Genomic DNA, 72,089 nt, shown 5'->3' on the forward strand with positions numbered 1-72,089 from the left:
AGCGAAATCTTCCCTGCATAGCAAACACAGATGGATAAGTAGTATCAGTAAAAAAAAAAAAAACTAAGGCATTTGATCTCTTCAATTTAGATTTTATTCTCTTCTACTGTCAAATCAATAGCTTCCGGATTATGAGCTAAGTTATATTCATTAATACACTTATACCAGTTGATTCTGGTAAGTTCAGGTGTGATGGATTCATTTTCTACTTCAGAAATTCAGTAACTTCTTTAATATCTGAGTTCAGAAATGACAGTAGATGAACTGAAATTAAGTTGCATCAATATTTAGAGTTTTTTATATGTGGTAGAGTTTTCGTAATCGTAGTTTAGGCTACTTCTAAAACATGAGTGTGACATAAATTTACTGATAAAACAAGCAGCAGTTCAAAAAAAAAAAAAATCGAAAGACTGTAAAAGAACAGGAATTTACACTATCTGTTTGCTCAACAAGCCATTGTACTTCTTCTCTAGTGCCTCTGGGAGGTCATAGTGATAGAGATTTGCATAGGGAGTAATGCCTAGAAGAGAAATGTTCATAACAATTAGTGCAGGGCTCCTACTTTATGATCGAAAACTTTGGTTTCTGTTTGAAACATAACTTCATGGTATCCTACCTTGCTGGATCAAGTAGTCTATCAGTCTGCTGTAGTAAGCCACTCCCTTCCAGTTCACTCTTCCTGCTCCCTCTACATGTGTGAGAAAGAAAATTAAATATGACGATAACAACAAGAACAAACTGTGCAACAAGATGGACTGTTAATTATAAGCAACCGATAGCATAAAAGATGACTGTTAAATTGATGTTTACTGATTACCTGGGAAAATCCGGGACCAAGAGATCGAGAACCGATATGCATCGAAATTCATCTTTTTCATGATATCCACATCTTCCTGTGCAGCAGATATTTCATGACAAAACTTGAATTAAATAGAAAACATTCCTTTCTTTCTCAAAATCTGTCAACAAGGTTTCTTAAACCAGGGTGATTGAGCATCTTCTTACAAACAACTAAATGCACTAGCAAAAACTATAACACAACATCATGCTCTGAATCAAGAATTCGCCAACCAAATTTGTTGCTCTAGAACTTTGAAAATACTTCTATTCACATAAGGAATGATGAATCAGATTTACCTTGTAGCGATGGTACTCGTCCACAGTGACATCGCCGGTGGCATTATTAGCAATCTGCCCTGCTCAAGTAAACAAAACAGACGGATTGAAGCATGAACTGTGAGACCACGGGAGCTGGTTCCAAGGCATATGCCCAGAACTTACCTGGGATCTTGACGAAGGCGTCCCAGATGCTGGGGCCACGGCCGTCCTTGTGCGCCATCCCCTCCACTTGGTAAGCCGACGCCGCTGTCCCAAACGTGAACCCAGCCGGGAACGCCGCGCGGCTCAGCCCACCAGTGTCCATCCACGGCTTCCAGCCAGCCGCGGCCTTCTTCTCCCCGCCGGCGTCGGCTCCGGTGAGGAGCACTAGGAAGAGAAAGAAGGAACCGCAGAAGAGGCTTGTCATGGTGAGGGGCGGCATCCAGGCGAGCGAAGAGTGGAGTGGAAACAGGGAACGTAGTTAATGGATTTATAATAGGAACACAGGAACGTGAACTCTGAGTAAGCAAGCGAGGAGCGTAGGCGGAGGACAAAAAGCCTTGGCCTTCTCGCTCGCTGCTGCTGCTGCTGCTGCAGTCTGCTACTACAGCAACTGCTGAATCTACCGATCGGGATAATTAACTCTTCCCGGAAGAACTTTTCGGTGGAGAATTACTGCAGCACAGATGTTTGTGAAAAAGAAAAATAATAGAACAAATGAAAAGGGCGTTTGTCTCTGTTTTTCCTAAGATATCTAAAATGAAAAATGTCTTCGCATCTCTAATCAAAGGTGACACGGTGCATGTTCGTAGGATCGGAATATACAATCATGCATAGTAGTAAATAGTAAATAGGTCTGGACATAGACCTAGCGTATGGATCGAGACGTACAAGCCATGGATAGCAGTGAACAGTTAACAGGTCTGGACATAGATCTGTCGTACAGGTCGGGACGTACAAGCCATGGATAACAGTAGACAGAAGCAGGTTGTGACCCAGACCTAGCATACAGGTCGGGACGTACATGCCATGGATAACAGCAAACAGAAGCAGGTCGGGAAATAGACCTGGCGTACAGGTCGGAACGTGCAAACCATGGATAACAGTAGACGAAAGCAGGTCGGGAAGCAGACCGGTCGGGCAGGTCGAGACGTGCAAGCCATGGATAACAGTAAATAGTAAACAAGTCTGGACATAGACCTAGCGTACAGGTCGAGACGTACAAGGCATGGATAGCAGTAAATAGTAAACAGGTCTGGACACAGACCTGACGTACAGGTCGGGACATACAAGCCATGGATAATAGTAGGCAGAAGCAGGTCGTGACCCAGACCTAGCATACAGGTTGTGACGTACAGACCATGAATAACAGCAAACAGAAGCAGGTCAGGAAATAGACCTGGCGTACAGGTCGGGATGTGCAAACCATGAATAACAGTAGACGAAAGCAGGTCGGGAAACAGATCGGTCGGGCAGGTCGGAACGTGCAAGCCATGGATTACGGCAGACAAATGCAGGTCAGGAAATAGACTGGTCGGGCAGGTCGGAACGAACAAGCCATGGATTACGGCAGACAAATGCAGGTCAGGAAACAGACCGGTCGGGCAGGTCGGAACGTACAAGTCATGGATAGTAGTGGATCGAAGCAGGTCAGGAGGTAGACTCAGCGTTTAGGCACTACAGGACAAACAAGCCAAGTAATCATAACCATTTATTAGAGAATGTCAGAGAACAATCAATGTGTCAGGAAATATGCTAACAGTCGGGGCTCGCTACGCCTTCGGTTTTGCCGCCAACCTATTAGGAAGAGCCACGTGTCAATCACCACGAGACAAAGTCTGACAGCCGACATTCCCTGACACTCGTCAGGTCCCAGAAACATCCGTTGCAGTATAAAAAGGGATGTTTTGTCCCTTATGCAGGTACGCTCACTCGTCATTTCTCATCAGTCTTTATTTTTCGTCTTTTCTCTGTGCTTTCTGGGGAAAAAGTACCTGACTTGAGCGTCGGAGGGCCTGACCCGGGGACTTTTTCCCTGATTTCTGGTCTCTAACGATTCGTGGGCTCGTCTGAGTGTGCGCAGAGCAGCAGCATCATCGTCCTGGTCATCTTCCTTCGTCAGCCGCGCCGTATAAACCTTTCCAGGGGGTACCAGGTAGATCTGACGCCTCGACAACTTTCCGTCAACTTTCAGTCTATCAAGACCCGCTTCCATCCGACTCAACTTCCGGACGGAATCAAAAGATTTAAGAGATTTGTATAATAAAAAAACTAAATAAAAATTTTGAATCATTGCAAGGTTTAAGAGATTTGTATAATACTATTCTTGAATTACAAACATCAAATCTTAAACCTCACATTTATAATGATTCCAACATTTTTATTGATATTGTTTCAATTTTATAAATCTCTCGCAAATCTAGATGCCATAAGAACTAAATTGGCCCACTGCCATCACAAAAGCAGCCTGCACAATCCACAACTAGATCTTGTCGATTCGTCGGGGTTACGTTTCCAAAATTGTATTTTTAATCACTTACCCATGCGGCGGTTACAAATATGAGGTTAGATCGAACAAGCATTTGGACGATGTTAATAAATTCTGAGGCCAAAAGGCCGGTATTCAATGAGATTATCCTTTTTTTCCTTTTTCGCTTTCTCCACGTTATCCCAAATCGTAATTTTATATATTATTTTATTTGTGGATTACGAAAAGACAGGAAACTTTGTTTGGGAAGAAAACAAGAAACGTGGAGGGCTTGAAGGTCTCATATCGACAAGAAATTGCTATTACTGCCGAGATTGTAAAGAGAAAACATTGAAGAAATTTGCGAGGTGATGATATTAAAAATATAACAGAATGGATGGATCATTGTAGATGTAATCGCCTCTGTGTGGTTTGGATCTTTGTAGCATTTCACCGACACATTTTGCTGGAGGGAGGAAGATTCTGGATCGGTCCCTGCGGTGCGGACCAAGTTAATCTTTTGTATTTGTCTTTTTTTGCTCACGCTCTAATGATTCATGTAGTTTTTCAGAAGAAATTATTGATGTATCGTACGACAAATAATTGATAGGTATTGAAAGGAGGATATAGGTTTTTAATTGTCGATAAATTTTTATTTATTTAATAATTATTAGATAAAATTAAGGTATATTTTAGGATAAAATTTTATGGTCAAAATCTTACATGCTCAGATAGAGTTTTTATTATTATTGTTTAATTCTTTTATATTTGATATAAATATTTGGTGGATCTATTATCTAATAATTTTTTATTATTTAATAAAATAAAATTTCTTATAAATTTTTGCTAGTCTAACAATCTAAGGCAAGAGAGGCAACTTCCATCATGATAGAAAAAATCTCATCAATTTTATTAGTGTTGTTTTTTTTTTAAAGAAAAAGGTCATCTTGATGAGTTTATACGATGAAATTATTTTGGAAGTAATTTCTATTGATGCACTAACTATGATTAAATTTAGTTTTTGATAAATAATAAATGGTTAAAATTAAATTTTATGTGATATAATATTTTTACAAAATATGTAAGAATTGACTAGTTTAGAAGACATGACATCAAGCTGAGATTTAGCTAAGTATGTTGGACCTGATAACTGATAGGAAGTTCGAATAGGTTAAGAAATGATTTGATATTTGGCAGGAAGCCCGGCTAGAAGTTCAATTAGGTTCATGAACCTGACAACTAACGGGAAGACTTGGTGTGTCAAAAGGTAAGTCAAGTGATTGCAAATAGTAAGTAAAGTAAATCACTGGAGAAGAATGATCCAGTGAGGACAAGTCCCAATGAGATTGTATGCGTGAGTCCAGTTTAGGTCCATTTTAGAAGTCTAAACTGAGATCATGACTAGATTCTGGTCTTGGTAAGACAATATTTAATTAATAATGTTATTTTATATTGTACTAACTCAATTTTGTAGGTTCCACTTTATTTTTGGACTAATATATTTTTGTAGAGTGAAATGACAAAAATCAACCTCGGGTGAACAGTGTCTGAGACGCCTCGGAGCAACGCTTGACCCCCTGGACTTGTAGGAGGCATCCTCAATGAGATAAAATTGGTGGAAAATGTTTCGTGTCCCGGAGGTGCCCTGAAGGTGTTGGAGGCTCCTCGGAGGATCCTATAGAAACTAGTTTCATATTATTTTGAGCTCTCTAGGTACCTCAACTGACTTCGAGAAGTTTAAATTTATATATAAAAATATTTGTCAAATCTACGACAAACTTCAAAATTCATTGTAGATTTGCGATGAATTTCAAAATTCGTCGCAAAATCTACAATGAATTTTAAAATTCTTCACAGAATGTTATTTTTTTTTAAAAAATAAAACTTTCCAAAGCCGGTTGAGGTGCCTAAAGAGCTCAGAATGAGATGAAACCAGCTCCTAAGGGTTCCTATAAATCTTCTAATCATATATATGCCCTCAAATATTAATTCTACCTAATATATTGAGATCAATGATTTTTTTAAACGTGATTAATATTTTTGGACACCTTTACGGTAAAAAAAACATTAGCTGGGTAAAATTAATGTTTGAGGAGATTTATAATATCAGAAGATCTATAGGAACACATAGAACTAGTTTCATGTCATTTTTAGGTACCTCAACTAGCTTTGAAAAGTTTAAATTTATATATAAAAATATTTACTAAATCTGCGACGAATTTAGAAATTGTCGCAGAATTTGTAACGATTTTCAAAATTTATCACAGAATCTACAACAAATTTCAAAATTCATCGTAAATTTGCAGCAAATTTTGAAATTCGTCGTAGAATGTTAATTTTTTTTAAAATAAACTTTCTAAAGTCGGTTGAGGTACTTAGAGAGCTTGGAATGACATGAAATAAGTTCACATGAATTCATATAAATCCCTTGATCATAAAAATGCCCTTAAACATAATTTGACCAACTATATTTTTTCTTCAATTACTAAATGAATTACATGCCGACTTAGCCAAATTTCTACAAGAAGTTATAATTTAACAAGTTACACTTATTTTGAAAAAATTAAAGTCGGTTGAGGTACCTAGAAATCTCAGAATGAGATGAAACTAGTTCCTATGAATTTCTATAAATTCCCTAATCTATGGATGTTCTTAAATATTAATTTTACCTAATATATTGAGATTAGTGATTTTTTGAATGCGATCAACATTTTTTAGACACCTTCACGATAAAAAATCACCGGTTGGGTAAAATCAGTGTTTGAGGAGATTTATAAAATTAGGGGATTTATAAGAATCCATAAAAACTGATTTCATATTATTCTGAGCTCTCTAAATACATCAACTGACTTCAGAAAGTTTATTTTTTTAAAATAAAATAAAATTTTGTGATGAATATTTAGATGTGTTGTAGATCTGCGATGAATTCCGCAACGAATTTATTTTTGTCACAAAGAAAACCTAAGTTTCTAACCCACCCGATCCCTTTGCCCCTTTGCCCTAATTTTGCTTGGCGATGGCGGCGCATAAGCCTACGGCTGGCGCTAGCGAGCCATAGGAGCTCACGGCTAGCACTGGTCAATCCCGGGAGCTTGCGGCTAGTGCTAGACCCGACCCCGGGCCGGGTCTGGCCCGGACCCGGCCCGGGCCCGTAACCGGGTCAACGGGCCGGTTGCCCGTTGACCCGGTTCGCCGGGTCGAACCGGAACCGGCCCGGCAAGTTGCCTGCCGGTTAACCGCGGTTCATAGCCATTGGGAGAGGGTGGGGGGGGTTTTAGGTATTTTTTCAACGGTTAGGATCATTTGACCTTTTTGATCAATGGCTATGATTTAGTGTCCGTTACTATCAAAACTCTATAAATAGAGAGCTTATTTCATCATTTTCACACACATCTTCTCTACTCTTAATCTCATTTTCGTATTCTCTAATCTCTACATGCTTCGTTTCAATTACAATGGAAGGAGGCCGTGAGGTGCATCATCTCGAGCTCGGAGGGAAAGCAAATAATGAATCCGCGGGAGGAGGACCCCAACATTCAATCCACCGATGATGAGATCGAGCATCTTCCGAATCCGACACCTGAAACACAAGGAAGTACCGATGCAATTACTTCTAAGGTTCGGGAACTTCCTCTTCTAAAGTCTTCTATTTTTACTAAACATTTTGAGAAGGTCACTCTTCCGTCGGGAGAAATGCGTGCAAAATGTAAGCACTGCAATGCTTCCTACAAATCCCAAGCCGCCGGCGGCTATGGGTCGTTGAAACGACATGTAGAAATGAAGTAACTAACGGAATATGGACTCGACTGTTCTCAAATACAATTATATAGATTTTCTTCAACTAGCAGTAGTACTAATTCCATTTATTTTTATATTCTAATAATAAATTAAAAGAATTATGAGCTAGATTTGTTTCCATAGAATATTTTTTTTAGCTTTGGATCTAAATGCACATTTAAAGATTTTTGTAAAGAATATTTTAATCCATGTGCTAAACATATTCTTTATTCGTATAACTAAAAAATTAGTAAAACAAGAAAAAAAGAATGTAATTGATGAATTTAGTAAATTAAATAATAAAGTTTATTTACATTCTGATATTTGAAAGGATCATTGAAAAACACATTCGTATATGAGTGTGACTTGCCATTGGATCGATAACTCTTAGAATCTCCAAAAAAAGATTGTTAACTTATAGAGTTTTTAATGAATAGCATATTGCATATAACATCTCACAATTATTATGTTTAATTTTAAACGAATATGGACTAACTTATAATTTTTTTTCAATATCATTAGATAATGTTAGTTCCAATACCGCCTGTATAGAAGAACTAAAATTTATTTGTCAACCTGTTATTGGTGGTTTATTTTTTTTTCATAATTCATTATGTATGTCATGCTTTAAAATTTTGTGTTCAAGATAGATTAAAAATTTTAGAAAATTATAATCAATTAAAATTGTAATTTCTTATTTATGGTCTCATTCATCTATAATGAAACAATAAGGTAGGTTTTGTAAAACTAATGGAATGAGACCTACAAAATTTCCACGTGATGTAACAACACATTGGAATTCAACATACCAATTATTACAAGATTCATTTGAATATAAAGAATTATTATGTTCATTTTTTGCACAAAATACTAATACTAATATATATTTATTTTCACAACAATGGAATATTTGTATTAGTATTTGTGAAAATTTTAAAGTATTTAATGATGCAACCGAACAACTTTCCAGTGTTTATTATCGCACTACTCAATTAGTTTTAGAAAATTTTCTAATATAGTATTAGTTTTAAATGAACATATTAATAATGAATCTTTCTCTCGTTGTATCTTAGCTAGGAAAACTAAATGGGAAAAATATTTTTATTTTATTCCTGAAATTTATTTAATTACATTTGCTTTAGATCCTAGATTTAAATTAGAAGTTTTATCAGAAATGTTAACTTTATATTATGACGCTTTAATTCCAATTAAAGATTCTTCTTCTCCTGATCCAGTTAATATTATATATAATGTTAGAATTTATTTATATGATATTTATAATCAATATTATGTAAAATATAGAACACAAATTAATGTTTCTGAAATACAACAAACTACTAGTAGTAATTTAAAACTTATAAAAGCACAACTTTTATTAAAAGAACGGACAAAATATCCACAAGGATCCTCAAGTTCCACACAGGAACTTGAGAATTATTTTACGACTTCTTTTTATTTTAATGAAGCAGATAGCGAAAATTTCGATATCTTAAAGTGGTGGTCACAGAAGGCTCAAAGCTTTCCCGTCCTCTCCGTGATCGCCAAAGAAATTTTAACTTGTCCAGTTGACACTGTTGCTATGGAGCAGACGTTCAGTGCCGACGGTAACATATTAGATGAACGACGATCAACTTTGTCTCCCAACTCATTGGAAGCCCAAACATTAATGGACGATTGGACCAGAGCGGAGAAAAGAATCCAAGGAATGCAACTTTCAAATGACGAAGTTGAAGATTTTGATACTGAAGGAACGAATACGACAGGAACGGGAACTGGAAGTGAATGAAAATGTAAAAGGATAAAAATGTAAAAGAACTACGTGGGCTTTGATTCCCCTAAAGGGATACGTAGGCAACTTAAATAAGTGCAAGCCCTTTTTTTAATAAATTTTAATTTCTAATTTTTAATGTTTAATGTTTAATTTTTAATTTTTAATTTTTATTAACATATTAATCTTGAACCGTGACGAACCGTGACGAACCGTGAACCGAACCGTGAACCGGCGGTTCTGAACCGTGAACCGTAACCGTCTTGGGCGGTTAAGGTTAAGGGTCGACCTGCCTGGAACCGTCGAACCGGCGGTTCCGAACCGTCGGTTCCGAACCGTGGTCAGGTCTAGCTAGTGCTAGCCAGTCACATTTGCTAGTGGTGGACCTTGGCTGCCCCTGGCTAGCCCTGGTAGGCCTCGGCTGCCCTGGCTGGCCGCGGCTGCCCTTGGTCGGCCGCGACTGCCCCTTGTCGGCCGCGGGTGCCCCTGGCCGGCCGCCCCTGGCTGACCACGGCCGTCCTTGCCCGACCCTCGCCATCATTGGCATGGCCAAGCCGGCCAAGACTTATTGGCTGAACCCAACCTTATAATCTTGTTTGTAGCAAGATTATTTATGTTTTGTCGACCTGTATAATTGACTGTGTAATATTGTTTCTACAGGTTTATATTAGACGTGCTTGAGAGACACTCGACGTCTTTGTCGACCTCTGTTTGGTATACCTACACCCTTGATTTTTAATTAATAAAGATAGCATTAGTATACTATTTCATGTTATTTATTTTCATTTATATTTGCACTTGGTATATATTAATATTAATCATTAGTGTGTTGTCTAGGTTTCAGTTATTTTGGTGTTGATGATGACGACAATAGTGGTGATGGATATTCTTGAATGAATATTATTTATCTCATAATTAGTATTTTTAAACATTAATTATTTGATTGTAAACATTTTTTTTAATACTGTTAATTTATTTAAAAAGGATTGGTGAGACGTAATGAAAATCAATGTCGGAATAAGTAAAAATTATTTTTTGTGTTTGTGTATAGTAACTTCTTTCTTCTAATCATTGATATTATTTGTATTTTTATTTTGATGCAGGACAAAAAGGATATTAGAAGAAGATGGAGAAGATTTAGTGTTGTTTGAATATTTGTTAATGTATTGATGGTTTAAAACTTCTTATAATGTTTGGATTGTATGGATATTAGATCTTTTTTGTTGTTTGCATTTTGATGTACGAAAATGTTTGGATTGTATGGATATTAGATGATGTTTGCATTTTGATGTATGAAATATTTGGATTTTATGGATATTTTGTAGTGTTTGGATTTGATGTATGAATTGTGATTTGGTTTAATATATAGTTTTATTTTGTTAAATATGGTGTGTTAGATACATGTGTATGAATTTGATGTATAATTTGATAGATATTTTTGTATTAATCATGTTAAATATAAGAATTAATTAATTCTGGATAGTTTTTATTTCATTTTGCGATAAAAAAATTTTCATCTCAAATCTATCGTAATGTATCGAAAAAATAGTGCTAGATTCTGCGACGAATTTTCATATTCGTCACAAATTTCTACGACGAATTTGAAAATTTATCATAGATTCTGCGACGAATTTAGAAATTCATTGTAGATTTTACGACGAATCTGAAAATTTATCGCAGAATTCGACATAGATTCTGTAATGAATCTAAAAATTCGTGGCAAATTTGCGATAAATTTTGCGACGAAAAAAATTTCATTACAAAACTATCATAATGTATCGAAAAAACACTGCTAGATTCTGCGATGAGTTTACAGATTCATGGCGGATTTTGCATCAAATCTAGAAATTCGTCGTAGATATCTGCGATGAATTTCTAAATTAGTCGTAGAATCTGCGACTAATTTCTAGATTCATTGCAGATCTGAGTTTTTAAATTTTGTGATGTTCTACTAATTTTGCGACGAAAATATAATTCGTCGTAAATTTTGCGATGAAGTCTTATTTTCATCGCAAAAATCAGCAACAAATTTGAAAATCCGTTGCAAAAATCTGCGATAAAAAAATTCGTCACAGATTTGCTTCTAAATTTTACAATGTTTCCAACTAATTTTGCGACGAAAATAAAATTCGTCGTAATTTTTTTGACAAATTTCATATTTTTGTCGTAAATATTTCGGGAGTTTTCTGCGATGAAAATTATTCGTCATAAATTTTGTCACAAATTATTTTTTTTAATTCGTCGTAAAAAGTTTTTTTTCTTGACAGTGATTGTTGGAGCAATCTAGGTGCCCTAGGTTTTGATGTTTGGGCAAAAGTTTAAGTTAAGTTTATTGTTGTATTTGATATTCATTGTGAGTGCACAGGATACAGGTACAACAAGGAAAGTCCAAGTGTGATCTTGGCAAAGGAGGAAAGTCCAAGAATGAGTCTTGGCGGTGTAAGTCCAAGCATGTAGTCTTGTCAACGTAAGTCCAAGTGTGACTTGACAATGGATGAAGTCTCGGAGGTGAGGAGCCTCTTGGCAAAGGAAGACCCGACAATATGGACAAGGCCGAAGGAAGCTCCAGAAGGCAAGACGTGAAGGATGGGGAGACATCCGAGGGACGCGAGGCTGATGGAGGAGACTAGAAGGCTAGGTCTAGGTTGGTCAGGCGAGGACGAGTGCTGAGTGATTGTACTCAGGGCAAAATTCTATGTGTTTTAGGATTCACTGTAGCAGTACTGCAGCGGCACTGCAACAGTACTGTAGTGACACTGTAGCAGGACTGTTATGACACTGTAGCAGTACCGTAGCAGTCGACTGGTACACTGTAGCAGTCGACTGGTAGCCGAACGTTGGGTAACGGTTGACTTCACTTAAAGGACCAGTCGACTGGTGCATACACCAGTCGACTGGTAGCGGGAAAACAGTTTAGTGTTTTCCTCTCGAACTCTATTTAATAGAGCTCGAGGTACTTGGGCATGGTTGACGAAATAGACTTGGTCAAAGCCGATTAGAGTCTCTCAAGCCTTCGTGTGATCGGTGTGCTTGTATTCAAGTGTTTGTGGCGAAGTTTCTCCACCGACAAGGAGCTTGAGCTAGCCGGAGGTTTTCCGGGGAGTCATCCACCTACGGATCGGGATCGTCCACCTTACGGACAGCCGTGGAGTAGGAGCTTTATCTCCGAACCACGTTAAATCAATGTGTTAGGTTTGCTTTCTCTTGTTAGTATTTGTTTTTGTATTTTGCTTGTGAACTAACATTATAGGAAGCGATCGATTTGGGTGAGACGCTATTCACCCCCCCTCTAACAGACGTGAAAGTCTCAACAGTGATTTTCCTTTGAAAACAAACATGAACATAGAAAAAAAAAACTAATATTTCTCAACATAGTAAAAGATAATTTCAATCTGCCCTTGTACAATCCGATCTAGGCACGATTCATTCGTTAACATGTTGTTGAATGGATTTATTATTTCCACTGTAGCTTAGAATGCGCATAGCAACAAATAAAGTGTTTAATGTATCCCACGAGGTACAAAAAATTTATGAGGAAGCAGATTTACATGTACGCATCAAGAAACACTTCATGGACTGTGTAATCCCCCTGGGAAATTTATTTCACTTTCTAAAGTTTTTTTTAAAATGTTTTGCCCGTAAAAGTTTTAGAATTGGCAAATTATGAAATTGATTTATGACTAATTTGAAAAAAAAAGGAGTAAAACCATAATAACATTTTTGAAAAGTAGGTAAGTTATTTGAGGTGAAATATAATGTTGTAAACATTCACTCTAATTATTTAAGTAAAAAGAGGCGTACATATGTGCAATAGTGTATTTCAAACATAATTTGATTTACAGTATGTAAATCATATATGTTTTCATTAATCATTGATGTGGCGGATATTATCGTGATATTAGTAGAGTCAAGAGTTGGGTTGAGATGTAAATCAAAGTCAAACAAATAAACTTGTTTCCGCAAGTCATGCCGGTCACTAGTGAGCCCGAGTTAAATCAAGATCACTCAACGTCAATGTTGGAAAATTAATTTTGAACCAATAAAGATGTGAATGAGAAACTAAAATCTATCACCTAACTTAATTTGGATCGTTAGATTAAGATGGACAAATTGGATTTATCCAAATGAAAGAGCATAAGTGTCTCTTTGGATGACTTATTCTCAGCCATTGAAATCAAAATAGAAGAGATCCAAATGAATAGACATTGCGTCATTTGGAAAGGGATGTGATCAACTAATTTAACTTAACGGATGAAATTTGATACAATTCAAATCAAAGTAATTATTGCATTTCATACTTACATTTGGAGAGATAGAGATGTCTTTTCGATTTGAAGTCTTACGATTTGCAGTGTTGTTATCGCAAGATAAAGTCATTGTATCTTGAGAGACGATTGTTGTATTCCGTGAGTACCATGTACAAGGTAAATTTGTCTTAAAGAGATAAAGTCCAACTCTAACCTCAACTTCGTCTAAGCGATATTATACTGGCATTTTGCCCGCACTCAAATTGTATCACCACCACCAGATCCAACAACTAGTTGAGACCAAGAAACTTAGACCCGGGCGAGTCCAATTAACCCCAACCTAGGCTAGACTCGCTTTCGAACTAATTCCAATGCTATAACCTCACTCGAAGAGCATAGCTCGAGTTGGCAACCAATGCGCGTAGCAGTGCTTATTGTTGGGATTTGGAGGTGGTTAAATATAAGCGCTAGCAGAATGACGGTATAATACCGCTTTGGCGAAGTCGAGCCTAGAGTTGAGCTATATTTCTTTAAGACGAATTTTCCCTACACATGATGCTCATGGAACACGACAATCATCTTCCAAGATACAATGACTTTATTTTGCGATAGCAGAACTACAAATCTCAAGACCTCCGAACCGAAGAAGCTTCTAGAACTCTTCAAATACAAGTATGGAATATAATACTTGCTTGAATTTGAATGAATTGAGTGAAATGAGAAGGAGAGGGGTCTTATTTATACTAAATGAAAGGGTATAAGAACCTCTCGGTTTAATTAGATCTCGACCATCCAACTTGAATTGGATGGTTTAGATTGCCCCCCTTCCCAAGAGATATAATATCTCTTCATATGGATGACAATCAATGGTTGAGATTGAGTCATCCAAAGGGCACTTATGTATTCTCAGATCAACGATCTAAATTTGTCAATCTTGATCCAATTATGTAGATTTAATTTCTCATTGATATTATGTTTCCAACAATTATAGCCTAACAATTTCATCATTTTCATCCTGAAAATAAGGAGTCAATATTAGGCTGCATTGGGCTTCATCATTTTCATCATGAAAATAAGGAGTTCACTCGTGAACAGATACTAAATCATAGTCCAATGCTCGGTTGCATTGGCCTCCCTGTTCCTTTTTCACCGGCTAAGAAGCATGGTGTTCACCTATCCTGCGCTCTTTTTGGCACCAACTGTTTGTAATTGTGCTCAGGACAGTTGAAGATTGTTGAACAAAGAGGGGAGCAACACCTTTCAACCTCTAACACGGAAGAAGAGGAAGAGAGAAAGAAATCCCATGGAGTAACGAGACAAAGATGTTTAAGAAAGAGCAAACACAAAGAAGAAGAAGAAGAATAGTTACCGTGGTTCGACGGCGTGCCTACTCTACAAAACGGATGAAGCTTTATTAGAATTCTCTCTACTCAAGAGAATCACATTCAATGATTCTCATAATACAATAAGTTTACAATGATCCCTATAAATAGTGTCTAAACCCCAAACTCGGTAAAATCGTAATAGAATTTTATTAGAAAATCCTGTAATAAAATTCTATTATGAAAAATTATAATAGAATTATATTATAAAAAATCTTAACAGAATTCTGTTATAAAAAATCTTAACAAATTTTTCTTCCAAGATATCCCTCGCATTCGTCTTCATCCATATATGAGCCACCCATCAACAATCTCCATCTTGGTGAATATTTACCCATTCAAAAAACATGAGTATCAAAACTTCGCATGGATCTCTAGGTCTAGGCTTCCTTTCTTAGCATCTAGAGATGTAGGTCAAGCTCAAGTAATGCTTAAACTTCTCTGTGGGCACCGTCTTTGTCAACATGTCTATAACATTGTCTGCAGTGTGAATTTTCTCAAGTTGAATTTCTATGGAAGCAATCGGTTCTCTGATCTTGTGAAACCTTACATCAATGTGCTTGGTTCTCGCATGATACACATGATTTTTCGCCAAATAGATAGCACTCAGTCTATCGCATAATAACTTGACTCCACCTTGTTGCACACCAAGTTCTTTGACCAACCCTATAAGCCATAAAGCTTCTTTCGTTGCTTCAGCTATTGTCATGTACTCCGATTCCGTGGTAGATAATGCAATAATAGATTGCATCATAGGCTTTCGACATATATGTCCTCCCGCCATAGTGAACACGTATCCTGTAGTAGACCTCCTGCCATTTAAACCTCTTGCATAGTTTGCATCTACATACCCAACAATTGAAGGATCTTCGGGTTGTCTACTGAACATGATGTCATAATTAGTTGCATTTCTCAAGTATATGAAAATCCACTTCACTGCATCCTAATGTGGTTGACCAAGATTTAAGAAAAACTTGCTCACCATACTCACTGCTTACACCAAATATGGTCTTGTACAAACTATGGCATATATCAGACAACCAACTACACTGATATAAGCAACCTTTGACATTTCTTGGATCTCGTCATCTATCTTTGGATACTGTGTACTAGATAACTTGAAGTGATGTGCTAGGGGTGTGCTCACCGACTTTATATTATTCATGTTGAACCTATCCAATACTTTATCTATATAGCTACATTGAGACAACCATAATCTCCCTACAGCTCTATCCCTGTAAATCTCCATCCCAAAAATCTTCTTGGTTTCTCCCAAATCTTTCATGTCAAATTCCTTGCTCAGTAGCCTCTTCAATTTATCGACCTCTTTCACCTTCTTCATAACAATGAGCATGTCATCTACGTTAGTAGTAAAAAAACTAGTGATTCATCTTCAAGGCTCTTCACATATATGCAGCAATCATACTCATATCTCCTATATTCATTTTGAATCATGTATGAATCAAAACGTTTATACCATTGCTTAGGAGATTGGTTCAATCCATAGAGTGATTTCTTCAACTTGCAAACTAATCGCTCTTGTCTCGGTTGACTAAATCCCTCAAGTTGTAGCATAAAAATCTGCTCTTCCAAATTTTCTTGAAGAAATGTCATCTTCACATCCATTTACTCTAGTTATAAATCGTGATGTGCCACCAAAGCCAACACTGCTTTAATGGGCGTATGTCTTATTACTAGAAAGAAAATTTCTTTATAGTCAATCTCCTTTCTTTGTAAAAACTCCTTTGCTACCAACCGAGTCTTGAACATCACTTCTTCTTTCTCTAACATTACTTCTGCAAAACAAAATTTCTTTCTCTAACATTACTTCTCTAACATTACCAACCGATCCTCCTGTTCTGTCGACCGATCGGGTCGAACCTGCAAAACAATGTTAGATAATAATCCTGCAAAACAGAGATTAGCACAGTAATATTATAATGTATGAATAGTATAAAAGACAGTAGAACTGTCTTGATCTCAACTTGGAAACCTTCCCGATTTCTTCAGTTGGATCAGTGACCTTAGATTGTTCCTTTCAGGAACCCGACCTCACTGTCGCTCCTCCAGTTGTTTACCTCAACTTACCTGCCAAACATAGTCCTCCAGACATGTTTGGACTTTTCCTGCTTAGTGTCTGATCGCCTGATCCACTGAGACTTTTCCTACAATACTACATTAGCCAACAACAATAATAGTAATACAGAATACAATGGTAAACCTAAACCTAGATTTACCGAGTTCCGCTGGTCCGGTCGACTGTGCGCGGACGACCGGAAACCATCCGAACAACCTTGCTTGGAGTTCACTCCTCCAAGATTTCTCGTTACCTAAGGTTGCCACCCCCTAGGGTTTTCTCAACCTGACTTCACTCACCAGGACCTAAGGTTACCACCCCCTAGTATTTTCTCAATCTGGCTTCACTCACCAGGACCTAAGGTTACCACCCTCTAGGATTTTCTCCACTTGGCTTCACTCACCAAGACTCAATATTCGGCTACCCAGGGATCAAGTCCTCCAGACCTATCCACCTGACTTCCATGATATACTAAGATTTTTCCCCTTGCCTAGCCTACAACTAGGACTTCCCTTAATCAAGCTCCATACTTAAGCATACTTAAACATATTTGTCTGATATTAAAACCTTGGAGGTCGATTGCACCAACACTTTCATGAGTAATCATCAGTAAAAATCACAAAATACAAGTGCCCTCCACATGATGCTACATTGGATGGTCCCTAGAGATCTGTATGTATGTAGTTCAGAATCTCCTCCGTTTTATTTGTTGTTATCTTGAATTGCACTTTGCTCTGATTCTAGTCAAGAACACATAATTTACAGAATCCAAACTTACACGTCTTGAGACCCTTCAACAAATTTCTCTTGTGAAGTTCTAACATCGTATGTTCACCCATATGCCATAAAATAGTACTACCTGATTTAAACTCCATTGAGAGACCTACAATTGTAGTTCCTATCAATTTATAGATGTTTCCTACTAACTTTTGTCCTTTCATTACCGTTAGAGCTTCCTTGCTGACTTTTATCACTCCGCTCACTGATTTGTAACTACAACCAATATTATCTAGTGTGCATAGCAAGATCAAATTCTTCCTTAGCTCTGGTATATATTTGACATCACATAAGGTTCTGATCAGACCATCAAATATTTTGATTCCAACGTTCTCTATACAAATAACTTTGCATAACACATCATTTTCCATCAATACTAAACCGGAATTCATTGCCCTATAGGTGTCAACCACTCCTTATTTAGAATCATGTGATATGAACATGCAGAGTCTAAAATCTATGCATCTATCAGTTACTCCGAACTCAACATAACTGATAGCATATCTTTGTTACCATTCTCTGAATTTTCTTCTTCAACTATGTTTACAGACTTTACCGAATTACTTTTGTTCTCTACAATATATTTCTTTATCTTTGGACCTTTGCCTCCGCACTTGTAGCACGTGATCACCTTCTTCCTTCTCGACTTAGAACGAGCGTGGTTGTCATTACCCGATCCATGTCGAGATTTGCTTCTACCATGCCCTTGGTTGCTATTTACTACAAGCCATTCTCCCTAAGAAACTTCATCATAGGGATGACAATTTCACCCGAATCCGATGGGTAATCTGACATCCAACCCGAATGGAGGAGGATATGGAGGGAATTTTTATACCCGATTATAGTAAATGAATATTCGGGTATGGGTATGGAGGCGGATGTGGTAAAATCCTACCTATACCCTACCCGATATATATATATATATATATATATATTATTGGGAAAGAAAAAACTTTAGCCCGCTTCCCGTTGAAAAAAAAGACTTAGTTTGTTTCTTTATTCGGTCATCAACACGTATCTCATCTTTTTTCCGCAGAAAATGTTCACCCAATCGAAGGAGCGCAAGACGAGGAAGAGCTGACAAGTACATTGAAATATTTTTTTTTAAATGAGAATGGTAGGGAGTAATAGGATGATGGGTATGGTATGGGTACCCGAAACTCTGACGGGTATGGGGATGGGTATGAAAGTTAAATACCTGATGGGTATGGGGATAGGTATGGATATAGATATAATAAATGGGGATGTGTATAGAGGATATAAAATCCTACCCATTGTTATCCCTACTTCATCATTTGTTTTCTTCCTTTGGTGAAAACCTAGTAACGCACTTGTGATCTCCTCCAATTTAAGAGTTTCCTTATCCCATATCAAAGTAGTAATAAAATTCTTGTATGTAAGAGATGAAGGTAGAAAATTTAGCAATATCAGTGCCTTATTTGCATCCTCGATCTTCATATCAATATGTTTCAGATCACTTACAATCTGGTTGAATACATTGATGTGCTAGCTCAGATATATTTCCTCTGTCATCTTGAGCCCGAATAATTTCTACTTAAGATACAACTTGTTTGTTAATGATTTTGACATTGTATATCACATCATCCGTAAGACAAAGCTTGACTATTGCCAATGCCTTCGCCTGAAGTTCTACCTAATCTAATCTCTTCATGCTTTCCAGTTTCCTTTCTCCTAATGCCTTTACCATGCCTTGTTATACCACAAGTCATTGACCCTTCTTTGTCATAATCCGAAGTTTTCAGTTCTGTCAAACTTCACCAAATCAAACTTCGCAAAAGTTGTCTCCTACATGTGGAAGAAATCCACCAAAATCTTGCTCTGATACCACCATTTATTGTGTCTAAAGGATATTCACATTTCTTAATAATAATATGATATTATCCACTTTGGGTCTAAGCTCTCATGGTTTTGCTTTTGGGCTCTACCCAAAAGACTTCATTCCAATGGAAATATCATGCATCCTTTTAAATCCATGATTTTTTTCATATTTTTCCAATGTGGAACTTTGATTGAATTTCCAACAATCCTCCCCTCAAATGAAGGACTACCATTACTCTCATAGTCCGAGCCTCTCCGAGAGCATCCGATTAACTTGACCTGCTCCAAGCCTTCCCGGCAAGCATATGGTCATTCTGAGCTGCTCTAGCCCTCCCCGCAAGTATCCACATCCAGTCACCCTGACCTGCTCCGGGCCTCCTCACGAGCATCCAATCACCCTAACCAACATCGGGCCTCTCCGCGAGCATTCGATTATCTTGCCCTGCTCCGGGTCTTCCCCACAAGCATTCGATCATCCTGACCTGTTTCGGACCTCCTCGCGAGCATTCGGTCACCTTGACCTGCTCCGGGCCTTCTCCGTGAGCATATGGTCATCTCGATCTATTTTGAGTCTCCCCGTGAGCATCCGATTACCCTAACCTACTTCGGACCTCCCCGCGAGAATATGATTACCTTGACCTATTTTGGGTCTCCAGCAACTTTATTCAAGGTCACCCTAAATGATATCTGGTCTGGACCATGACTCATATATCATTTATTGTGTCCAAAGGATATTCACATATATCCATAATGGTATGATATTGTCCACTTAGGGTCTAAACTCTCATGACTTTGCTCTTAGACTCTACCAAAAAGTCCTCATTCTAATGGAGATATCATACATTGTTTTAAATTCATGATATGTTCTATATCTTTTTAATATATATAGGACTTTGATTGAATCCTCAACATCCTGGATACACCATTGTCGGCAACCTTGTTCAGAAAGTTCAACCCGAGTCAACTCTACCTGCAAAATGCACTCAAGAAGCATAGCCTAAACCGACTCGACATCTTCACTCGAGAAGCATAGTCTGAGCTGATAGACTCACTCGGGAAAAGGGCATGAGCGCCTGGCCTTAGGGCTCCCATATAATCTTGACTCCTCAGCCACGCCTAATTTGACCATTTGGCTCCGCAACACATTCGCCTCGAGCTAGTCGTGCCTGACTCAGTGACTTAGCAACTCCTGACTCCCTCATGCCTGATTCGGTCCTAGATCCGCTAACTCGATCACCTCAGCTCAGCTTCTGAGCTCTACCAAATGTGGCTCATGATAAATACGAAAAGCGTGGGATGACGTGGTGCCTTCACACAAGTTCCATGGGGAAAGTAAAGTAGAGAAGATGGGACGACAAGGCCTCTCCTCAACCAGAACATGATTTATAGGGGTGTAAATAGAGGAAGCGTGATCAGGAACAGTAAGATAAGAGAAGTCTACTCCCATGGGTACATATATGCATGGAAATACCAAGACAATTCCTACTCTGTAACTCTTAATCAGGGGACTAACTTGAACGTCGTAATCAGGCACGGCTGAAGGCATATGCCAATAAGGCCTATGCCTAGGGCCTCAATATAATTGGGGCCCATTAATGTTATATTTTTAAAAAATATATTTAATAATTGAAATTTAATTTTAATTAGAACTGGACGTTTCATTTCAAGAATATCGCTTCGGCGCTTCGATTTCCGTGCAGACGTGCACAGTAATATATACTGTACCGCCGTTGCTTCAATTTTCTACTGTGCACATTGTACAACCATCTTTGAAGACTGCCGCTTCGAATTCCATGCACAATAATGCACTGTACAGCCACCTATTCCAACGAAAAACAAAACTTCAATTAATTATATAAAATAATTCTCCTAGAATTCTATATAAAACCACTACAGAATTTGATTTACTCATGTTTTCGTTCTCTAAGTCTCATACTCTCATCCTGCTCATATTTTCATCCTCTAAATTTCATCCTCTGTAATTTGTATTTTTTGTCCCTCATCATCTCGACGGTGATTCTTTCACTCTCAGAATACTGAATACGACAAAACGCCCTTCGCATTCCTTAATCGTATGTTCTTTATTGTTCTGTATAAATAATAAATTATTGATGAAATGGACCCAAATATGAAATGGACCCAAACGCCCTTCGCATTCTTTCACGGCGTAAATTAGATTTTATTGTTCATTTAATTCTAAGTAATTTTATTTTGATAAAATAATATAGACTTATATTTTCTTTTGTAATATTATTTTAATATAAATATGTCTATGAAAAAAATATGATTATGGATATATGAAACGTATGAAAAAAGAAAAATAGAAGAATTTATTCCATCTCAAAAATTGCGTACTTGATAGATTTATTATTAATAAACAAAATCAAAACTCAAAAAATAATATAATTGAAAATTTAAATGAAAAACTAATTGAATTTTCACCGGAAGATAATATTTTAGGACAAAAAGAAATCTATCAAGAACTTTCTAATGATCACAAAACAAATTCATTAAATATTAATATTAATGAAGAAAATAATTATAATTTAGAAGAAGAAAAAGACGACTTAATAAATCATGAAAATAATTTTTTTTTATAATATTGATGAAACCATTATTCAAAATATATATGATCCAACACAATGGAAAAATATAAATACAAATTTAATATATTTATTAGTTGAAAAGGGTCCAATTAGAGAAATCAATATTTCTTTTCCAAATGATGAAAATTCTAGACATTTTTCTATGATTCATTACATTCGAAAATTATCAAATGGAGAAAAATATGATAGAAAATGGTTAATATATTCAAAAGAATTAGATAAAGTATTTTATTTTTGTTGTAAATTATTTAGTCAAAAATCAATTACAATTCAATTAGCAAACGAAGAGTATCGTGATTGGAAAAATCTTAGTGTCAAGCTTAAAAGTCATGAAACAAGCAGTGAACATATTATAAATATTAATATTTGGTTTGATATTGAAATGAGATTGCTTAAAAATAAAACCATTGATCAAAATTTACAAGAAAAAATAAATAAGGAAAAAGAACATTGGAAGAATGTATTAATAAGAATTATTGCTATAGTTAAAAATATTGCAAAAAATAATTTGGCATTCCGTGGCACAAATGAGAAAATTTATCAAGATAACAATGGAAATTGTTTAGGTTTACTTGAAATAATAGTAGAATTTGATCGTATAATACAAGAACACCTTAAACGTAGGGCTGTAAATGAACCAAGCGTTCGTGAACAAACTTGGTGTTCGGCTTGGTAAGATCTTGTTTATGTTCGTTCAATGTACATTAGATTAATTAAACAAACAAGTTTGAACAGCTCGTTAAGCTAAACAAACAAGCTTGAACACATATGTGTTCAGTTCGTTAACGTTCGTGAACAACGTTTGTGAACAATGTTCACGAACAATATTTATTAATAAAATTCTTTTCAATATGCTAAATAAACAATAAAATAAAATAAATAAATAAATAAATTTAAATTATCAATCTTAATAACCAATCAAACAATTAAAAGTTTCAAACAATCAAATAAGCTTGAATCGAGAGCTTGATAACATCTAAACGAACCAAGCTCAACCCAAGTTCAAGCCAAGCTCGAACCAAGCTTAAGCCAAGCTTGAATTGAGAGCTTGATACCATCTAAACAAACCAAGCTCAAGCCAAGCTCGAACCAAACTCAAGCTAAGCTTGAATTGAGAGCTTGATAACATCTAAACGAACCAAGTTCAAGCCAAGCTTCAAACAAGCTCAAGCTCATAAAAAATAAACCAAGCCAAGCTTGAACACTCATTTCAAAAGCTTGGTTCATTTTAAACTCGGCTCGACTCGGCTCGGTTATCTTATCAAACAAGCTTGAACACCCCAAAGCTCGGCTCGGCTCGGCTTGTTTACAGCCCTACTTAAACGTATTCAAAATGATAAAATTCATAATCATTATCTTGGTCATAATATACAAAATGAGTTAATAAATATATTAGGGAAAGAAATAAATAATATTATAATTAAAAAAATAAAAGAAGCAAAATACTTTTTAGTTATACTTGATTGTAATCCTGATGTAAGTCATCAAAAACAAATGTCTCTTATATTAAGATGTGTAACAAGTCCAATCAAAATAGAAGAATATTTATAGAATTTTTAAAAGTAGATGATATATCAGAAAAAAATCTTTTTGATACACTTATTAATATAATAAAGAAAATTGAACTGAATGTGAATGACATAAGAGGACAAGGATATGATAATGGAGCTAATATGAAAGGTAAACAACAAGGTGTACAAAAGAGATTGTTACGTTAGATATAAATTCTTGGGCTTTTTTATACACCATGTGGTTGTCATAGTCTTAATTTAGTACTATGTGATAGACTAATTCTTGTCCTAGTGCTATAACATTTTTTGGTGTGATAAACGTATTTACTCATTATTTTCTTATTCTACAAAAAGATGGAAAATTTTACAAGACCATGTTTCTAATTTAACTCTTAAACCATTATCACAAACAAGTTGGGAAAGTCATCTTGAAAGCGTTAAAGGAATAAAATATCAAGCTCCACAGATAAAAGAAGCTTTATATAAACTTGCAGAAACTAGTGATGATCCTAAAACAAAAAGTGAAGCAAATTCTTTAGCAACATATGAGTTTGAAAATTTTGAATTTTTATTACATATGGTTATTTGGTATGATATATTATTTGCAATTAACACTGTTAGTAAATTTTTATAATATAAAGATATGAATATTGCTATTGCTATTGCATTAGATCAGTTAAAAGGTCTTGCTTCTTTTTTTTTAATGATTATAGAGAAAATGGATTTATAAACGTGTAATTAGAAGAAATAAACGATTTGATGAGAATAAAATTAATAAAGTGAAGCTTTCACCTGAAGAATCTTTTAAAATTAATTACTTTAATTATATTATTGACCATGTCATTTCTTCACTTCAAAGTAGATTTGAACAATTTAAAATATATGAAGACAATTTTAATTTTTTATATGATGTAGAAAAGTTAAAATTGCTTGATGATGAGTTTTTAAAAATAAAATGTTTAAATCTTGAAAACTTTTTAACATATGACATGTTATCTGATATTGATGGTTTAGATTTATTTTTAGAATTAAAAGTTTTAAGAGAAATAATAAATCCAGAATTAAAAACCGCACTTGAGGTATTGAACCTTATAAAAAAATTAAATTCTTTTCCTAATGCATGGATAGTTTATAGAATATTATTAACTATACCTGTTAGTGTAGCTTCAAAAGATAGAAGTTTTTCAAAATTAAAATTAATAAAGTCTTATTTACGTTCAACAATGTCTCAAGAAAAATTAAATAATCTAGCAATTTTATCAATTGAAAAAAAAAATATTATCAAAACTCGAATATAAAAATTTAATTAATAATTTTGCATCTCAAAAAAGTTAGAAAACTAAATTTTACATAAAAATTTATTTTAAATTAATATTTTATTTAAAAAAAATTAAACCCACCATTGTCGGTCCCAAATCCTAATGAAAAAGGGTGAGGGAAATTTTTTTTTAAAAAAATATTAAAGACCTAAATGTTTTTTTTTTTGCCTAGGGCTTCATAGAACCTTGAGACGACCTTGGTCATAATGACTAAGCAAAAGTTCACTTTGGCATCATTCTAACCTCTCCGGTTGAGTTCTTCAGGTCCATGATTGCTCCTCTATCCGGATCGGTAAGATTCTTCTTTCGGATCTTCACACATTCTCCGATGACTCAATATAATCATCCACTATCTCTGATTGGAATCATCATCATTGATATTTTAATTTTTAAAAATAAGATAAAATTATGTATAATAGATTTAATTTGATACGGTCCAATGAAATCAAATAGATTCGATATGGTCGAATGAGATTTCGTATTAATAAAAATTTAGTGCATGGGACTGTCTTTTGATGGAGCTTAGGAACACAACGCATATATCGGAATGGTCCATGCAACTTACGACGTACGATCAGAGTTGTAGCGATCTGTCCATGCACGACAAGATGCTCCAGTGCTTCGTCCTACAAGTTCCCTCGTGCCATGTGGCCATATACATGAACTGTAATGCGGTGATTAACTCCCTCGTACAAAAGGTTCCATTTCTTTTTATATATATATATATATATATATATATATATATATATATATATATATATATATATGGAGAGAGAATCTTATGACTATTTATATATATAAATAATATTGTTTATCAAAATAAAATTAGTGAAATTCAATTTCTTATAATCTTTCATTAATACTAGTGTGATCGTGCACACGCATTGTGTGTGTAATATAATAATATATAAATTATTTGGTGTGTAATATAATAATATATAAATTATTTGGATCTTTGAAAATCCGAATTGTTTGAATTTTCTAGTGTCATCCTTAAATCAAGAATTAGTTATTTGGATAAGATTTGTCTAGTGATGCTAGAGAATCCAGTAGTTTAACGGGTTTCTCTATGCAAAAAATTATTTTAATTTAATATTATACTTGTCTTAGTAAAAAAAACTAAGAAAAATATATTTTTTAACATCGTCGGCCTAAAATATTGATAGAAGCTTGTTTGATCATATTGTTGTTAATTCTAAGATATGGACTAAAGAGAACTATATTTTTTTTATATAAAACAACCAGAGAAAATTAATGATGAGAAAAATTCATAATAATACGCTATAACTGAGTCTCGAACTCTAGATCACTGATTGTTTCGCTTGTGGAATTACTTTTAGTGTAAATAGAAAAAGGACATTAACGTAAATGCATTTTAGGCTTCATCAAAATTAGTTAGTAAAGGGGGGAGATTTTTAATAAAATAGTAAGATGTCCACATTCTCGACCAACACCAACACCGACTTAGGGTGACCAAAAATTAAGAAACCATGTGGATGTGGTGCAGGAAAAAAATATCTAAATCAAATCCATACAGCATCACCTGCAATCCGATTCTCTACTGAGATGCCCCACTCCAGATATTACAGCCATGGCAATTGGTAGATCCCCTCAATCTTGGTCTCAATCTAAGAAAAAAGAGCAGGAGTTCATAATTGGTCATTGGTGTATATACAAATGCTGAGGTCATTTAATTTGTACAAGAACTGGAAATCGGTAGGTTAATCGATTAATTTTAAATCTTAACGTTGTAGAGGCAGCTTCTCTGCACCTCCTCCGGCGGGATGAAGCAGTCGGCGGAGAGGCCCGGCACGTTGAAGACCACGTCGTCGATGGCCCACCGCTCCTCCATCCGCGTCAGCACGCGCTGGTCCTTGACCCCGACCCCGAACCGGAGGAGGTTGACGGTGGACCGGCCGGAGTGGGCGACGACGAGGTCGTCGACGCGGCGGTAATCGTCGATCCACGACGAGGTGGTGGTCTCCCAGTAGATGGCCTCGGCGCCTGGCGACTGGATCCGCGTCAGCTGCGAATCCTCCAGCCTCACCAGCAGGCCGCTTCGCTGGCTGAAGGACCCCACCATCCGATGCTTGATGATGTCCGCCGTGCTGTCGCTCCAGCTCGACAGGATCGAGCTGTCCACCGCCAGCTCCAGCACGAAGCACTCTTCGTCGCCGATGTGCTTCTCGCCGACGTGCTCCGCAGGCGAGAACACGGCCGCGATAGTTTCCGGGTCTAAGCCCTGTACATATCTTAGATTATCAATTTAGTTGTTAAAGCGAGTAAAAATGGGAAAGTTTCGATCATCAAATCAAATTCGATGCGTGATATAATCAAAGATGGTACTTCACGTGCTATTCCAACAACTTTTAGATCAAAATGTCGTTCCATAATTCAATGAAAGCCTGGGCGGGCCAGACATTCTCCCGGAAGGCAGTCAGCGAGAAAAACAGAGTGAGAGACAGATCAGACAGAGAATTCAAGGGAGGAATGTGCTAGCTTGCCTAATTAAATTATTAATTATGCATGGTATTTTTAATGGTTTAATTATGGCTACTTGCCTGTAGTGCTCGCCGGAGGGGGCGAACGCCGCCGCGGGCGGCGTGGGCACCGAGCCAAGGCGTGCGGCGCCAGGCGACCTTGCCGTCGCTTCCGGCGGAGATCTGGTGTCCGGAGACGGCGAGCTCGACGAGCCACATGTCGGGGACCATCTGCCAGACCACGAAGCAGCCCTTGTGGTGGCGGCCCTTGGAGGCGGCGCCGTGCGGGCTGAGGCCGTGCTCGCGGACCATTTCCATCCACACGCGCCCGGACGCGTACATGCTCTTCGCCGTCCTGCTGCCACCCGGCTTCGCGCACCCCGTCGTCGCCCGGAACTGCTGGATTATGTACTGCGCCGACGACGCGACCGCCTGAAATCGCCAAAACGTGTAATTACTCGCGAATCAAATACGGCAGAGTAAACTAACTAACAGTTGGGATCAAGCTACATGGCGCGGGAGGTGGTGCTTGGGGGAAACAGAGAGGGGGGAGAGAGGGCATCCGAGGACGCTAAGGAGGATCTTGAGGTCGCTCTTCTTGTTGGATGGCAAGGGAAGGTAGGTCTTGAGCCAGTTCTGGAAGGAGTGCTGGATCCTCCGAGCAGCACTCCGGGAATCCTCCTCCTCGATAATGGGCTCCTCCGAGAGCGGAGAGAGGCGTGCCATTAATTAATCCGATCCTCTGTTTCCTCCCCCGTCCCTCTCTTCTCTCGTTCCTTCCTTTTTTTTTCAGGAGATCAAGAATTGAAGGGAAAGGCAACAACCAAAAGCCTGGAGGAAGCGGTAGTTAAAACAGGAATGCGAGTTGGGAGATATCGGATCTCGGAGCCTGCGCCGAATATGGTACTCGTTCGACTCGCCGTTACGGAATCTCATTATTATATATGGAGTGAAGCAGGTTGGCGGGGGAGTACAGGAAGAAATGAAGGGAGCTTTTAAGGCAGGCAATGGCAAGTAGAGAGGGGAGAAGAGCAGTGGTGGCGTTGGGCGGAGAGTCCAAATCTTTCTTTGGTACGCGGTAGGAAGTTAGCATGCTTCGGCCTGCAAGTCCATGTGGGTTTGGTGCAATGAAATATGGATGGGGATCGTTGAGTCTGCTTCCCTTCGCGGGGAAGGCAACCACGCAAACGAGAGGAAAGGCTTCAGAGTTGATAGAGAGAGACTCTCCGTGTCGATGTCGATATCGATATCGATATCGGGAGGATTCAGACTGATGGGTGATCGAACCGATAACTAATAGTAATGACGGTGAATAATAGTGCAAAAGTCGAAAGGAATTTTTTATAAAATTGAAAGGGTTTATCATTATTATTATTATTATAAACATGATAAATCCATATTAGGCCTAATGAATTTAGAACTGATTTTTTAAAAACATTTTAACTCACATGAATGAATACGTTGAAATAAATAATGAAGGGTATCGTTGAAATCCTTACAACTTTATAAATCAACATAATCTAAAATAGTTCTAATCAGATCTGTTTAGGTCTATTAATGAATTTTAATCAAAATCTATTGATGAACCTAGATAGGTTTGATTTGACCTATTTTAGGTCTTTTGGATTTCTGAGACTACAAGGAGTTTAACGGTGCCCACCATTACTTACTTCAACATCGATAGAGGTGTTAAAATATAATAAGGAAGAATCAGCTAGAAACCCTAAAGTAAACCTAAAATGAATCCATATTAGGCCCACGTTAGGGGTTAGAGTCGATTCTTCCAATAATATTTTAACACCTCTAGAGAAGTCAAAATAAACAATGGAGGTCATCGTTAGTTAAAAATTCACTGATGGACCTAAACATGTTCGATTCGATCCATTTTAAATCCTTTGAATTTCTGAGCTATGAGGAGTCTCTTGGGGATTCAATCAAAATCCTACATTGGAAATATTTGAAAAAGACTATGGGTTTAAAATGATGTAAAATATCTCCATTGGTATGAGCCCTTTTAAATAGAGCCCAAGAGTAAAGCCATGAGAGTTTAAGCCCAAAGTGGACAATATCATGTCATTGTGGAGATATGTGAACATCCTTTGGGCACAATAAATAGTATCAGAGCCATAGTCCATACTAGATGCCATGTGTGGTGGCATTGAACGAAGTTGCTGAGTGGCTCGGAGTAGGTCAATGTGACCGAATGCGAATGCTTACGGGGAAGGCCTGGAGCAGGTTAAGATGACGGGATGCTGGCAGGATGGTCCAAAGCAGGTCAAGGTGATCGAATGCTGGTACTTGTGGGGAAGACTCAGAGTAGGTCAGGATGATAGAATACTCATAGGGAGGCCCGGAGTAGGTCAAGGTGACCAGATACCCATGAGGAAAACCTAAAGCAGGTCAAGGGTGATCAGATACTTGCGGGGAAGGCCTAGAGTAGGTTAGGGTGACCGGATGCTCGCGGGGAGGCCCGGAGCAAGGTAGGGTGACCAGATGCTTGTGGGATGGCCCGGAGTAGGTCAAGATAATCGGATGTGGATGCTCGCGGGGAGGCTCAGAGTAGGCCAGGGTGATTAGATACCTACAGGAAAGGCCTAAAGCAGGTCAGGATGATCAGATACTTGCAGGGAGGGCCCAGAGCAGGTTAGGGTGATCGGATGCTCGCGGTGAGGTCCGGAGCAGGCCAGGGTGATTAGATACCTACAGGAAAGGCCAAAAGCAGGTCAGGGTGATCAAATACTTGCGGGGAAGGCTCAGAGCAGGTTAGGGTAATCAGATGCTCGCGGGGAGGCCCGGAACAGGTCAGGATGACCAGATGCTCGTGGGATGGCCCGAAGTAGGTCAAGATGATCAGATGAGGATGCTCGCGGGGAAGGCCCATAACAGGTCAAGGTGACCGGATGTTTACGGGGAGGCCCGGAGCAGGTCAGGGTTACCAGATGCTCGTGGGATGACTCGAAGTAGGTCAAGATGATCGGATGCGGATGCTTGCGGGGAGGCCTGGAGCAGATCAGGGTAACCAGATACTCACGGGGAAGACCTAAAGCAGGTCAGGGTGATCAAATACTTGCGGGGAAGGCTTAGAGCAGGTTAGGGTGACCGGATGCTTGCGAGGAGGCCTGGAGCAGGTCAGGATGACCAGCTGCTCGTGGGATGGCCCGGAGTAGGTCAAGATGATCGGATGTGAATGCTCATGGGGAAGACCCATAACAGGTCAAGGTGATTGAATGTTCACGGGAGCCCCGGAGCAACTCAAGATGACCAGATGTGAATGCTTGCGGGGAAGGCTCGAGGTAGGCCAGGATAACCAGATGCTCGCGTGGAAGGCCTGGACCAGGTTAGGGTGACCGGATACTCGCTGGGCGGCTCGGACCATGAGAGTAATTGTGACCCTTCATTTGAGGAGAGGATTGTTGGAGATTCAAGTCCTACATTAGAAAGATTTGGAAAAGATAATGGGTTTAAAAGGATGTAAGATATATTCATTGGCATGAGACATCTTGGATAGAGCCCAAGAATAAAGCATGAGGGCTTAGGCCAAAAGTGATCAATATCATGCCATTGTGGATATATGTGAACATCCTTTGGGCACAACAAAGTCCAACTATGAACATTGCTTATTTCAATTTTTCCAGAGGTGTTAAAATGTAATAAGGAATAATCGACTCTAAACCCTAATATGAGTTTGATATGGAATCATATCAGACTCATCTATATCAGGCCTAACATGGGCCCACGTTAAGATTTAGAGTTGATTATCCAATAAAATTTTAACATCTTTAGAGAAATCGAAATAAACAATAGAGGACACCATTGGACTTCTTACAACCTCAGAAATCTAAAAGACCTGAAATAAATCCAATCAGATATGTCTAGATCCATCAGTAAATTTTGATCGAAACCCACTGATAAACCTAGATAGGTCTGATTGGACACATTTTTGATCATTTGGATTTCTTAGCTACTAGGATTCCAACGGTGCTCTCCAATGTTTATTTCGATTTCTCTAGAGGTATTAAAATGTTATTGAAAGAATTGACTCTAAACTCTAACATGGGTATGATATGAATATATCAGGTTCAACGTGAACCTGATATAAATATTCATGCATACATAAGATCACGTAATTGAGTGTGTCCTTTGGTAAATGCCAAAACGTGCATCTTTTGGTCAACTTGAAAAACTACATGCGTACTTTGTTATATTGCCATCAATATTACAGCACATACTTCACTTGTTAAAAATTATTCACGTTATAGTAACTATAATTTTCTAATTACTACACTATATATTTATTAATCTTTTTCATCTATTATTCATGTTATAGTAGTTATGAAATTATAGTTATTATAACATGAATTTACCTTACTCGTCTAATATTCATATTATAGTAGCTATAAAAATGTAATGACTACACTATGTTTAATTGATTTAAAATTTAGATAAAAATAATAATAAAAATAATATTGAACAATAGGGAAGGAAGACACTTACGTGCGTAATTGTACATAATTAATTAGTGGGATGGAGTTTTTTTATTAAAAAAAATTAAAGTGAGGTGTCTTTCATGATTTGAAAAAAAATGCTCTTTTTATTTTTGTCCGAAATTATTTTGAGTGATGTTATTCTTTTTATATTCTTTGGTTAAAGAATAATTTAAAAGTATTTAAAATATAATTTGACATCTATTATATTTATTTAATTTAAAATTTGGGCCTTAGATATTAAGGTGGCCTAGTTCACTGGTGGGCTTCGATTTAGGCCACCATTTTATAGAAGAAGTTCAATGCAGGCCCAATAAAAGCTATCGAAGGAATCCGAACCGGAGGGGCCGGGACATTATGTTCGCAAGCGGTGCCGCTCTCTTCCGCCGCCGGGCGTCGTCGGCGATGCGACGCTGCTCTTTTTCCGACGCTCCATCATGGCCTGCCCGCTTTTCTTCCTCTGCAACGGCGTCCGAGAGGACAGGCCCGCCGCCGATCCGTGTGTCTCTAACCGAGTCGGCCGGGCGAGGCGTGTTTGCGACCCGGGAAATTGCCGCCGGTGAACTTATACACTCCGCCAACCCTCTCCTCGTTCACCCTTCACTGTCTCTCCTTGACAAAGTACCTTCTCTTGTCTTTCCTGGCCACTAAAACTACTCTCTTTAATTTTTGTTCTGGATGTGATCTAGGTCTGTTATTACTGTCTGGGGAGGTTGCATGAGGCGCCTTCTCCTCTCGGATCCTCTTCTGTGGAAGAGAATGAGAGCTCAAAGACCGCTGCTTCCTATTTCTGCAGCGAAAGTTGCAGAGAACAGTCCAAGGTTTGTTTTTCATTACTTTTATTTTGTTCGTATGTTGAGCTACATGTTTTCTGTGTCTTTGCAACCGCAAAACTCTCGAGGTCATTGCGTTCTGAATTATCTGTTTCGATGACAATTTCCTGCTTTACACTGTCTTTACTCCCATCAGTAATCTATATTTATTAGACCTGCATTAGTAATCTTGTGATTTCAGGTGTTCTTTGAGATAGAGCGAAGACTGGATTGGTCGTCATTTCATCAATACTGCAGGTATGCTAGTAGACTTATTCTCGTGGACTTGATGTGTGCTTTTGCTTGTAGAATTTAGTCATCCGGAATCATCAAGCACTATTGCATGATGATGTTATTTGCTCTCTTTTTTCCCTTAAATTTCTGTGTTCGGTTGAAAATTTAAGTTAATTAGAACTCAATATTGTTTAATTTCAGGGTACTGTTTCCATCTGCAAGTGGACATCTACTAGATTGAGTCTGTTATGTTGAACTTGGAGCATACACTCAGTTATTTGTAATTTACTAATGTTGTAAAACTAATTCACAGTTTTGATTTAGTTAGTAGCATGATGTTAGATGAAGTAAGCTGAGCAAATAGTTTAACCACTAATACTAGTACTTGTAAAGCTTATATCACAGAATTCATTTGACTTTGACCTTTTGAGGGATCTAAATGTCGCAGTAAAGAGTACCTTGAGCAAATAGTTTGACATTTTTACAATGTCAAACTGGGGTAAAGAGTACCTGTAGAGTCAGTTTATGGTTTTAAACAAATATGGAACCATCCTACTTTAGAATTTCAAATTGGGCCAAGTGTACTTGTAGATGTTATTGAGTTACGAAGGTGTACATGTAAGGTTATAATTTTATTTCTCTCTCCTTGTATGCTGTAGCTTGAAGAGATTGAAATATCCCTTGATGGTAAAGCGGCTGGCTTGTATGGTTATATCAGGAGCAGCATCTATAGATAGTCTTGACATACTTCAACCTGCTAGCTTACACCCTGAGATATTAGCAGAGGTGAGGACACTCTCCTATCTTGCAGTCAATTCCTTATTTTTCCAACTTTGTGTGTAAGGTGGCTTATGCTTTTGGTGTATTTTTTTTCTTTCATCTTTTGGAATCTAAATCTTCTGGAGCCCATAGATGGATGAAGAGTTTCAATTGTTGGAGGACACCTTTCAGTCAGGGCAGTTTAAAAATGACATGACATGTATCCTTAATATTGGAAACAGATCTTCCACTTGATCTTGTCTACTTGTTAATCTTTGCTGTTTCCATATGGGAGAAAAAGGATTTCCCTTGATTAGCTAGTTCTAACCAAGGAATGGTATATCAATGCGCTGGCAAGAATTCGCATAAATGCTTTCCGCATCGAGTTGGTTGCAAGATCTTATGAAGAAATGCTTAGCTCAGCGGTTGCTTTCATAGCAGTTGATGCTGCTGTTGGGAATGCTGTTTACATGCTTCCATCATTCTACAATCATGACTGTGGTAAGCTCAGTATGCGTTTCTTTAACAATCTGATTGTTCTACTTTTATGTGATGAGTATACAAGTTTCCCTTGATAATTTTATGAAGCAAAAAAGTAAATGATTTCTTTGTGGATCTTTAAGATAATAGAACAGCCAATCTCAAGTTCTGATGGAATGAGGGATCACCTATCTTGATGGTATGAGGATAAAGTCATACTAGTGCTACACTAGTAGCAGGACTTCTGCTCCTCGCTTTTACACTAGCTACAACCATATAATGTATCAATTGACTTAAGCAGTTGCTTAAATAAAATAGCAATTAGCTTTAGATAAAAGAGAGGTCAAGTTTTTAGCAATCTTTCACATGCGCAAAAAGGTATTTGTGTGATTTCTATCAGTTGGTAGCAAAATGAACGTCTGATTCTAGCCTGAGCAAAGTGTCCTTTTTTTGCCCTCCTATTTGCGTACTTGACTTTGCTGCTGATTACACTGCTAGTGGCATTGCTGTCATAGTGGGTATTGTTTTTACCTTGCCCATTGGTTGCTACAATTGTTGTTCTTGTTTTTTGGATTACATGATGCTCTAAACGGTCAGTAAGATCTTTGGATTACCTCTGCATCGTTTATGGACTTCATTTGTTAACTGTGGACACTTAGATTTCAAATATCTGCTTAATTAGCTTCCAGTAGAGCGGTTTACTTGAACAAGCGAGTAACAGCTTGTGTGTTTAATCTCATTGTTGATGCTTGATACGAAGCACGATTAGCTCACCTTTAATTAATTTAATGCTTGACTGAAGAAGCTAATACGATGAAAACTGTCATAGACCCAAATACACACATAATCTGGATAGACAATGCAAACGCAAAGTTGAAGGCCCTTCGCCACATTGAAGAAGGTTCATTTCCAAGTTCCAACTTTTTGATTGATTTAGAACGTGGACTAACTGATATTATCAGTAGAACTCTCACTTTGTTCTCTCTTTGTCAGGTGAGGAGCTCCGCATTTGCTACATTGACACCAGCATGGCTTTTGAAGCCCGGCAAAAAATTTTGGGTGAAGGGTTTGGTTTTCAGTGTCGTTGCCTTCGATGCTTATCTCATGAGTAAGAAGCAACGCAGACAGACCTCTGCTTTTGGTTTGATCTGAGAAAAAGGATATATATTTTTTGAAAAAATGTAGTATCTTATTTTTCTTATGGCCAGAATTTCTCTATCGAGATGGTAAATTATATATATTATTTTCAGGCAAGGGAAATTACCTGAAATTCTTTTACCTATGTAATTTTATGAAGTATGCTGTCGGATGGAGTGTAATAGAAGTGGTGAATCTAAATTGTTTAACTAAATTATTGATATTGGTATTTAATGTATCTCTCCTTTTTAATCTAAAATATCCATTTAATCTAAAGTTGGACATATATAATTAACTTTAGCATACACATACAGTTTATATAGTTAAATCGAACATAAAGAAGACAAAGGTTAATCAGTTAAATCCTATTGAGATTACTCCCACAGGCACAAGTTAAACCAAAGTTTCCTCCTATACTCTATACTAATTGTGTTTGTAGTTTCTTCCCTTGAACTAAACACGAAAAATGCGAGTAAAAAAAAATCTGTATGAAGTTTGTTGTTAATACGGGATCGGTTGAATAATTGGATCTATCATACAAAGTTTTATCTTAACTAGTAATTTTACTAATATTCCCCTTCATGATGAAAGAAAATAAGTGCAAAAAAAATTGATAATAGAACAACACTGCAACCCCAACAAGCACCATCAGACACATCGTTGATATATGCAGAGGTGCACGGCGAGAAATTGTGAAAGTAGCATCGCCTAGTTACTCTTGCAATAGAATGCTGCTCTCATTAAAGATTATACAATTTGAAAATGACACCAAGAACATGACAAGTGAAGTGAGTTCCACAACGAAGGCAATGACTTTACTATCACGTTTAATAATGAATTACCATTTAAGCACGATTCTCGTCATCCGAGATAAGTCCACGGGAAGAAATAAGTGCGCTATAAAACAGCATGTCGTTGATGATTTTGATAGTTCCATGGCTGTATCGATGCAGCACATAGCTCGTAGATAGGCCATTGCAGTCACTTATGCTTAGTTCTCATTCTGTGCAACAAAGCATGTTCCTTCTCCCACTATCCAATGGAAACCACATATTTTCAATCTCTGGGTAAGATCTCAACACAAACACAGGTAGGAGAACGAAGAGCTTTGTTACAGAATTCTCCACTTGAGATGTAAATTGATTAGTAACCAGCTTACTGTAACACGAAATCAATGAACTTTTGTCACTTTTCATTTCTCCACGGGCCCTTATGCTTGAAGCACCTGACAGTGAACGATATGGCTCTTCACTCCATTGCGTCCTGCGATAGAGGACCATAGGCTTGCCACAAAATTCTTAATTTGGCTTTTGCCAGCAATAGTTTCCCACACACGAGCACTGTTTGTCTCTATGATATTTGCTGGATCTGTCACATCAACTAGACTTATGCTCATGTTGTTCCTAATAATACCCAGCTTCCCATTAAGAGAAACAAATGATACAGCCTCAAAGGCCCTAGAATTTCCTAGATGATTTTTGCTGTCCATGAACTTATCCCATGAGTCTGTTTCTGGTTCATAGACTCTAAGCTTACATCCATCCCTGCAATCTGATGCATAAAGCCTTCCATTCAATGAAATACTGGGATTTCGCCAACCTGTAACTATTGCACCGCTAACAGTGGACCATGCGTTGGCAGTAGGAGTATAGACTTCACTCACAACCTGACGGTGTGAATCAAAACCTTTTAAAAACCATTTGCCCTCATAAACAACGCCAATAAAAGGGACCATTCCAGTGTTCATTTCAGCAATGGATGCCCATCTGTTCCTGTTAGGATCATAAACCTCAGCTGACCGAAGAGTTCTTTGGTTCCCTTCACATTCCCCACCAGCAACATATAGGCAGTTATTGATGACACAAGAACCAAAGAAATGGCGTTTCCGAAGCATGTCTGGAGCTCTGTGCCATTTGTTTGTCCTTGCATTGTAGAAGACTACACGCCTCATTGATCCCTTTGATGGATCTTTACCGCCGAATAGGTAGAGGTAGCAGCCACTAAGAACAGCACAACCAAAACCAAGAGCTTCAGAATAATCAGCTGGAACAGGTGGAAGTGGCCTCCAGAGTTGATAATTAGGATCAAATGCATGCCAGGATATCTTTCCATCGCGGTCTCTCTTGATGACATACACCCATTCCTCTGCCACCCCTAGCTTTTTCCTAAGAGAGTAGAAGTAATTTCCAGACAAAAGTTTATTCCATCTTTTGCTAACTAATCGGAGGTTTTGATGTTCAACTCGAGGAACCCGAATCAAGCAAGAAATAGCAAGATCATCTGGGAGACCAGGTAATAGAGGTGCTTGGTTTCTACTCCTCTCCCTCCGTGTGTTCCTCAATCTTGTCCCACTGGGTATAATTTCAGGTTGTAGACAGAGCTTAGCACCAGGAACAAATTTTCTAGCTCCTACAACTGTTTTCAAACCAGCATCTACTCTACAATAGCATGATACAGAATCAACCTGCAGATTGCATTTAGAATTTGCACTGTTAATGGAACACCTTGAAATTGGAAAGCACCAGATGCACACCAATGAATATAATCTTTTGAACAGACATACTAAAAAAATATATGCCAATTATCAGTCTTTAAGGTGACATGGGCAACAAATTTAAAATATAGTGCCAATGAAATACGATGGATGAAAAATACACTACAAACTGAAAGCGATTGTCCATAATTCCATTCAGCTTCTTCGTTTTTTATATGGGAAAAAATACTTCACCTTAGACCATAAGTATCCCCTTTCAACAGTATAATGTGTGACACCTAACAGAGATTCTAAATGAAAGACCAGAATCCAATATGATTTTTGATTGCCCCAAATAAAAGAATTTAACAATTCCAAGTTATTTGAATAATGCAAAAGCATCATCATGGATATTCTTAGCCAGATCAAAAACAACTCATAAGTCAATCATTAACCTAACCTAGCTGGTGCCTCCCCTCCCCTCACTGAATCAGCATTATTCTGTCAAATTTTAGTGCTTCCCTCTGCCCCTAGCTATGAACAATCTATTAACATAACCTAGCTAATGCCTCCCTCCCTTGGATTAAATATATTCTGGACAGTTTTGCAGTGTAATTCAAGGATTTAAATTTCCTTCCATGTTGGCTCACATAGTCAATACTTATTGTTCCATTCATCAATTGGCATGCAAAACACCCAATACAGTCAAAGAAGATCCATGAGCATCTTCCTCAATTCCACAAGCCATTGCCAAAGTCACAAGGGGAGGCATGACGCAGAATCAAGAAGGAAAGAGTTTTGACCGGAGTCACAACAAGAGGTGAGACTCGAGAGGAAGATAGTCAACCCCAAGGTAACATTTCATCCATAGTTGCTGCAAGGTGCATTGAGGATTCGATTAGGCTAAAATTCCATCATAAGGTTATCTGTGAATTGGGGTTTCTACTATTAATTCAACTTCTTCCCTCTTGGGTTCTTCCTCCTAATCAGCACTGACTGCCACCACCTCAATACACCCTCTACACCACCGATACATCTTGTTCTAGTCAGGGAGGTTTAATATTATTAAGTTATCAACATTTAATTATATATGTGTGTACCAGTTGTCATGCCACCAAACATAAATATGAGTGACACCCAATATAGGGGATAGTGTATACTTTATGCTCTTTAGAAAATTCTCTTTTCTAATTCTGATAGTGTATACTTTACGGTCTTTAGAAAATTCTCTTTTCTAATTCTAACTACTATGAAGTATACGCATCCAGAACCTGAATACTGTCACATAAACCTGTATATTGCTTAAAGCATTTGAACAAGAACAACTCAAATTGTTGTACCCAAAGGATGTCCGCATATCTCCATAATGACATGATATTGTCCACTTTGGGCTTAGGTCCTCATGACTTTGCTCTTGGGCTCTCCCCAAAAGGCTTCATGTCAATGGAGATATCCTACATCCTTTTAAACCCATGATCTTTATCAAATCTTTTCAATGTGGGACTTTGATTGAACTCCAACAATCCTCCCCTCAAACGAAGGACCACAATTACTCTCATGGTTTAGGCCTCCTGCGAGTATCCGATCACCTGACCTACTCTGGGACTCCTCGTGAGCATCCGCATCCGATTATCCTGACCTTCTCCGGACCTCCCCGCAAGCATCCGGTCACCCTAACCTACTTCGGGCCTCCCTACGAGCATCTGGTCACTCATGACCTGTTTCGGGCCTCCCCGTGAGCATCCGGTCACCCTGACCTACTCGCCCCTTGCAAGTATCCGGTCACTCTTTTTGGTGCGGGAAGCATCCGACGATCGAACTTGATTATGTCAAAGGGTTCGAAGTTAGGTTGTCTTGTTATCTAACAAGGTTGAATGAGTTTGCAGGAAAATCCTAAGTGTACTTAGGCAAAAGTCCTAGCTGCGATTAGGCAAAGGGAAAACCCTAGGGGACGGTAACCCTAGGTCCTAGGGGGTGGTAACCCTAGGTGGAAAGTCTTGGCGGGTCGAGAGCTTCGGACAAAATCCTAGGGGGTGGTAACCCTAGGTTGAAATCCTGGTATCGCAAACCGAGTGGAAAATTGGACGGGTCGTGGAGCGGACGTCCACATGAAGATCAGAAGCTTCGGACGCTGAGCAAAAGTCCAGTTGGTCTGGAGGATCAACTGACAATAGGTAAACTCTCCTGAGTGGAATAGGTGATGACGCGTTCCCCGATGAGGGAACAATAGGCGTTGATTCGACCTAAGATTTGCGAATGGAAATCCGAAATCAGAACTGAACAATTAGAGGCTGTCAAATCTTATATTAAATATATTATTTTTGCCTGGACTAATTTTATTTTGTAGAAAATAAAGGTGCCGGAGAAAGTTGGTCCGGGCGCCCAAAAGGGTCCGGGCGTCCGGAACTAATCCGGGCGCCCTGAGCTGGTCCGGGTGCTCGGAGTCGGTCCGGGCGCACGGAACCCAAAAGTTATCGAGAAGCTGACGTAGCGCATGCAGAGTGGCCGAGCCAGGTTGTCCAGGCGCCCGGAGGTGTTCCGGGCGCCCGGAACAACCTATATAAGGAGCCTCGACCAGAAGCTGTAGAACAACACAACGAACGATTTTTGCTTCATCGAGCTGCTCAAAAAATGTCTCCTCGATGCTCAAAAGCTGTTCCGACAACCATCGTGCTGAAGATTAATATTTCCGAGTTGTTGGTATTGTTTAAAAGTTCTCTTATTACTTGTAATCAATCATTATACTTGTACTTATTCCGGATTGCTTAGTGATTGCCCATCGAAAGCACTTTTACGTGCGGGCCTTGGAGTAGAAGTTGCTATAGGCTCCGAACCAAGTAAAAAACTTGGTGTTTGCGTTGTGTGTTTTATTTTCCGCTGCGTGTTTTACTTTGAGTTTTCCGAAACGAACGTGAAAGCCACGAGCGCTATTCACCCCCCTCTAGCACTTTCGATCCAACAACTCTGACCTGCTCTGAGCCCCACACAAGCATCCGGTTACCTTGACTTGCTCCGGGCTTCCCGTAAGCAGCTGGATGCAGTCAATCTTGACCTGCTTCGGGTCTATCTGCGATCATCCGGTCATCCTGACTTGCTTCAGACCTCCTTGCGAGTATCCAATCACCCTAACCTACTTGCCTCCCCGCAAGTATTCGATCACCTTGATCTGCTTCAGGCCTCCTTACAAGTATCTGATCACCCTGACCTGCTCTAAGCCTCCCCCCAAGCATCTGGCCGCCTTGACCTACTCCGGGCTCCCTGCGAACATCCGGTCACCCTGACCTGTTTTGGACCTCCCCAAAAGCATCCGCATCCGGTCATCTTGACTTACTCCGGGCCTCACCGCGAGCATTCAGTCACCTTGACCTGCTCCGGGCCTTCCCGCGAATATCCGATTACCCTGACCTGCTTTGGGGCCTTTCCCACAAACATCCAGTCATCCTGACCCGCACCTGGTCACCTTGACCTACTCCGAGCCTCCCCGCGAGCATTCGATCACCTTAACTTGCTCCGGGCCTCCCCGCCAGTATCCGATCACCCTGACCTGCTTCAGGGCCTTTCCTACAAACATCTAGTCATCCTGACCCGCTCCAAGCCTCCCTGCGAGTATCCGGCCACCCTGACATGCTCCAGGCCTCCCCGCAAGCATCCAGTCATCCTGACCTGTTCCGGGCCTCCTCGCGAATATCCGGTCATCCTGACCTGCTTCGGGGCCTTTTCCACAAGCATCCGGTCATCCTGACCTGCTCTAGGCCTCCCTGCGAGCATTCGGTCAACTTGACTTACCCCGGGCCCACCCTCAATTTTGTTCAAGGCCACCCCACATGGCATCTAGTCTGGACCATGATTCTGATACCATTTGTTAGGACAAAAGGATGCCCACATATCTCCACACATGATATTGTCCACTTTGGGCCTAGGGCCTCATGGCTTTGCTCTTGGGTTCTCCCAAAAAGGCCTCATGCCAATGGAGATATCCTACATCTTTTTAAACCCATGATCTTTACCAAATCTTTTCAATGTGGGACTTTGATTGAACCCCGACACAAATATTAGCTGGGCCTCTCCTACTATCAACACTTAAGTAGTCAATTATCTCATAAATGAAAATCTTACATTTGTCCCCCATACTATACCCATTTTTTAAGAATACCAAAAATTCCTTTTGGTTTGTCCTATGTTTGAAAACAATATGGACAACTAACCATAGACTAGAAACCAATTTACAGTCATTAACACAATATCATGTCGCAACAATGTTGTAGCAATGACAAGCATGGTAGATGACACTAGATTTGAATGCAACATAGTATTGTGCATTTGTTGACCTTAGAGCATCTCCAATGGGGGATATTTGGAGAGGATATTTCTCCAAATATCCCCCCCTCTCAAATATCCCCCATTGCGAGGGATATTTAAGGGTTGAATGGAAATCACCGGGCACAGATCTCTGGCTGGTGATTTCCTCTTGTGGGGCCCACAAAAAAGTCGGCTGCCACTATGTTGAGGTTTTTTTTAAAAAAATTAAATGTGGTGGGCCCCACCTAAAATGTGGGTTGTCGTGACTTTAAGTTTTTTTATATATATTTTTTTAAATTTAATCAAATTCAGAACATTACAAAATTAAAAACAATGGTACGTTGAAAAAATTAAACGTTCGAGAAATCAAACGTTCGAAAAATTAAACGTTCGAAAACGTTCGAAAAATTAAACGTTGGGTAACATTCAATTTCTCGCTATATATACATCCTTTCTTTCATCTATTTTCATCATTTCCATTCCCATTGCCTACCAAAAATTTAGAGAGATGGATAAAAATTCTGATCATTATTTTAGGGATTTGTTCAACTCTCCAAATATCGACGAAAATTCTAGTGAAGAAAGTTCTCAAGTTCGTCATAATATTCCCGAAGACACAACGAGCCCTACAATATCAGATCCCGGTGAGGCGTTATTCATGATGGTAGTGCGCAATCAATTTAGAGTGGCTGAATTCGTACAAGATTATCATGGGAGTACACAAAAAAGAAGAACAATTAACAGAGACCGTGTAGCTGGACACACTCAACTTGTCAATGATTATTTCTGTGTTAAGCCGGTGTATATCGATGATATGTTCCGAAGACGATTCCGAATGAGAAAAGAGTCATTTTTGCGCATAGTCACTGATTTGGAAAATCATTCTAGTGGATTTTTTAAATGGAGGGAAGATGCAGCAAGGAGAAAAGGTCTATCGCCGCTTCAAAAATGCACGGCGGCTATCCATCAACTGGCTTATGGAGGTTCCACCAACCAATTTGACGAGTACTTGCGAATGGGTGAAACAACTGCCCTCGAATGCTTGCCCAACTTTTGCCAATGCGTGATACAAATATACGGAGGTGAGTACTTAAGAAAACTCAATGCAACTGACATCACTCGTTTGCTTGAAATGCACGAACAAAAGCATGGTTTCCCTGGGATGTTAGGAAGTCTTGATTGCATGCATTGAGCTTGGAAAAATTGTCCGGTTGCGTGGAGGGCACAATACACACGAGCTATCCAACAATTGTGCTTGAGGCAGTTGCATCTGTCGATTTGTGGATATGGCATGCATTTTTTGGAGTTGCTGGATCTCGCAATGACATCAATGTGCTTAATGAATCACTATTTTTAATGACGTCTTGAAAGGAAATGCACCGAAAGTTAATTTTATTGTGAACGGTACACAATATACAAAAGGGCACTACAGATGGTATATATCCGGAATGGGCTACTTTCGTCAAGAGTTTTTCATGCCCTCAGGATCCGAAAAGAATGAAATTTAAGGAAAGACAAGAGGCTGCAAGAAAAGATGTCGAGCGGGCATTTGGGGTACTCCAAGCTCGTTGGGCAATTATAAGAGGTCCAGGGCGACATTGGTTTATGGACAAATGCAAAGAAATCATGCATATGTGCATTATTTTACACAACATGATTGTGGAGGGCGAAGGCCATGCAATATCGATTTGGGATCGCGAAGAACAAGATACAATCACAGCGAATTATGGCTCAACCAGTGAATTTGCTAAATACATTCAAAGAAATTCCGAGTTACGTGATACTCAGGTGCATCATCAACTTCGTCATGATTTGGTTGAACACATCTGGGAAACATGCCGTCGTGATGAGTAAATAACTAATTTATTATATATGAAATATTTAATTATTCAATTATGTTTTATGAAATATTTGAACTATGTTGTAGTTTTTTTTTAAAATGTGTACGCCCGATGTTGTATTGTTTTCATTTAAATCAAATATTAATATTAAAATAATTAAAATGGCCATGGGCCCCATAAATATTTGATTGGTGGGACACATAAATATTTGGATGGTGAGATATTTCATTGTGAAAGTTGAGATATTTGAATAGTAGGATATTTGAAGAGTGATGTGGAAGTGGGGACCACAAATATTTGGGAGAAATATCCCATGCTATTGTGGATGCTCTTATGGAGTTAGAAATTGGGAAGAACTAAGGATTTGAAATGAAGCTACACTGTATTTTTTGAAGCTGAGGAACATTTTGCAAAACCATGTATAGGGCCAAAGCAAAAGATTCTACATCATAAATGACATTATGACCAAACAAACACTTTCAAATGATTTGAAGATAAGTCAATTATCCTCAATATTTATCTACCTATAGGTACATACTGATATTTGTACGATCAAGATGTGCTGGGGGGTTAAATAGCACTCGTGGCTTTTATGTTTTTTTCGTTTAAAATCAATCGGAGTAAATCGCGGTGGAAAGTAAAGAACACAGAACAAGGACACCAAAGATTTTACTTGGTTCGGAGCCTGTGATGACTCCTACTCCAAGGTTCGCACGTGAGAGTACTTTCGATGGACAATCACTAATAAATCGAAAGATTACAAGTACAAGTATTGTAATAAAACAAGGTTTACTGACGACTTGGAAAGTTGGATCTTTTGCGCAGTCGTCATTGGAGTAAAGTTACGATGGTGTAGATTCGTCTTTTGAGCAGCGCACATGTGAGAAGATCATTCTAAATGATTGTTTGAATGTGCGTCGAAGTGTTTGGTCGAGGCCTTCTTTTATAACCGAGTTAAGCCTAATCCAGATCCACTGATCTCGGGATCAGGTTTGACTCGACACTGATCCGTCGACTGATTCCCTTAATCGGTTGATGAACCTTCTGAACCTACCCAGCTTCCCGTATAGATTCTGCCGCTTCGGATAAAGCCTTCAATCGGTCGACCGATCCCGCTGTCCTCGTTGGCTTATCTGGTCTGATCAACCCAGTCTGATCAAGTCACTGCTTATCCAACATTAGGTCGACTGAACCCGAGGTTCGGTCGACCGATCCTTGGTCGAAACTTAGCCGCAAGCTGATCTGATCTATAGGGTTCGGTCGGTCGACCGATCAAGACCGCAAACTTCAACCTGTAAAATGTTAATTTTCTACAAAACAAAGTTAGAATAATAGGCAAAAAGATATTTTGACAGTCTTTGGATGTCCGTTCTGACTTTCTGATTTTCCAGAAACCCTAGGTCGAACCGACGCTTATGGTCAGTTTACTTGGGAGAGCAGAAACCAAAACTAAAGAAAAGTTTCCGCAGTGGAAAAGTTTCCGTCGTTTACTTCATTAAAATTTTTAGATGGAAGAGAAGCGCACTCCATCAACGGATGGTTTTGGAGTCAAAATCGATCACCTCAAAATCGGACGGAAAACAACGGATGGGAAAAAAAATAACGCATGTACCTCTTTTCATTCACAAAATTACACCATATACCTAAAAAAATTACGCATGTACTCTTTTTAACTCACAAAATTACACCATATACCTAAAAAAATGACGCATGTATCCCTTTTTATTTACAAAATTATGTTGCATGTATCCACCTTCCTCTATCAAGATAAACAAACATGCAAAGGAAGAGATTTCTTCACCCTTTCTCTTCTCTTCCTCCGAGGATAATTTTCCACTGAAGATTCATTTCCCTTCCTCATCCGCACTTTAGAGTAAACAGAGCATTACTGTTCCCTCAATGGGGAACGCGTTCTCACCTACTTTTTACCAGATCGATCCTCCAGACCGTTTAGACTTTTGCTCAGCGCCCGAGCCGTTAGGACTTCATGTTGAACATCCGATCCTGACCTATCCAGTCTCCCAACTGGTGTCCGCGACTCCCAAGATTTTCAATTAGAGTCCTGGACTCTAGGATTTTGCCCAACGTCCTCGACCCGCCAAGACTTCGTCCAATCCCCCGGACAAGGACTTCATTGCCTAACTGCAGCTAGGACTTTTCCATAACCTAGGGTTATCTCCCCCTAGGGTTTTCTACCTGCCTAGAATCCACTAGGACTTTTGTCTAAGAACACTTAGGACTTTTCTGCAAGCTCAATTACACTTGTTAGATTACAAGACATCTTAACTTTTGAACCCTTTGTCATTATCAAAACTCATGTTCGATCGTCTGGTGCTCCTTGCGCCAACAATATTTTCCATAGCAACACTATAGTATCCGCACAGCAGAACAAAGTTCACTATTTCTTTTGTATGCTCAACAGTGCAGTATCACATGAAAGGGCCAATGGCCATCCAATGCATCAGATCAGTATTCAATTCTATCTGATGCATGCTTGCATCTAATCCTTTACGCTAAATTTCATATGTTAAGATCTCTGGTTGAGTATACAATTCTTGTCACTCTTGCTGGTTTAACAAACACAAGCAATCTGGCTAAAAGAGGAAAAGCGTTGGACAACATAGGATGAAAAGCACAAATTTTATTTCTAGCAACATCTACATCCAAAAGAACCAAAATTGAGACTTATTAAACCTCTATCTACCTAAGCCCTATGTCACCTATACAATGGATCTAAACAATCAACCAAAATCTTTCCGTAACGAAATAAAACAGAGTTCAATAGAAAATCAAGGCAAGTGCAAAAGAAGAAAACATGCTCCACATACAATTCCACTCAAAAGATTGTAATAACAATTAACCAGATGATGAGCATAGATGCAGCAACAAAGAATATGAATTGGTCAGCAATGGAGGATAGGAAACAAGCATAATTTCTTGGTTCTGATGTTCTCTTATTGTAACTACGATCACTAGATAAATTGGTGGCATTAACATACATCTCAGTCTTTTCCCTAAAATAGGGGGCCAACAGAACTATGACTATGATAACCATTCAGATGTATCACACAGTAAGAATAGTAATGTAAATGTCCAAGAATCAAATACATCAAGATTGTCAAATTATACCAGGTCAACTTCTTCCTCTAGAAGCAAATAAAAGAAAACTAACAACCAGAAATTACAACAATGTATTTTAGGAAAGGGGAAAAACATTTGAAACGTAGAAACTCGAGATCAATGTATCCACTCTTTGCGTGGGAGATTAACAGTTACACCAACGATTTAGCTCATCAGAAGTAAACGGCATTCCGAACCCTCACCCAAAGAATTTGACTCAAATCTTATAATAACACGAACGATTTAGCTTATTAGAAAACATGCAATCAGACAAACAAAAAAATAATAATTTAGCTGTTATCATCAACTGAGGACTCTCCTAATAAATTAAAAATGAAATATTTCAGTAAGCTGCACCCAAAACCACCCCAAATGACGGCTTCTCCGATTTCCAGATCATGTCATTTACAAACTGAAACGGCAAATCACAAGCGAAAAGAGTCGGAAAAGGAAATGAAGGAAAACGAGCGAAACGAACTTACCAGCGGAGCTTGCACGCGAACGACTCGGTGACCGGCCAAGCTTTCCGGAACAGCTCTCTCCATCGTCCCACCTAGGAGAACCGACCCCACGCCGACCCCTCCGGTCGATCGATCGATCGATCAAGGAAGAAAAATGTAGTTAGGGTACAGCAAGCTGCGAAATGGGGACGAGACTAGAAGGCCTCTCTTTGGATCTTGAAACGAGAGGCATCAACGCGTTCGCTACTTCCTCCGCTCGAGTGGTTGCTTGCTTGATCTGAGATTTGTTTACTTGTTTCAACGCTGAGAGAAGAAGCACTCGGAGGAAGAAGAGGGGGAGGAAGACTCGCACGAATCCACTATCCACACACGCAGCAGACACGCTGGACCGCATTTGTATTAAGCGTCGCTCACCGTGGTCAGATCTCTTCCCTAAAATTTGTTGTGACACATTGATCGGATGAATTAGATCATATCTTAAAAATATAATATATATATCATGAGGATATCATAACTATCCGATTGAGAGAATATAGAGACATAAAAATCTTACGACCGAGGGTCTGATTTAATCGTTCACCGCTCGTATCCGAGACCGGATGCTCTAGTTCATCTTTTGTGAATTAGACGATCATTTATGATCAGATTGTCAACGTAATTCGATCATAGTTGATTATGATTTTTTTTTTTAAATTCATCTTCTCATTTAGGTTATAATTTGAGATAGAATTTGATAGTCCAACTATTTGTTCACTGTCGATGCCCTTCGAGTAGCCTTCTGATGATCATCTTGATTTAAATTATAATTTAGATGAGAAGATAAATATAAAGAGAGATCTTAACTAATTATTTATGAATCATCATCAAATTATAATTAATTGAAGATAGAAATGAATATGAATTTGATATTCATTTTAATATTATTGTTGGATTTATAAGTTCGGATATCGTTCATTTTTTTTAAATTTTTATCAAGATATTATAATAAATTAATATATATAAACGTCTTGATGTCACACCAAATATTAATTAATTTCATCGTGGACAAAAGTCTTGACGAGTAGCTAATTTCAACGAAATTCAGTAAAGATTAAAATATTTACGATGGCGTGTTAGGACTTTTAACTTTCCTAATAATAAATAACTAACTATTTCATTTTTAGAATAAATGATCTGATAAAACCTGCCATTCAATGATTGACCGAACCAGCCACGTCAGTGATTTTTTTGACCGGATTAATTCTCAAGAATAAGTTTACAGGCCGTGTTTCGGTGAATCTAATCATGTTTGGTAACGTCGAATTTAGATGTTCAATTTGATTCTATTGAAATTTTTTATCGATCATCATAATAAATAAGAAAATATTCATAATAGATAACTCAAGAATTTAATATCTTTTAATTACAAGTCCTATTTAATTTTTTTTTTATAAATTTATTATAATTAAAATTTAAATCTTAAATATTTGTATGTTCTTGTTGTACCGTAATTATCCCAGTAGTGATGTTAGCATCTAGAATGTCTAACTGCAATACCGTAGTTGTCGACACGTGGAGAAACGGTGATTGTTTCACATCGTGTGTGTGGGAAGCAGATCTATGCATGAAACGTTTAGTTGTCGCAGATCTCAATTGGTGTGATCGCACTGATACGAAACTTTGAGCCGTCCCATCGCTGTCGCTGTCCGTAGCGTTGTTAAAACGACGGCACGTCCACGCTCCGCCGCTAACTCCCTCCCCGACCTGATCTCGGCTAGGTAGAACCCGTCTAATCTAACCGCCATCCTAGATTGGATCCTCTCGGCTGCCGTCGGCGCCGTCCCGGCGTCCAGGTGGAGAAGTGCCCGTTCCTCGAGTGGCAGAAGGCCTCGAAGAGTCCAACATCCTGCACGAGTCTCCTCCGTCATTAGCTATTAATTCAGAAGGCTAGAGTTTAGGGAAAGGCGGCGCTTTTCTATGGGAAATGTTCTTCTCTAAGACCACCGAAGACGCTCGATAGATTACCCACCGATAAACTGTCATCTATATTAATAAAATCACAGAACATCGAAGAAAATATTTGATAATATGTGATCGGAGATTTAAAAAAAAATATTAAATTTATAAATTAAATTCAAACTTATTTGTTAACATAATTTGAGTAAATAAATTTAGACATACAATTTTGAAAGTCAGACTGAACTGTTTCCTATTTATGTGATCAATGTGATTTTTTTAAAACAGATTCGTCTCACCTCTTATTATGCTTCCATGTTCTATTAGGTCGTCTGTTTCCCATGATACAACGATAAATCATGCACACAATTAAACACTGGTTATTCGTGATGAACTGAGACTGTACTCGGTTGCTATCACGAATAGTTCAGCCGAGCAAAAACATGACTGAGAGGAAAAAAAAAAATCAAGGAATGAAGATAGAGGAATTATTTTGCTTTCGCTTCTCTCCTTTGCTCTGGAGAAATTATTTTTCTTTCGCTTCTCTCCAAGCATTGGTTGCTCGTGGCGAATTAAGAATGCACTCGATTGATATTACGAGTAGTTTAGCCGAGTAGAAGTATGACTGAGAGAAAAGAATTAGGGAATGAAGATGGAGGAATTATTTTACTTTCGCTTCTGTCCTCTGCTCTTGCTCATGACCTCTTTTTATAAAATGGTTCACCCATGACTACTGATCCTATCTGAAATCAGGAAAGATGATGTGTTGGGTAGATGACTCTGATGTTGACCATGAGAAGAGTCTGAGGTGGAAGAAAATGACTTCAAACGCTCCTTTCTACACATACTAGAGAGAACAAATGGAAACGTTAGAGCAAGAATCAGGGAGGAGGTCCATAGTACAGATATTCCGATGCTCAAGTTAGAACAATGCCCCAAAAGTAGAGAAGAAGATGAACAGTAGATGTCTAGGCGTGTGCACAGTAAAGTGTACGGTAAAAATATTTATTAAAACGTACCTGACCAATGGAGAGGACCCTTTTTTATACTAACCCTCATAACCTCCGCAATAATCAAGTGTTATAGAATGTCTGGTGTCAAAAAATGACGGGTAATAAAGCATGTACGATCACCCTTAGAGAAAGGTTCCATTGCGTGCATATGCAAGGGTAGTAGAGTATTCCTTAACGAGTGACTATTATTCTCTAACAAGTTGTTACGATTCTCTAACACTGTTGTCTCCTGGAAGAAATCCGACTGACCTTGTAGCCGACCAACCGCATCATGGGAGACTAGCATATGAGAAGTATGGAGCTTAGCCTCATAGGTCCAACCGACACTTTGGGTCGACCAACCATATGATAGGGGCCTTGTCTTTGAAGAGTGTGGGGCTAAGTCTCAGAAGGTCCAACTAACTCTTTGGCCGACCGATTGTATACTGTGAAACTTACCTTTGAAGAGCGAGGAGCTAAGTTCCAGAAGATCTAACTAATACTCTGGGCTAATTGACCATATGCTGAAGGCCTTGCCCCCGAGCAATGAGGAGCTGAGCTCTAGATGCCTGACTGACTATACACTGTGTGCCTTGACACTGAGAAGTGGGGACCTGAGTCCCATAAGTTCGACTGGTGCTAGGGCTAACCGGCTATATGCTGAGAGTTGTATTGTAGAAGTGGGGAACTGAGCCTCGGAAGTCCGATCAGTTCTAGATCCAATCAACTACATATTGTGCACCTTAGCACTAAGAAATGAGGAGTTGAGAGACGACTGGCTATATGCTGAGAGTTGTATACTTGTATTGTAGAAGTGGAGACCTGAATTCCGAAAGTTCAACCAGTTCTGGGTCTGATTGACTGTATGTTGTGTGCTTATCACCGAGAAGTGGGGAGCTGAGCCCTAGTGAAAGTGACTCATTCAGCTGCATATACTTTTACTCTGACTACCACCTTATCATGACTTTGACTGTCACCTCATATTGACTTTGATTATCATATCATCTTGACCATCGATCTCACATTACTTTTGGGATCACTCGCAATACATCGTATCAGTTGCAATGAATGACCAAGTTATGGCCATTCAATGTTGGGTTTAATGTCTATCATTATTGCCAAGACGTTACGGAATCTCCATTAATGGGCTTATTGTCGGACATGATTGTCGAGATGTTACAGAATCACCATTAATAGATTTAATGTTAGACATTATTATCAGGATGTTACATAATCACCATTAATAGGTTTGATGTCAACTGTTAATTTCATGTTAATGCTTCTGTTATACTCTTGAGCGGGTAGCAAAAAGTGATTCAAGTGGTAAATTGGTTCATTCGCTTGGATAAATTTTATCTCGACCAATCCGACATTCAACATGCACTAGTCATGCCTGCACACGAGTCAACTTGGTTTAGTGTAAATCCAGATCCTGGATTTGCACCCCTTGTGCACTCACGCGTGAGAGAGAGTCTCTCTTCATGCATTTGATCGTATCACCAATGCATGTGCAACAATATAAACCAACCATAGTGCCTTGAAACTTCCAATATAGGACTAAGCACATACACAAAGGAGTCTCCTTCTTCCTTTCCATCTCATTTCCCTTTCACATTTCTAATAATCCTTACATGAATAGAAATAGGGTATGTGATAACATTCAATAATTGAGTTTAGTGTAAGACAAGTAAGTTTTACCCTTTGAAACTTCTCTTGTGAAGATCTGTTTGCTTACTAGATAACAGTAGACACAATGTCCTTAAACTGCTCGATCGTCTGTGTAAGCATTGAAATATCTCACCAGGATTCTCCCTGATACAACTCAACTCTCATGAGTGTGTTCGTTCTTGGCCATAAACATAATTGGTTATGTGAGAAGTTCTAAGAATTGTGCCTACAATTCTTTTCAAAGATGCCCCACTTCTTTCTCACATAGTTGATCTCTTAAAAGTATTCCACATTACTCTACTAAATCATTAAAAGTCATATACTTAATCTCCATTTTTCACTGATTTATTGAGTCATTCCCCCACAATGAGCAACTTTATTAATGCAGTTATGTTATCTCTTTAAACCTAGTTCTTGGGATCTCTAATCTGCATACATTGGGTTTCCTTTGCACCAACATTTCTCATCAACATCAAGTCCATCCCTCGCGATGAATTTGCAACTAACTCTAGATTTAACCCTTTGGTTAAAGAATTTGTTAAGTTATCCTTTGACTTTACATAGTCAACAGTGATAACTTTCGTTGAGAGTAGCTGTCTAATGGTATTATATCTACGACGTATCTGTATAGACTTACCATTATACAGATGACTTTGTGCCCAGTCAATTACTAATTGACTATCGCAATGTATATAAATTGTTGACACTGGTTTCGACCATTTAGAACATCTTCTAAGAATTGTTATAGTCATTCAACCTCTTCACTACATTTATCAAGAGTTACAAACTCAGATTTCATTATGGATCTGGTTATTACAGTTTGATTAAAAGAATTTTATAAAATAGCTGCACCTCCCAGAGCGAATACATATTCACTCATAGACTTAGAGTCTTTTATGTTAGATATTCAACTCGCATTGCTGTATCCTTCAATCACAATAGAATATCTTATATAATGTAGTCCATATTCACGAGTATACTTTAAATACCTCAGTACTCTTGTTATCGCTTTCAAGTGCTCAACACCAGAATTACTCATGTATTTACTCACCAAGATTACTTATGTATTTACTCAATTTACTTACTACGTAGGTTAAGTCTGGTCATATACAATTCATTAGGTATATCAGACTTCCAATCACTCGAAAGTACTTTATATGAGAGATACTTTCTCCTCAATTCTTCGATAACAATGACTTGTATCAATCAACGTTCATACCAACGCAGTATCACCTTTGGTGAATTTTTCAAGAAGTTTATCCATGTAATGTGACTAACTAAGAACAAATTATTCTACTGTTCTAAGAATTTTGATTCCTAGAATCATATTAGCTAGACCCATATTTTTCATGTCAAATATTAAGTTCAGCATATATTTAGTGAATTTGATTATTTTATCATTTCTTTCAATAATAAGTATGTCATCTACATATAGGCATAAGATGACAAAGTCATTATCTGTAGCTTTCATGTAGACATATTTATCACATTCATTGATTTTAAATCCACATTCCTTCATAGCATTGTCAAATTTCTCATGTCACTGCTTTGGTTCTTGTTTCAAGTCATATAATGACTTCACCAATTTATAAACCTTGTATTTTTGTCCTAGCATATAAAACCCTTCAAGTTCATGTAGAATTCCTCTTATAAATCCCCATTTAGAAAGGCTATTGTTATATCCATATAATATATTTCCAGATTCCATAAAACGACAATAGCCAACAACACTCCAATAGAAGTTATTCTTGACACCGAAGAATACGTATCAAAATAATCATGACTTTCTTGTTGTCGGTATCCTTTGATTACTAATCTGTCCTTGTACTTATCAATCATACCATCTGATTTCATTTTCTTCTTGAAGATCCACTTGTAACCTAGTGGTTTACTTCCCTGAGAAAGATCCATAAATTCTTAGGTGTGATTTTATAAGATAGAGTCTATCTTAGATGCAATTACTCCATTCCAATAAGGTCCATCAGAAGAGATTGCTGCTTCTGAGTAACTGTGGAGTTCACTTTCCAACATGAAACTGATAAAATCCATTCCATAGGAATTTTTCACCCGATATCTTTTACTCCATCTGAGCTTAACCTCAACTGATTCATCATCATCATCTTCTTCTTGTGTTTCATATACCTATTTTGAGGAGCTAGTTTCCTTTCGGATCTTATACAGAAACACATGCTCGAAGACCGTAGCATTTCCCAATTTTATTATCGAGTTCTTGTGTATATCTAGTATTTGTGACTCATACATATAAAACTGACATGCACTACTATTATGTGCATATTCAATAAATATGCAATCATTTGTTTTTGTTCTTATCTTAATACTTTTCGAATTAGGCACCAAAACTTTGGCGAGACATTTCTACATTCGTAAATATTTATAAAACGATTATTTTCCATTCCATAACTCATAAGAGCTCTTATCTATTTTCTCTTGGGGCAGCTTATTTAAAAGGTAATTAGCTATTAACACAGCTTCTTCCCACATGAACTTTGGTAGTCCAGAGCTTAATGGAAGAGCATTCATCATCTTTTTTAAAGTGTGGTTCTTTCACTCAGCAACTTCATTTTGTTGAGGAATATAAGGAGCTATTATTTTGTATCTGATTCCATGTTTAGCACACAACTTAGCAAACGACGAAACATATTCACTGTCTTGATCACTTCGAAACACCTTAATCTTTTTATTAAGTTGGTTTTTAATCTCATTCTTATAGAGAATAAATTTTTCTATAGTTTCATCCGTACTTTTGAGAAGATACACATAATAATATTTTGTGTTATTATTTACAAAAAAGATGAAGTATTTATTCCCACAACGTGTCAGTGTACCTTTTGAAGGCGTTGGAATTCCATTCTGTTTCAATTTCCCCCGTGCAAAAATTGTACAAGTACAGAACTTTTCCTAGCAATCCACATGTTCGATCAGACATGTGTTTGATTAATCGAGCAAATACTTGACGGATCAAAGCACACCTTGATCGAAGTACAAGATCGCTGGCCTCTTGTGTTGGTATTCAGGATCGATACAAAGAAAACTAAACTAATTACACAGCGGAATCAAATAACTAGTTGTACCTTTCCTTTGTAGCCAAAGACCTCTTGATCTTATGTTGTATTCCTCACCTCTTCTTGGACGTCGTGTGGGCGACAATCTACCAAGATAATAAACACCCTTCCCCTCTTTGTTTCCAAACCGCCGGCCACCAAGAGAAGCTCTAGGATGGGGCGCCTTCTCCTCTTCTTCTTCTTTTCCAAGCCGCCGACCACCAAGAATTCTAAGCAAGAGGAGGCGCCGACCCTAACAAGGAGGAGAAGAGAATTGTGGGAAAAGTTATGTTTTGGGGCGTCACCTACTGCCTTTTATAACCCTTGCTGCCGGCCCTAGGAAGGTAAGATTAACCAAAACGTGGATGGGTGGATGCGAGACTTTATATAGAGGCTACAACAGAGACCTAGAGGAGGAATTGATTTAGGTCTCCTGATGGGCTTGGACTTCTTATGTTCGGCCCGAACACTCAACTCAAGTCCATTAATAATAACCATGTTGGTTGCTACTGGGAATATCGTACCGGTTCCCCTATACAAAAATTTTGTACAAGTCCTGAACCATTCCTAACAACCTATTGTGTTCTTTAAAATTAAATTTGGAATCACAAACAGAACTTAACATTATTGATTTCAAATTCAACTTATCTGTTCTTAGTGGTTTGGACTTGGATCGCAAACGATACTTAACATTATTGATCCAAATCTACTCATGTTACAAATTCAATTAAATATTAATTTCAGAGTTTGACTTCCAGGTTAAACATGGTGAGGCACTAGGCCTTCTTGGGTATGGGAGCATCCACCACTTCCTAGACAAAGCCTTTCAACGAAATTTAATATTTAATTTCCTTATAGTAACCCTAGGTTTAACCAAAAAGAACAATCGAATCATAAATTTGAAAAACAAAAGAAACACAAAATCGAAAACATAAATTCGATTACCTAGATTCATTAGCCTCTTGTGTTTGGTATTTCAAAATCTAAATAAAAGGATGAACTAGTTATGATGCAGAAACTAATAACTAGTTATACCTTTTATAGCTTATAGACCTCACGATCTTCTGTCGTATTCCTCTTCTTATCTCGGACTTCGTGTGGGCGATGATCTACCGTGACGAGAATCACCCAAGCTTCCTTCTTCTCCAAGCAAATTTCGACCACCACAAGAACTCCAAGAGAAGATGAGGGTCGGCCACCACCACCAAACCCCAAGGGATGCTAGAAACAAAACCTTCTTTCTCTACTTCTTCTCCAAGCAAAATCCGGCCAACAACAAGCTCCTTGAGGGTTGATGCTGCCGACCACCAATGAAGAAGAAAAGACGGAGAGGAAGAAAGAGAAGGGCCGACCACCACAAGGAAAAGAAGAGAGGAATACTAGATCATATCTTATGAGGTGAGGCACCTCTACCATCTCTTTTATATTCCTTGGTCTTGGCAAATAAAGAAAGTTTTATTAAAACTTCCTTATTCTCTTTGCCAATGAAAGGAAAGTTTAATAAAAATTTCCCTTCTAAACTACACATGGTCGGTCACTTTAATCCCTCCAATCAAGGAAAGTTTTAAACACAAAATTAAAATTTCCTAATTTGTTTCCAGAAATTTTTTAAAATAAAAATTTATCTTAAAAAATTCCCTTCATGGTTGGTCATAAAAGGAAACTTTTATAAATTAAAATCTCTCTATTAAAACATGTGGATGATTTACAAAAAGGAAAGTTTTCTCCAAAATTAAATCTTCCTTTCAATCTATAAATAATGAAAGATATCAAACCTTTCTTTTACTCTTTTGTAGAAACTATAAAAGGAAAGATTTAATTTTAAAACTCTCTTTTAAATCATGAAGATGGTTACAAAAAAGTTTTATCAAAAATTAAAATTTTCCTTTTAACTGCAAATAATGAAAGATATCAAACCTTTCACTTAATCTTTTGTAGAAAGCTATAAAAGGAAAGATTTAAATTTTATACTCTCTTTTAAAATCATGGCTTCCACAAAAGAAAGTTTTTTAAAAATAAAAACCCTTTTATTTTATTGTGGTCGACCACCTAAGCTTGGATTCAAGCTAGGGCCGACCACCTAATGAAACCAACTCACCTTGGTTTGGCCGGCCCTAGCTTGGGCTCCAAGCTAGGCTTGGCTGGCCACCTTAAGGTGGGTATGGGTGAGTATAATACTTTATAAATAAGAGGCTACGAAAGGGACCGAGAGGAGGAATTGGTTTTGGTCTCCCGATGAACTTGAGCTTCTCGTGTTCGCCCCGAACACACAACTCGAGTTCATCAATAATAACTCATACCACTAAAAAGTTATTATTGAACTACCGCACCAATCCCATATTACTATATGTGCTCCTTCTTATCATGAGTGTGTTAATCTCCCTATGTTTAAGATGTAGAATGTCCACTAATTAAATGAGTTACTGACAACTCACTTAATTAATATCTAGCTCCAAGAGTAGTACCACTCAACCTTATCGTCATATCGGATTAAGTCCACCTGCAGGGTTTACATGACAATCCTTATGAGCTCTTCTTGGGGACATTATCAACCTAGATTACTAGGACACAGTTTCATTCTATAATCAACAACACACTATATAAATAATACCATTTCCCAACTTATTGAGCCTATTGATTTATCGAACTAAATCACACCCTTTGATAAATTAAAGAAATGAATATTGAGTATATGTGTTTATTATTATATCATGATTAAGAGCACACACTTCCATAATAATAAAGGTCTTGTTCTTTTATACAGTCAGTATAAAAAGAACTTACCTTAAATGATCCTGCTCAATACACTCAGAGTGTACTAGTGTAATTTTATAGTCAAGATAAACTAATACCAAATTACACTACGACTATTCTAATGGTTTATTCATATCCATCTTACTTGTGAGCTACTGTTTATAATTTATAATGAATTGATAACATGATCTTCTGTGTATGACACCACACACCATGTTATCTACAATATAAATTAATTGAACAACTACACTTAGCATATAAATGTAGACATTTGACCAATGTGATTCTTTATTTCAAAAATAAATATTTACAAAAAGCTAGACTTTTAGTATACACTCTAACAATCTCCCACTTATACTAAAAGACTATACTGCCATAACTGCTGCCATACATCTGATTCCCATTCCTTTATCATGTCCATCAAAAGCTCTTGCCTTAAGGGCCTTAGAGAAAGGATCTCCTGGGTTATCATCCGATGCAATCTAGGCGGCAACAATTTCTCCTCGTTATATGATGTCTCATATTGGGTGGTACTTGCGCTCTATGTGTTTATTTGCCTTATGGGCTCGTGATTCCTTCGAGTTTGCTACTGCACCACTTATTATCACAATACACTGTAATAATTTTTTTTGGGAAAACCAGGAATCACATCTAAGTCCATCATGAAGTTTCTGAGCCATACAACTTCTATGGCTACCTAGAGGCTGTCACATACTCAGCTTCCATGGTAGAGTCCGAAAAGTATCTATGCTTATCACTCTTTCATTGTTATGGCTTTTACCTCCTAAAGTAAACACAAAATCCCGAGGTCGACTTACTATTGTCCCTATCTGATTGGAAGTCAAAATCCGTGTAACTCACAGGAAGTAAATCATCTACTTGGTAAACCAGCATATAATCTCTAGTCCTTCTCAGGTACTTCAATATATGCTTTACAGCAATCCAATGTCCTTGTCCAGGGTTACTTTGATATATGCTAACCATGCCCATGGTAAAATAGATATCCGGTCTCGTGCATAGCATACATTAGGTTTCCTACAGCATAAGGAACTGTATTCATCTCTTCTATCTCTTTTGATGTCTTCGGAGACATCTCTTTAGATAAAGATACTCCATGCCTAAAAGGTAGAAAACCTTTCTTGGAGTCTTACATGCTAACATGAGTTAGGATTATATCGATATATGAACCTTGGGAAATCCTTTTCTTACGATCCCTTATTACTTTGATCCTAAGAATATGTGCGCATTCTTCTAAGTCCTTCATATCGAATTGCTTGGACAACCATACCCTTACTTCCGACAACACTTTGATATTATTTCCAACTAACAAAATGTCATCTATGTATAGTACAAGAAATACCACCACGTTTCCATCATACTTCTTGTATACACAAGACTCATCTGGACACTGAATAAATCCATACGACTAGATTACTTCATCGGATGTTCCAAGATCTTGAAGCTTGCTTCAGTCCATAAATAGACCGATTTAGCTTACACACTAGATGCTCTTTGCCCTTTGCAATAAACCCTTTTGGTTACTTTATATGGATGTTTTCTTCAAGACTTTCATTAAGGAAAGCTGTATTGACATCCATTTGCCAAACCTCATAATCCATATGAGCAGCAATAGATAAGAGTATCCGGATAGACTTAAGCATAGCTACTGGCGAAAATGTTTCCTCATAATTGATTCCCTCTTTCTGAATATACCCCTTCTCAACAAGCCTTGCTTTGAAGGTTTCCACCTTCCCATCTGTCCCTCTTTTCCTTTTGTAGATCCACTTACATCCAACGGCTTTTACACCATTTGGTGGTTCTAAAAGCTCCCATACCTTATTAGAATACATAGATTCTATTTCTGAATTCATTGCTCTTTGCCAAGATTCTGCATCTATATCTTGGAGTGCTTCGTCATATGTTCGGAGATCAGGTTCATGTTTACCTGGGACTAAGTCCGACGACTCTCCCAAAAATATGAATCTTTCAGGTTGCCTAACAACCCTCCCACTACGACGAGACACTGTCTATTGTTGTGTATCATTTGTGATACGTGTTGCAATTTTTTGTGATATTTCATCTTGCACTGTTGGTACTAAAGTAGGTGTGTCCTCTCGTATTTCTTCTAGAACAATTTCACTCATGGGCTTGTGGTTCATTACATAATCTTCCTCTAAAAATCAAGCATTGGTGCTAACAATGATCTTCTGATTTTTAGGATTATAAAACAAACCACCTTTCGTTCCCTTAGGATATCCTACAAACAGACAAATTTCTGTACGTGATTCTAACTTGTCAGTATCTCCCTTCAGCACATGTGCTGGACTACCCCATATCCGAATATGACTCAGACTAGGCTTACGCCCATTCCATAATTCCATGGGAGTAGAGGGTACTGATTTAGAAGGTACCATATTCAGAATGTACACTACTGTTTCCAGAGCATATTCCCAAAATGAATCTGGTAATTCTGAATAACTCATCATCGATCTAACCATTTCTATAAGAGTCCTATTCCTTTGTTCTTGTTAGAGTGTATACTAAAAGCCTAACTTTTGTAAATATTTATTTTGAAATAAAGAATCACATTGATAAAAATATCTACATTTATATGCTAAGTGTAGTTGTTCAATTAATTTATATTGTAGATAACATGGTGTATGTTGGACCCCGTGCTAGTTTTGATGTGATCAACCAAGTTTAGGTTAGGTTCTGTTTGTCTAATCCCTGTGTCTAAGTGTGTAGGAACTTAGGAGCGCAGGAAGTCAAGCGGAAGACGCAGCTAGCGAGAAGGACGACACGGGAAGGGAGCCGAAGGGCTCGGTGCGTCCGAAGGACGAGAGACCTGCGGAAGAGTACACCGGTGGGCGTGAAGAACGTGCGCGATGTTCGAGGGACGTAAAGCCGGGAAGGAAGACTACTCGAGGAGAAGGCCAGGAACTGGGTTCGGGTGAGCCCTATTCCGGATGGTCGAAATCACCCAAAGAAGTCGACCGAACTAGAGCAAGTCAACTAGAAGTTGACTTGTCAATGGTTCGGTCGACCGAACACCCTGATCGGTCGATCGAACCCCTTTGCATCAAAGCACAGCCGTTGATGACACGTCAGCATCACATCAGCCAGCGGTGAAGTGATCGGTCGACCGAACCTCATGATCGGTCGACCGAACCCAAGTTTATCCAAAGACTCAGTCGAGTGTTTTGATCGGGCCAACTCAGCTGGAGACCGTTGGCCGATCGGTCGACCGAACATAAGGATCGGTCGACCGAACCCAAGCTCGATCCATAGAGACTGCACTTGGACGGAAGACTGGGCAGGTACAGCAGGTTCGGTCGACCGAACTTGGGGATCGGTCGACCGATCCCTCTCGAGTCAAAACCTGATCCCAAAGATCAGGTCATCCGATAAGCTCTAGAACCCCTATATAAAGGAGGGTCTCGGGTAGCTTTAAGAGATAACGAAAACGAACGAAATAGAAACTCTTGTACTCTCATTCTCTTAGCAACTACTGTGCTGTCAAAGTGTAAAAGGCTTATCCGCCTTCAGAAAAGGAGACTCTTTTAGTGTGCCTTTCCACCGCCTTGGATTAACAACCGTCTCGGTTGTAACCAAGTCAATTAGCTGAGTTTCATTTCTGTTTTGTTATTTTATTTTGTTATTAAGTGTTGCTTTATTTTAAGAGTTGAAAAGCTTTGAGGAGGGTAACTTTTAGTTTCAGGCAATTCACCCCCCTCTTGCCGGTCTCCGCTGCACCTACAAGTGGTATCAGAGCCCAACAGCCTCAGAGGGACTAACCGCCATCTGAAGCACAAAGATCAGAACAATGGCCAACACGAACATTCATCCCCCAAATTTCGACGGAGATTTCGCCACATGGAAGCGAAAAATGGAGGTATTCTTTAAAACTGAATTTGATATACTTTTAATAATGAAATATGAATATGCAGCGCCGAAAGATAAAGAAGAAAACACGTGGAGCAAGAAGGAGCAAGCTGATTTTGTCGCCAACGGAAAGGCTGAGTTCCACCTGCTCAGCGTTCTGCCACCTCAGGAGGTAAATCAGTTCGGAAGCTACGACTCCGCGAAAGATCTCTGGGAAAAATTCCTGGAGCTTCACGAAGGTACTTCTGAAGCGAAGCTAGCAAGGCGCGACATCCTCCGGACCCAGTTGATGAACCTCCGGATGAACCAAGGCGAAAAGGTAGCGCAACTCCAAGAAAGGATCAAAGAGCTGATCACACAACTAACCAATCTTGGAGAAGAAGTAACGAACCGGGACTCGATCCGGTACGCGCTGAATGCCTTCCCGAGAACTCCCAAGTGGGCCTCCTTAGTAGATGTGTACTACATCTCTAAGGACTTCGAGGTAAGTACTCTAGAACATTTGTTTTCTACTTTTAAACTTCACGAATCTCGAGTTGCAGAGCCAAATGGAGTAGAGAAGTCTAGTTAGAACATTGCCTTAAAGGCAAGAATAAACGGTTCTGACTCCGAAGCCTCGATCGACGAATCCGAAGTAGCATTACTGGTAAGACGCTTTAATAAATTTTTTAAATCTAATAAATTTAGATCGCAGTCGAAAAAGTTCCAGCAAAAGAAAAGGGTGATTCGTTGCTACAATTGCAATGAAGAAGGACATATAAAAGATGACTGCCCAAAACTGAAGAGCAAAAGTAAAGAAAAGAGTAAGAAGCCAGCTCAACCCAAATACAACCTAAAGGCCATGTGGGATGATTCATCATCCTCCGAATCCGAAGTCGAAGAATTCTCGGGACTAGCACTGATGGCCAACCATCAGTTAGAAGAAACGTCTAGCTCAGAAATGAGCATAGATGAAGGGGGAGGAACAACAGAAGAAGAAGAAAGCTATGATGAAGGGGGAGCATCGCAGGACGAGGTAAGTAAGGTACGTGCCCTAAACCCTAAACAGTCCTTTCGTTTTATTAAATCTCTTTCTAAAGAATTAGATAAAGTAGAAAAGGAAAATGAATATTTGAAATCAGAAAATGAAAATTTAAAATTAGAAATTAAAAATTTGAAAACTGATGCATGTTTTAAAAATATTTTTTCACATTAAAAAATAAAGTTATATGGAAAATTAATTGATACATAAGGAAGCATCAGGGTTAACTTAGGAAAATACCAAGAAACTATGTACCCCCTAAGTTTTTAATTAATCCTATAGGAAGGAATCTTTATTGGATTCCAAAATCTTTACTAAATTAAAAACTATATAAGTTAGAGCTTAACAACGAGTAAATTAAACAATTTCTTTATGATACTTTGTCTAAGGAAGTGGTTGTTACTCCAATAACTAAGAAGGCATAGTGCCTCGCCATGACCTGGAAGCTGAAATATCAAAATAAAATGTTTAATTAATTTTATGATAAAAGCATTAAAATAAGAATTAAATAATGCTTTGAAAAGTTTTTACACATTTTCTTAGAAATTCTCCAAATTTTTTTTTAAATCTCATTCAAAAAGACTCTGACCATATTTTCGTACCCCGTTTTTGCTGTGATCAAAGGGGGAGAATAAAGATAAGTTCAGTTAAGGGGGAATTTATTCAATTAAGGGGGAGTTTATGTTAGTATAAATTTTTCATCTTTTATCTTAGTATAAATTTTTCATCTTGCAATTTATTTTAAAATTGTAAAATTATGACTGAATTGTTAGTTTAGTAATTTCTTTAAATTACTATCTCTTTGTTTTACCCTAACCTGAACTTGGGTTGATGCACATCAAAAAGGGGGAGATTGTTAGACCCCGTGGTAGTTTTGATGTGATCAACCAAGTTTAGGTTATGTCCTGTTTGTCTGATCCCTGTGTCTAAGTGTGCAAGAACTTAGGAGCACAGGAAGTCGAGCAGAAGACGCAGCTAGCGAGAAGGATGGCACGGGAAGGGAGCCGACGGGCTCAGTGCGTCCGAAGGACGAGAGACCTGTGGAAGAGTACACCGGTGGGCGTGAAGAATGTGCGCGACGTTTGAGGGACATAAAGCCGGGAAGGAAGACTGCTCAAGGAGAAGGCCAGGAACTGGGTTCGGGTGAGTCTTATTCCGGATGGCAGAAATCACCCAAAGAAGCCGACCGAACCAGAGCAAGTCAACTAGAAGTTGACTTGTCAATGGTTCGGTCGACCGAACACCCTGATCGGTCGACCGAACCCCTTTGCATCAAAGCACAGCCGTTGGTGACACGTTAGCATTACATCAGCCAGCGGTGAAGTGATCGATCGACCTAACCTCATGATCGGTCGACCAAACCCAAGTTTACCCAAAGACTCAGTCGAGTGTTTTGATCGGGCCAACTCAGCTAGAGACCGTTGGCCGATCGGTCGATCGAACATAAGGATCGGTCGACCGAACCCAAGCTCGATCCACAGAGACTGCACCTAGACGGAAGACTGAGCAGGTACAACAGGTTCGGTCGATCGAACCTGGGGATCGGTCGACCGATCCCTCTCGAGTCAAAACCTGATCCCGAAGATCAGGTCATCCGATAAGCTCTAGAACCCCTATATAAAGGAGGGTCTAGGGTAGCTTTAAGAGATAACGAAAATGAACCAAATAGCAACTCTTGTACTCTTATTCTCTTAGCAACTACTGTGCTGTCAAAGTGTAAAAGGCTTCTCCGCCTTCAGAGAAGGAGACTCTTTTAGTGTGTCTTTCCACCGCCTTGGATTAACAGCCGTCTCGATTGTAACCAAGTCAATTAGCTGAGTTTCATTTCTGTTCTGTTATTTTATTTTGTTATTAAGTGTTGCTTTATTTTAAGAGTTGAAAAGCTTTGAGGAGGGTAACTTTTATTTTAAGGTAATTCACCCCCCTCTTGCCGGTCCCCGCTGCACCTACAGTGTATGGTGTCACACACAGAAGATCATGTTATCAGTTCTTTGTAAATTATAAACAATAATTCACAACTAAGATGGATAGGAACAAACTATTGGAATAGTCGTAGTGTAATTTGGTATTAGTTTATCTTAACTGTAAAATTACACTAGTACACTCTGAGTGTATTGAGAATGACCATTTAAGGTAAGTTCTTTTTGTGCTGACTTAATAAAAGAACAAGACCTTAGTTATTATGGAAGTGTGTACTCTTAATCCTAATATAATAACAAGTACATATATTTAGTATTCATTTTTTTAACTTATCAAAGGGTGAGATTTAGCTCGATAAATCAAAAGACCCGATAAGTTGGGAAATGATATTACTTATAGTGTGTGTTGTTGATTATAGAAGGAAACTATGTCCTAGTAATCTAGGTTGATAATGTCCCCAAGAGGAGCTCATAAGGTTTGTCATTTTAAACCCTGCAGGTGGACTTAGTCCTACATGACAATAAGGTTGAGTGGTACTACTCTTGAACTAAGATATTAATTAAAGAGAGTTGTCAATAACTCATTTAATTAGTGGACATTCGACATCTTAAACACAGGGAGACTAACACACTCATAATAAGAAGGAGCCCAAAATGTAATTTGGGATTGGTGCGGTAGTTCAATAATAATTCTTTAGTGGTATGAATTATTATTGATGAAGTTAAGTTGGGTGTTCGGGGCGAACACGGGAAACTTAATTTCATCGGGAGACCAAAACCAATTTCTCCTCTCGGTCCCTGTCATAGCCTCTTATTTATAAAATTTTATACCCACCTAAACCCACATTCTTACCCACCCTTAGGTGGCCGACTAAGCTAGCTTGGAGCCCAGTCTAGGGCCGACCAAAGCCAAGGGTGAAGCCAATTTAAGGTGGCCGGCTAAAGCTTGCATCCTAAGCTTAGGTGGCCGATCACTAGAAAATAAAAGGAATTTTATTTAAAATCTTTTCTTATGTGGATATCATGGTTTTAAAAGAGAGAGTTTAAAATTTAAATCTTTCCTTTTATAGCTTTCTATAAAAGATTAAGTGAAAGATTTGATATCTTTCCTTATTTGTAGTTAAAAGGAAGATTTTAATTTTTGATAAAACTTTTCTTTTTTTTTATAACCATGTTCATGATTTAAAAAGAGAGTTTTAAAATTAAATATTTTCTTTTATAAGTTTTTACAAAAGATTAAGAAAGATTTGATATCTTTCCTTATTTGTAGATTGAAAGGATGATTTTAATTTTAGAGAAAACTTTCCTTTTTGGAAATCATCCACATGTTTTAATAGAGAGATTTTAATTTATAAAATTTCCTTTTATAACCAACCATGAAGGGAAAAATTATTTGAGAAATTTTTATTAAAAATTTCCATAAATAAATTAGGAAGTTTTAATTCTTGTGTTAAAACTTTCCTTGCTTGGAGCTATGAGGTGGCCAACCATGTGGATTTAAGAAAATAAAATTGGTTTTAATTAATTAAATTTTCCTTTTCATAGCAAATAAAATAAGAAAGTTTTTATTTAAATTTTCCTTATTTGCCAAGACCAAGGATTATAAAAGAGGGGGCAGAGGTGCCTTCATGGGTAACATCTCTATTCTATTTTCCTCCCTCTCTTCCTTGGTGGTGGCCGACCCTAGACCTTGCTCTTCTCCTCTTCTCTTTTTCTTTAGTGGCCGGTTTCATCCCTCTCTTGGAGCTCTTGTTGGTGGCCGATTCTAGCTTGGAGAAGAAGGAGAGAAAGTAGACTTTGTTTCTAGCATCCCTTGGAGCTTGGTGGTGGTGGCCGAAACTCTTCATCTCAAGGAGGAGTGCTTGGCCGAAACTTGCAAGGAGGAAGAAGAAGGGTTTGGGTGGTTCTCATCTCGGTATATCGTTGCCCACTCAACGTCCGAGATAAGAAGAGGAATACGGTAAAAAATCAAGAGGTTGTTGCTTACAAAGAAAGGTATAGTTAGTAATTGTTTTCCGCATCATACTAGTTTTTTCTTTGTATGAATTCCAAACACAAGAGGCATATAATTCTAGGTTTCGAATTTGTGATTCAAGTTTGTGTTTTTTTGTTTTTCGAATTTGTGATTCGATTATTCCTTTTGGTTAAATCTAAGGTTATATAAGGAAATTAAATATTAGATTTCATTGAAAGACTTTGTCTAGGAAGTGGTGGTTGCTCCCATATCCAAGAAGGCCTAGTGCCTCGCCATGTTTAACCTGGAAGCCGATTTCTGAAATTAATATTTAATTAAATTTATAACATATGTTGATTTGGATCAATAATGTTAAGCATCGTTTGCGATCCAAGTCCAAACCACTAAGAACAGATAAGTTGAATTTGGAATCAATAATGTTAAGTTCCGTTTGCGATTCCAAATTTAATTTCTAAAGAACACAATAGGTTGTTAGGAATGGTTCAGGACTTGTACAACAAGTTTATGGCAAACGGAAGGATGAATTCCACCTTATGAGCATACTGTAAGTACCCCGTAGTGATTTTGATGTGATCAATCAAGTCAAGTTAGGTCCTGTTGGTATTTAACCCCTGTGTCTAAGTGTGTAGGAACTTAGGAGCACAGGAAGTCGAGCGAAAGATGCAATTAGTGAGAAAGACGACATGGGAGAGAGTCGATGTGCTTGGTGCGTCTGAGGGATGATGTACTGCAGAAGAGTATACGAGAGGATGAGAAGGAGGCGCTCGACGTTTCTGAGGGACGAGAAGCCAGAGTGGAAGACTGCTCGAAGGCTGAAAGTTGGGTTCGAGTGAGCCTTATTCCGGATGGTCGAGATCACCCAAAAGATCAAAATTGGAGCAGAAGACCCGGACCAATGCAAGTGGAACCGGAGCGGAAGACCCAGACTAAAAAGTCAACTAGAAGTTGACTTTTTTGTCCAAGCTCCTGGAGCAGGTTTTTATTCGGAACGCGATGTGGCGTGTTCCTTTACAATAGGGATAAAAGTTTATCCCCCCCCAGGTGTCTAGAACCCTTCTAGGTACCCTGACCATGACTATAAATACAGTCCTGGTCCCAGAAGCTTAAACACAATACTTGTAATCAATTCCTTTCTTGTTTAGCTTTGTAATTATGTGCTTCAATATTATAAGAGGCTACTCCACCCAGAGGAGAATCTTATTGTGCTTTTCAAGGTCTTGGATTTACAATCCCCTGATTACAAACCAAGTAAATTCGGTGCCTCCTTTTTCTTAATTAGTTTTTGAATTCCGTTTATGAAAGTGTTAGTTTTAATTATGCTGTAAAGTTCGAGAAGGGTTTGTATTTTATTTGCAGGGCAGTTAACCCCCCTCTTGCCAGCCGATAAGGGTCCTACAAGTGATATTGGAGCAAGGTTCGCTTCAAAAGGAATAACCGTCGACTGAAGTAAAATCAATGGCTGGACAAAGCCTTGTCCCACCAAAGTTCGAGGGGGAGTTCGTGCACTGGAAACACCGAATGGAGATATTTCTAAAAACTAATTTTGAAATTCTTTTAATTATTAAATACGATTTTGTAGTTCCAAAAGATCAACAAGGCGTAGAGAAAGATGAGTATCTTTGGACGAAGAAGGAACAAAGTGATTTCGTCGCCAACAGCAGAGCACAATATCACCTGTTGAGTGTGTTGCCGCCTCAAGAAGTCAACCGCATCGAAAACTACTCGTCGGCCAAAGAACTCTGGGAGAAATTCCTAGAACTCCACAAAGGCATATCCAAAACAAAGCTCTCATGATATAACCTTCTTTAAAATCAACTAACAAACGTACGTTTGGAAAAAGGTGAGAAGGTAGCCCAACTACACACGAAGATTAAGGAACTGATCACCAGACTGGTCAACCTCGGTGAAATGGTAACCAATCAGGACTTGGTATGCTACGCGCTCAACGCCTTTCCCAGGACTCCAGAATGGACCTTAATAATCGACGTCTACTATATCTCGAAGGATTTAGAGGTAAATACACTAGAAGAATTGTTTTCAACTTTAGAATTACATGAATCCAGATGTGCAGAATCAAGTAAAGAGTCAAGCCAGAACCTGACACTGAGAGCCACCAAGAAGGACGAACCCGAGTCAGACTTAGATATGGAAGGGGACCAAGAAGCTTATATGGTAAGGAAGTTTAGGAAATTTTTTAGATCTAATAAATTTAAAGAAATACAGAACAGAAAAACTCTAAGAAATAGAAGAAAAGTTCAATACTACCAGTGTAAAAAGAAAGGATACATAAAGGAGGGCTGTCCGGAGCTCAAAAAGAAAAAAGACAAGGGGCCTAAGCCAAACAAACACAAGAATCTCAAGGCTACTTGGGATGAAAGCTCATCATCCGAGTCAGAAATAGAAGCATACGTCGGACTAGCACTAATGGCTAGCCAAGAAGATTAAAGTACCTCAGAAGCTAGCATCGATGAAGGAGGAGCGACATCAGATGAAAGCAGCGAAGCAGGGGGAGAATCAAACTTCAGATCCGACATGGTAAGTGAGATATGTCTCTTACCTCCTGATCAACTCTATTTTGGTATTAAGTCTATGACTAAATCAATATGTAAATTAAAAAGTAAAAATGATAATTTGAAAAAGGAGAATTTAGAAATAAAAAGAATCTTAGCAAAGTCATGCTTAATAGAGGAGTTTGATAAATTGAAAATTGAAAATGCTAGTTTAAAGGAACAAATAGAAAACTTAAAAAGTTCGGCATGTTCAAATTTTTCTGCTTCAAATTTTAGAAAATATAAAAGATTAAATTGGTATTATAGATTTCATAAGGGCCAAATTATAAAAATATCATAGAAATATGTTCCTAAGAAATTTCTAATTAATCCTATAGGAAGAAACCTATTTTGGGTTCCAAAATCATATTTAGATTAATTTTTTTTTTGGCTTTCAGATAGAAAGTTAAATATTTAATTTCTTTAAAAGGCTTTATCTAGAAAGTGGTCGTTTCTCTAATATCCAAGAAGACCTAGTGCCTCGCCATACCCTGGAAGCCAATTATTGGAATAAGTATTTAATTGACTAACTGTTAAGCAATTAGTTGTTAATTTTTTTAGAGAACTTCATTACTTATCTGTAAGAAAATTTTTAAATGTTAAAATTTTTTGAATGTTAAATTTTTTAGAAATTTTTTTTAATGATAATTTTAATTTTATATGAAATTTTTTCCCTTCCTTAAATATGTTTAAAAAATTTTAAACTTTAATGTTTTTTTAATTGTCCCTTAGACTTTTATTAAGTAGATTTTTTTTTAAAGTACCTTATTTTTAATGAGATCAAAAGGGGAAGTAGTAAAGATTAAGTGTAGGGGGAGGGTAGTACAATTATAATTTTTAATTTTTGTTAATTTTTATACTTACAAACATCTTATTTTATAACTGTTATTTTAGTTGTTTGCTCTAACTTAACTTGGGGTTGCTCACATAAAAAAGGAGGAGATTGTAAGTATCTCGTGGTAGTTTTGATGTGATCAACCAAGTCAAGTTAGATCCTGTTGGTATTTAACCCTTTTGTCTAAGTGTGCAGGAACTTAGGAGCACAAGAAGTCAAGCGAAAGACGCAGCTAGCGAGAAGGACGACATGGGAGAGAGCCGATAGGCTTGGTGCATCCGAGGGATGAGGTGTTGCGAAAGAGTATGCAAGCGGACGAGAAGGAGGCATGTGGCATTTTCGAGGGATGAGAAGCCGGAGCGGAAGACTGCTCGAAGGCCAGAAGTTGGGTTCGGGTGAGCCCTATTCCAGATGGCCAAGATCACCTAAGTGAGTGGAACCGAAGCGGAAGCCTAGACTAATGTGAGTGGAACCGGAGTGGAAGACCCGGACTTGGTCCGGGCATTCGAACTCCGAGCACCCGGAAGCCTTTCGGGTGCCCGGAGTAGATTTTTATCCGGAACGTGATGTGGCACGTTCCGTTGTAACGGGGATAAAAGTTTACCCCCCCAGGCGTCTGGAACCTTCCAGGCGTCCCGACCAGGGCTATAAATATAACCCTAGTCCTTGAAGCTTAGACACAACACTTGTAATCAATTCCTTTCTTGTTTAGATTTGTAATTGTGTGCTTCAACGTTGTAAGAGGCTACTCCGCCCAGAGGAGAATCTTATTGTGCTTTTCAAGGTCTTGGATTTGCAATCCCCTGGTTGTAAACCAAGTAAATTCAGTGCCTCTTTTTCCTTAATTAGTTTCTGAATTCTGTTTATGCAAGTGTTAGTTTTAATTACACTATAAAGCTCGAGAAAGGTTTGGATTTTATTTTTACAGGGCAGTTGCCCCCTTCTTGCCGGCCGACAAGGATCCTACAAGTACTAGTAGTTGAGGAACTTAACAAAATTAGCAACTATAAGATTGCAAAAGAACTTTAGAAAAAGTTCTTAAAACTCTATGAAGTACCAAAAGAAGCTGAATCTAACTCCTCGATAGACACCAAGTCATCGTCCGAAGAACTCGAGACCGAGGAAATTGCCGGAACAACATTTATAGCCGAATATCTACCTGAAGATAAAGAAAGCTCATTTGAGATAAGAATCGATGAAGGGGGAGAATCCTCAGAAGAATGCAGCAACGAAGGGGGAGTATCAGATAATGAAATTGTAATGGTAAGTAAGGTACGTTCTCGACCTCTTGACGAATTATTTGAATTCATTAAAATATTTTCTAAAAATATGGTGGATTTAGAAAAAGAGAATGCAAAGTTAAAATTGACTTTAATAAATGCATGCAGTCTGGAAGACTTTGATAAATTGAAATTTAAAAATGATAAATTAAAAGATAAAATAGAATGACTAGGAAAAGATAATTCAGGTTCAAATTCTTTACATGCTCCAGAAAGAAATTACAAATATCATCGAAAGCTTAACTAATATTTTAGATATCATAAGAGCCAAATTATAAAAATAAAAAGACCATTAATTCTCAGAAAATATTTGGTTAGCTCAGTACGACATAATTTATTTAGGTTCCTAAGATTTAGGAACCTAAATAAATTATGTCTACATGCCTAAATTATCTTTATCTTATTAGACAAAGTAATGCATGCTAGAAATTTAAATTACCTGATTTATTCTTGTCGATAAAATTAGTCATTTTTGTTCTATTCAAATTTTTTTTGCTCAAAATTTTATCTATACAAAATGAAAATATTCTTGAAATTTTTTTTCGTTGAGTTGGTTTTTTTAAACGGTATTTTAAAAAATATCCCGTAAACTTATTCTATTTAAGTCTGACAAAATTTTTTAGAATTTCCTGAAATAGATAATGAATTTCTAAATTATTTTTTTTTGAAATAGAAAATTAATTAGTAAAGATAGAATATTTTTAAAAATTATATCTAAAACATGTTAACTTACTAATAATTCTTGTTAAGTACGCCTAAAAAAAAATTT

General features: G+C 38.2%; 4 protein-coding genes across 5 annotated transcripts in view; 1 reads left to right on the forward strand and 3 right to left on the reverse strand.

The window, feature by feature from the left end:
* LOC122034819 (beta-glucosidase 1-like) overlaps positions 1-1,726 on the reverse strand; it is a 3,414-nt gene extending 1,688 nt beyond the window's left edge. The window contains exons 1-6 of the mRNA XM_042594174.1: positions 1,282-1,726; positions 1,138-1,196; positions 818-893; positions 617-688; positions 433-520; positions 1-13 (exon numbers count right to left, since the gene is read on the reverse strand). The exon at positions 1-13 is cut by the window's left edge and continues 228 nt beyond it. Coding sequence (XP_042450108.1) covers positions 1-13; positions 433-520; positions 617-688; positions 818-893; positions 1,138-1,196; positions 1,282-1,540 — 567 coding nt within the window. The 5' untranslated portion in view covers positions 1,541-1,726. The remainder of the gene's footprint in view (positions 14-432; positions 521-616; positions 689-817; positions 894-1,137; positions 1,197-1,281) is intronic.
* A 24,542-nt stretch (positions 1,727-26,268) lies between these two features.
* LOC122033539 lies at positions 26,269-28,535 on the reverse strand. 2 transcript variants are annotated; one of them, XM_042592582.1, is made up of 4 exons: positions 27,859-28,535; positions 27,430-27,780; positions 26,640-27,110; positions 26,269-26,496 (listed from the first exon to the last, which is right to left on the reverse strand). In XM_042592582.1, exons 1-4 carry the CDS (start codon positions 28,072-28,074, stop codon positions 26,452-26,454), a joined length of 1,083 nt encoding a protein of 360 aa, XP_042448516.1. In that variant the 5' UTR covers positions 28,075-28,535; the 3' UTR covers positions 26,269-26,451. The 2 variants fall into 2 exon arrangements, with proteins under 2 accessions (XP_042448516.1, XP_042448515.1); XM_042592581.1 differs by having other exon boundaries at positions 26,616-27,110.
* Positions 28,536-32,160: 3,625 nt separating this feature from the next.
* On the forward strand, positions 32,161-35,492 carry LOC122035106 (histone-lysine N-methyltransferase ATXR4-like). Its single transcript, XM_042594494.1, has 8 exons — positions 32,161-32,453; positions 32,522-32,653; positions 32,847-32,902; positions 33,538-33,664; positions 33,791-33,857; positions 33,959-34,138; positions 34,947-35,018; positions 35,111-35,492. The coding sequence occupies exons 1-8, from the start codon at positions 32,190-32,192 to the stop codon at positions 35,227-35,229; spliced, it is 1,017 nt and encodes a 338-aa protein (XP_042450428.1). The 5' UTR covers positions 32,161-32,189; the 3' UTR covers positions 35,230-35,492.
* A 347-nt stretch (positions 35,493-35,839) lies between these two features.
* LOC122034521 (F-box/kelch-repeat protein At1g55270-like) lies at positions 35,840-47,832 on the reverse strand. The gene is made up of 2 exons (XM_042593808.1): positions 47,470-47,832; positions 35,840-37,718 (listed from the first exon to the last, which is right to left on the reverse strand). The coding sequence occupies exons 1-2, from the start codon at positions 47,530-47,532 to the stop codon at positions 36,465-36,467; spliced, it is 1,317 nt and encodes a 438-aa protein (XP_042449742.1). The 5' UTR covers positions 47,533-47,832; the 3' UTR covers positions 35,840-36,464.
* Positions 47,833-72,089: the final 24,257 nt, after the last annotated feature.

The sequence above is a fragment of the Zingiber officinale genome, chromosome 11B (assembly GCF_018446385.1).
Source record: "Zingiber officinale cultivar Zhangliang chromosome 11B, Zo_v1.1, whole genome shotgun sequence".
NCBI classification, from domain to species: Eukaryota; Viridiplantae; Streptophyta; class Magnoliopsida; order Zingiberales; family Zingiberaceae; genus Zingiber; species Zingiber officinale.

Bases quoted from the DNA above. Each gene is read 5' to 3' on its own strand.
- LOC122034521 (XM_042593808.1), bottom strand. From the start codon at position 47,532: ATGGAGAGAGCTGTTCCGGAAAGCTTGGCCGGTCACCGAGTCGTTCGC. The intron at 37,719-47,469 runs GTAAGTTCGTTT...TGCAATCTGCAG, and splicing joins TTCGCGTGCAAGCTCCGCTG to GTTGATTCTGTATCATGCTA.
- LOC122033539 (XM_042592581.1), bottom strand. From the start codon at position 28,074: ATGGCACGCCTCTCTCCGCTCTCGGAGGAGCCCATTATCGAGGAGGAG. The intron at 27,111-27,429 runs GCAAGTAGCCAT...AGATATGTACAG, and splicing joins CCCTCCGGCGAGCACTACAG to GGCTTAGACCCGGAAACTAT. The intron at 26,497-26,615 runs GTTAAGATTTAA...CTTTTTTCTTAG, and splicing joins AGAGAAGCTGCCTCTACAAC to ATTGAGACCAAGATTGAGGG.
- LOC122035106 (XM_042594494.1), top strand. From the start codon at position 32,190: ATGTTCGCAAGCGGTGCCGCTCTCTTCCGCCGCCGGGCGTCGTCGGCG. The intron at 32,903-33,537 runs GTATGCTAGTAG...TGTATGCTGTAG, and splicing joins TCATTTCATCAATACTGCAG to CTTGAAGAGATTGAAATATC. The intron at 35,019-35,110 runs GTTCATTTCCAA...TCTCTTTGTCAG, and splicing joins CCTTCGCCACATTGAAGAAG to GTGAGGAGCTCCGCATTTGC.